Here is a 71705-nt window from a genome sequence, read left to right as displayed (position 1 = left end):
AGGAAGGGCACGAAAAATTGGGAGGAATGGAATGCAGCATAGGTCTTCAACCAGTGGACAGGACACACAGGTGAGCAGTAAGGCCGTCCTAGGTGGGCTGCCCCAAAGCTCTTGCCTCCATGTTGGACTCTAGCTAACGCTGATAAGTAATATACAACCTTTGGAAGACATCTGAAAGCAGCCCTGTATCGGGAAGTTTTTAAAAATGTTTCATGTTTTATTATGTTTTATATATGTGGGAAGCCGCCCAGAGTGGCTGGAGCAACCCAGTGAGATGGATGGGGTATAAAGATGATGATGATGACATCCCTATTTTCATCAGATAAATGTTGGAGGGTATGCCACTGTGATGGCAGGATGCTAGACTAGATGGGCTTTTGGCCTGATCCAGTACGACAAGGCTATATATTGTCTCCCTGCTTATTTAACTTATATGCAGAATTTATCATGCTAAAGGCTGGACTGGATGAATCCCAAACCAGAATTAAGATTGCCGGAAGAAATATCAACAACCTCAGATATACAGATGACACAACTTTGATGGCAGAAAGTGAGGAGGACTTAAAGAACCTTTTAATGAAGGAAAAAGAGGAGAGCACAAAATATGGTCTGAAGCTCAACATCAGAAAAACTAACATCATGGCCACTGGTCCCATCACCTCCTGGCAAATAGAAGGGGAAGAAATGGAGGCAGGGAGAGATTTTACTTTCTTGGGCATGATCACTGCAGATGGTGACAGCAGTCACGAAATTAAAAGATGCCTGCTCCTTGGGAGAAAAGCAATGACAAACCTAGGCAGCATCTTAAAAAGCAGAGCCATCACCTTGCCGACAAAGATCCATAAAGTTAAAGCTATGGTTTTCCCAGTACAGTAGTGATGTATGGAAGTGAGAGCTGGACCATAAAGAAGGCTGATTGCAGAAGAACTGATGCTTTTGAATTATGGTGGAGGAGACTCTTAAGAATCCTATGGACTGCAAGAATAACAAACCTATCTATTCTGAAGGAAATCAGCCCTGAGTGCTGGAAGGACAAATCCTAAAGCTGAGGCTCCAATACTTTGGCCACCTCATGAGAAGAGAAGACTCCCTGGAAAAGACCCTGATGCTGGGAAAGATTGAGGGCACAAGGAGAAGGGGACAACAGAGGATGAGATGGTTGGACAGTGTTCTTGAAGCTACCAACATGAGTTTGACCAAACTGCAGGAGGCAGTGGAAGACAGGAGTGCCTGGTGTGCTCTGGTCCATGGGGTCATGAAGAGTTGGGCACGACTAAATGACTAAACAACAACAACATTATTATTATTATTGAATAGGACATCCTTAATTTCATTGGATAAATTTTGGAGGGTGTGCTTTTGTTGCCAAGGTGCCTCCAAGCCTCCTTCTCAGTTTTGCTTACCTCTTTTACTGCACTGTCATTGGGACAGCACAACTGAGAGAGAAAAAAGAGCTGTACACACAAGTCAGAGGGTGCGGTGAGATATCCTGCATGGATTTTCATTCCTGCAGCCAGTCTCAGAGGCCGCCAACCCCCTCCACTCTGGAAACACAATTATTGCACAGAAACTTTGGGCCAGGCCTCAAAGCCTAGGTCATGAATTGTAGCAGCAAAGTCTTTGCAGAAGAACACCATCAAGAAACTCTGCGTCGCTGTTGCACGGCGATAAGTCAAACCCAGCCGGCTTGCAAAAAAAGGGGAAAGGGAAAAGAAAGGGGGGGGGGGAGACTGCTTTGACACGAAGGTGACTTCCGTGATCGGATTAAGCCTAGGCAACGAGAGTGCAGTGCTTGAAACGTCTGAGAATTCAACTGTCTTTGACATGGGAAATGCAATATCTTATGGCCTGGTTTTGCCCTGTAAAATGGCTGGGTATTTTAAAGCTTAAAATAGGCCACAAGAATTCACAGCCTGCGGCAGCCCTGATGTGTGGAATTTTTTTAGCCCGAACTGGCACCGCATGCCCTAGTTTCTTGATTTCTTGGATAAAGCACCAGCAGTGTGCACATTCATTGTGTGTGACACCCCTTCAGGCTGTGCTTCTACAGACACCTTTACTTCCAGGGTCCCTGGTTACGCTGCCTAGCTAGGCCCAAGGAGCGCCTCACGGTTTGCCTAGCAGCTGCAGGCCCCACTCCTTTTCTAGACATTTTAGGGTTGACCTGGAAGTGGCTGGGCAGTCTGTTCTGCAGCGAAGCGAGGAGGTCATTATCCGCTCACGCTTGCTTGCTGGTGTGCAACAGGAGGAAGAGTTGCCAGTTTGGCAAGCTAAGAAATGCGAGGCAGAAACAAACAAAATAACAGCAACTTTGTTAGAGTGGGGCAAGGCCTGTACTTAAGGCATCTCTGTTCACATGTTGAGGCAGATCCTCCAAGTGTCTCAATTTTCCAAGGATGTCCCTGATTTAGAGAAGCCACCCTAGTTTCTGATTCGATCCCGGAATGTCCCGCTTTTCCTTAGGGTGTCCCTATTTTCATTGGAAAAACGTTGGAGGGTATGGAGCAATCCTGTATAGGGGAGGTTTTTAGAAAAAAACATAATGTTTGTTATGTTTTTATATACGTTGGAAGTCGCCCAGGGGGCAACTCAGTAAGATGTGTGGGGTATAAATAGTATAATAATAATAATAATAATAATAATAATAATAATAATAATAATAATAATATCTTTATTGTCATTGCCCCCTTCGGGGACAACGAAATTACTTGACTGCTCCATAAAAACACAAATTAAACAATACAGTATAATACAGCAAGGGAGATTAGATGACTTTCAAAGTCCGGGCTTCCCATTCAGGGCCGAGATCGCTCTGGAGAAGAAGCTGTTCTTAAGACGACTCGTTCTTGTCTTCATCGTCCTGTATCTCCGTCCCGATGGCAAGAGCTCGAAGAGAGAGTGACCAGGATGCGATGGATCTTTTACTATGTCCAGTGCCTTCCTATGGCACCTTGTGGCATAAATCTGCTCTAAGGTGGAGAGTGGGCAGCCAACAATGCTCTCTGCTGCCTTAACAACCCTGCACAACCCCATCCTGTCCTGGGTAGTACAGCTTCCGTACCACACACATAAGCCATAAGTGAGCACGCTCTCAATGGCACAGTGATAGAAGGCAAGCAGCAGTTAATAATAATAATAATAATTTATTATTTATACCCCACCCATCTGGCTGTGTGTCCCCAGCCACTCTGGGCGGCTTCCAACAAAATATTAAAATACGGAAGTCTATTAAACATTAAAAGCTTCCCAGGGCTGCCTTCAGATGTCATTATGGAATGAGACGTCCCTGTTTTCATTGGAGAAATGTTGGAGGGTATGGTTGAGGGCCTGTTTGCCTTCTGTGCAAGTATGACATGCCTAGAACAAGGACTGGGTTGTGCCCTGTTCAGAAAACGAATCCCTGAAGTATATTTTGCATGGTGGAAATCAAGAGAAGACCACTCACTGGAAGGCCTTTCGTGGTGCCACCCGAATGCACCTGTTGATTTTGGTGGGCCCTTGCCAAGGCCCACCCCATTTTTCCTTGCTACTAGTCCTACTAGGTTCAATTTCTAGCATCAACAGTCAAAAGGATTAGGTTGCAAGTAATGGGCAAGACCTCTGGCTGAGGCTGCTGGCCAGAGTAGACAATACTGAAAGGTAAATAGTGACAAGGCAGCATCCTATCTTCTAAATGGAATCTCCAAAGTCAAAGGTGGAATACCTCTGTAGATGAGCTGCTAAAAACTAGCAGCAAGGGAGATCCTTCTCAGAGGCATCTGATTGGCTATTGCTGACACAAAATATTGGACTAGATTTTCCTAATGTTCTTAACCATGGAATATTAAAAGCCACCTGCTCTCTCCACCCTTAAAAAAAAAAAGTGAAAGAAGGGGCACAGTAGAGAAGGTGCTCTTCTCAAACTATTTCTGGATTTGGATAATCTGGGTCAAGGGTTGGTCCGACGCTGGCCGTAGATCACCAGCCCCATAAGATATGGGCAAGAAAAGCCAGGCAGATGTCAGCCTTAAAGAATGTGGCAGGCAGAAAGCCATCCTGCCATGATGAGCTTGTGTCGTAAAGGAGAAAATATGTGCCTACCCCATCTGAAAAACCGTCAAAATCCTGGGCATTGGGTATTCAAGGGAGAATTGCTTCCTCAACAACAAGCCACTTCTTACCTGGGATGTTATTTTGGACAGTTGTCAACTGTAATATGGCCTCTGAGGCAGTAGCATCAAATAGCAAGGAAAGAAGAAGCAGATCTCTCAGTTAAATCACTGAATTATAGTTGTACATTGTCTTTTGGAAAGCTGGTATCTGAGGGGCAGGCCATGCCCATCCTGCAAACTAACCATCTTCAGAAAAGTTGCACACAACTTTTCACAGCACAATACCTAAAAACGCTTTCATGTGTAAGCCACACCCAGAACAAGATTGCTCTGATTGAGATTGATTTCCTTCCTTTTTTTCCAGAAACTAAATTTGCAGATTGACTGTGCTGCGGCATCCATGACCTGAGTTTGAGTTACCACTGGGAAACTGAGGCTCGTTTCAAAATGCTAAATGAAGCCCTGCTGGATGATAGCGCAACTGAAATCCCTGATAACTGTCCTCAGTGCAGCCCTATGGCCCGTGAGGGTGCTTGCATGTACACTGGTACCTCAGGTTACATACGCTTCAGGTTACAGACTCCGCTAACCCAGAAATAGTGCTTCAGGTTAAGAACTTTGCTTCAGGATGAGAAAAGAAATCGTGCTCCGGCGGTGCGGCAGCAGCAGGAGGCCCCATTAGCTAAAGTGGTGCTTCAGGTTAAGAACAGTTTCAGGTTAAGTACGGCCCTCCGGAACAAATTAAGTACTTAACCCGAGGTACCACTGTATGGAGAAAACTTGGAGTGGGGCAGCCTCACTAAGCCCTCATATCCTTTATGAGGAAGGACTGTGGCTCAGTGGATAGCAGATAAGGCTGGGAGGAACTCCCTTCTGAAACCCTAGAGATCAGCAGCTAGTTGGTGTGTAGACAATACTGGATGGGCCAATGGTATGACTCAGTACAAGGCAGATTCAAATGTTCCACTGATCTGGGGCCTGCGCCCCCATTTCTCTGGTCCCAGCTCCAAGTTCTAACTACAGTACTGTCTCTCCTTGGCTTTTGCTTGTCTTGTCGAGTTCTCGCTCTCTAACATGCTGTTGTTGTTTGCTGTGGTTTATTTATAGCCATCCCACTGGAAGGACAAATGGAAAATAATGCAGAATAAAAGGGATTATCATCGGCTCAAACTGGGGCAGGCATAATTAACAGGAGATAGAACTGGAAGGAACAATCCACTTCAGGGCTGCCCTTTTGCTATGAACCCGGCTCTGTTCTCAATCCTGCAACACACAGGGGTCACTTTTAAGTTTTCTCGCGATCCGTTTTTTTTTTTGCTCATCCATTTCTTTCTAAACTAGCCCGAGTTCTGCTGCTGTCTCTCAGCCCCCAATTTGAGCTCCACTTCGGGCAGATTAGTCCCTCGCTGATCAAGTATAATGCGTTTACAGGTGGTAATTGGCTTCCCTGGCAAGGTTTAATGGGGTTTATGGCAGCTTCTAAAGTCTTTGATGCCGAGGAAGAAAGAAGAGTCTGGTAGCAAGAAGGGGACGACATGGAAACCTATTCTGCATGATGGAAGGTCAAATTCTGCACACAAAGTACAAATTAGGAAAACAAATCAACTGTACAGCATATAAAAATGTTCTTCAGATAATGGGTAAGCTGTATCTGTGAAGGGAAAACATCTTCTTCCCAATAAGATTGCCAATTTTCATTGTAAAGATGCCATTAACAACACCCAGGAAGTTTATTTGGTGAAGCTTTTGCCACTACCTAACCCAGGGATGGGGAACCTTTTATACCCTGAAAGCCACATTCCCTTATGAGGGCTACATACTGGGGGTAGGTGGAGTAATGAATGTTAAGTTTTAGCTCTGTACAGAAGGGTAGTTTCTACACAGACACCCCCCCTCTCTATTCTCCATCCAGACAAGCAAAAAGCATTAGTTTAAGGACACATTCCAGCCAGGCAAAAACACTTGGGGTGCAAAGTTAAGCCAATGTCATGGACTGGTTGAACACAGAGGAGTGTTGGGAGGAACCAGCTGGAGAACCACCAAGGGAAGAAGGCGGCTCAGAGCCCCAGGTGGGACAGTAAAGAGTGGTTACAGGGAGAAGAGGGAGGAGACTGGGAAGAGAAAGTGTTGGAAATCGAAGGGGTAAAAGGGCTCAGTGGTTTGGAGAGTCTGTGGCAAACCAGAATCAGAAACAGAAGCTGAAGCAGGCGAGTGGGAGGAGGGAGGTCCAGAAGCAGAGAAGAGTCAGGCTGGTGAAGTCATGGGTGTCTTCCTCCTCTTGACTCCCAGAACCAGGAGAGGGCTGAAATGGGTGGAGCAGTAACAGGCTGCATGCAGGCACAGTCTCTGATTGCTTGGGGAAAATCATGGAGAGGAGGGACTTAGGCAGCTGTAGGGAGATGGGAGCTTTTCGTCTCGGCAACTGATTTCATTGCGTATCACCTACAGGGCAAGTGTTGCTGTGCTCATCAGGCCTGAAACCCAAGTCTGTGAAGGTTGTTTTTTTTCTAATAAAGAGTGAACTCCAGCTTGAACTGTGTGACTTACTGACTGTACACAGAACAGTCCGACTCCTCCCCATATCGGGGCCAACTCTGACTTGAATGAAACGGGCTTTTGTTAGAAGCCTCTGATAGTGCCACAGGGTGGAGATTGGGTAGGGAGATAGCATATTTGGGTTCCACTTGTGAAATAACCTGGAAGCAGAATCCAGAAAACATTTAATTTGTTCATAGGTCTTCTTTTTAATGGTCCTCTTTGATCATGTTCCCTGAGTGGTTTACATAAAAGCTGCAATAAAACATTTTAAATATAAATATAAACAGCATTACAGATGGGCAAATGGTAGCAAGATCTCAAAATAAACGTAAGACGAATCAGCAAGGTTAACATTGCATCCAAAAGGACTCAGGAAAGTACGGTGCTGTTTGCTTACTTATTTTAGTAGATTTTTATCACACTTTAAAGAAGAATCTCCTCTCAAGGCGGCAAACATGCCATGTGGCAATCATACAAAACACAACTTTAAAACACCCTCAAACCTTAAAATTAACCAGCACACAGAGACAACAGCCTTCCTGCTAAATGGATTTCATTCAGTTGAACATCCTCCTAAGAGCAGAAGAACACAAATGTTTTGTCGGAGACGCCTTCAAAATTTGCAGGGATGGGGCTTGCCTGATCTCACTTAGAAGAAAAAATGAATGGTGCCACCATCAAGAAGGCCCGGCCCTGCATACCCACCAGCCTGACTGCTGTTACCGCACCCAAGATGGTTTCTGGTGTGCTTAACGTTCGTGGTCTTCTGACATATGTACTGATTCTTTTTCGTGCTCTTGGGGCACATCCAATGCCCACAACTCAGATGTTACCAGGGTCTTTAACTAGCATTCTCTCTCCACCCCAAATCCATGTTTTAGGCCGGTCAAGGCAACTAAGGGACCAAAGAAGTCTTGCACATCAGGCCTCAAGCTGTCCATATTCTAGCAGCATCTTACGGCTGGGCAGAACTACCTCTCTTTTCCAGGAACACTTCCTGAATTTCTTGCTGGTACCCCAGCAGCAGCTTTAGCAGCCCTCAGTGCCCCTGATTTTAAAAGGGTATAATCCACAGGCAGCCTTCTCGGCTTGTCTGCCTAGCTGGCTCTGGCCTGAGTCCCATGCATGGCTACCTGCAAAGCTGCCTTAGGCCATCTGCCTGGTGCCAAGCTGGAAAGCTGTTTCTGATCCCAGGGGAAAGTGTCACAATACCCTTTACGACTGACTGAATTGTGTGTTCTGTTAGTTCCCAATGAAACCCGGAAGCAGCAGAGCCAGAAATGCTAATGCTTTGCGATTCGAAGGCAATCTCATTATTTGAAAAAAGAATAAAATTAAAGAGCCACATCTCTCTTCCATGGTTGGACATAGAAGTATGCTGTTTGTTTTGTTTTTTTGCTTGTGCATGTCCAGACTGAAAACTAAAGTAGCCAATAAACACATTGCCAAAAACAAACAAACCCTAAAGCGAGGAAATGCATGCAAAAAAAAGGGATTAAAACACAGATCTGCATAAAATTTGCATGTGCCCCAAGAGATGCAAAGTTAGAAATAATTACTATAATTTAAAAATAAATATATCTTAACATGGTGGGGAAGACTGTGACCAGGTGACCTGCCTGACTGCTTAGCCTGCTGTCCAGGTGTTAACTGTTGATAGGTAACTTCAAGACCTGTAATCTTTTGCTCTTCCTTCCTTCCTTTCTCTCTGCCTCTCTCTCTGTTATTACATTTGCTTTTGCTCTAGGAGCTCAAGGTGGCATGCATAGTTTCCCCCTTCCCCATTTATCCTCACAACAACCCTGTGAGGTAGGTTAGGCTTAACAGACAGTGAGTGGCCCAACGTCGCCAATTGTACTTGGATTGCAAAAGCAGTGTTTTCTTCCGGATTTAGCTCTTTGTATAAAAAACGGTACGCTGGGAAGGGGAGCAAGAGAGTCCTATTTGAATAACTAGTTCCACACCTCTCTCTCACACAGCTTGAGTGCATTTGCAGGGTGGGGTGGCAGATGCAGCAGTGATATCCAAGGACCCAGTGTGTGTTTTTTTCTTTTTGGGGGGGCGTTTATTTTAAAGACAGAAAAAGCAAAAAGTTTCAGGAGGAGGAAATAGAAAAGCAGCAGGAGAGAGAAATGCAGAATGGCCAGCAAACGCAGTATAGGATAACATTAGAAGAGGCACATTTGGGGTTGAAGCCCCTTCCCAAGCACCATGCACGTCTCTACCGCTGCCACCAATGTCCTGGGAACTGTAGTTTACCCCGCACAGAGCTACCACCCTCCAGCATCCTATATTAAACTACAGTTCCCATGATTCTCATTCCACCTGTGTGTGAATGTGCTCTACATATATGCAGCAGTGGATACCGTCCAAGAGGCTGGGGGCTTGGTCAGGCCCTGTCGGAGATCTGAAGGCTGGAGGAAGTGGCTGCTGGCAAGGCGTAGGCGATCCGGTGTAAAGCAGCTTGGATCCCACTGCGTGATCTTCCTACTGGTTTTGCACCCACGGGGCTGCATAGCGCGCAACGTGCAGGTCCAAATGGCGAGCAGGGGTGGGATTTTTTTTTTTGGGGGGGGGAGGGAGGTATACTTCTGGAGCCGTTCCTCTCCTGGCCGCGTTACTCTGGCCATGCATATGAGGCGCAGGACCCGGCGAATCCATAACCTTCTGGGATCCCGATTGCGCGCTCTGCTGCGCCTCCCTTGCGCCCGGCTCGGCTGGCTGGCTGCAGAGAGCAGCGCCTCCGTCGCTAGCTGCCTTGGCGGCCTCCCTCCCTCCTTGCCCTCCCCCAGCCGCGCACTGTGGCCGGGCAGTCAGGCTGAGCCCTTGGCCAGCAGCCAGGGAAAAAAATTCCATCTCCCCGCTCCGCCTTCGCACGGCCGCCGCCGCTGCAGCTGGGAGCGACAGGCGAGGCGGGGAGGAGCTTGGAGGGCTCCGCGCGGGAGAGGTATGGGTCTCATCCGGCACCGGCAGGGTGCTGGGCACCAGGAGAATGGCGAAGGACTTAGGGTCTCGTCCCCCTGATTGCGCATGCCGCTTAGAGGTTTCTAGTTGGCATTTTTTTTTTTTGCACCATTGGCTCAGCGACCTGGGCTAATGAGGGGGTGCCAACTTGAATCAAATATTGGGGGGGGGGGAAGGTAAGCCCTGCCTCGTATAATCGATCACAGGATGCGATGCACGCACACTATTTGAATGGCAATGCTAATCAACTTTTGAGGGGCTTAAATATTTTAGGGGGGGGCGTAGACTCCTTGGCCCCTAGGAATTGGCTCCTATGGCTGCAGAAACAGACGGCGTCGAGGAAAATCCCTCCAAGCAAGAATCGTGGGAATTGAAATTTGTGAAGGGTGCTGTGATTGGTAAACTACAGCTCCTATTATTATTATATTTTGAAATATTATTATTTTTATTAATTAAGATGGGATGCTTTAAATGTCTGGGGTGTACAGCCTGGGCCTCTGCCTGCACTCTGCTTTTGTAGCAATGGCACACTGCTTTTAAACCGTGCTCGCTTCCCCCCCAAAGAATCTTGGGGGCTGTAGTTTGTTACAGGGGCTGAGAGTTGAGTCCCGTTTCCCTTACAATTCTTTGTCCAGAGAGATTGATTGTTAAACCTCCTGGGAATTGTAGCTCTGTGCATGGGACATGGGTCTCATGACGAGTCTCAGCACGCTTAACAAACCACAGTTCCCAGGATTCTTGGTGGGGGGAAGCCATGGCTGTTTAAATCGGTATGATACTGTATACCGGCTATATGGAAGTTAACAACTGGACAACAAAAATGGATTTTACGCGCTCTAATGATAGCCAAGAGGCTTATATTGACGAACTGGAAGAATAAAGACATTATCTCCTTTAATCAGTGGATTGATAATATGATAACACTTGCAACCTACGAACAGACTTGCTTACAGTAGTAGACTCTGCTTGGATAAATACGACAATATTTAGAACGAATTTATACAAAATGTAGCAGGCTATTAATATTTACGTTAGTCTTAGGATAATAATATAAAATTTATGAAAGAATGTATGGTTTAGGGTATTTTTGTATATATTCATATAATGTTTGTTGTCCCCCACAGTTTACACAGCTGTGTGTTTTGTTTCTTTTTCTTTTTGTATCACTTTATTGTTTTATATTTGAATTTTTTTCAATAAAGTATCAATTTTATTTAAAGTATCCAAAAAAAATGTCAGCTCCTTGGGACCCTGGGCCCTGTTTCTGTACGGGTCTCCCTCAACTGTACCAGAAATTGTGGACACTTCCAAACAGGGACTTAATATTGAAAAGGGGCTGATTCAGACATTGCAACTGCGTCAGGTTTTTGTTTGTTTTAAAGAAACCAACTTCCTCCCAGAACGAGCAAATCTATATTAAATGGGGGGGGGGGGAGAGAATCAGGCTGCCATTTTGATGCCAATTATGCAGTGGCGTCTGGTGCCCGTTGGGACTGGGAAAGCAGGAAAGTAGGAAGGCCAAAAGTAAGTGGAGAGCCAGAGCAAATGTCTGGCAGAGCCAACTGTTTATGATGTTGCCCTCCATCCTTATTCCTGCTGAGTTCTAGGAGGCCAACGTTGAAACTAAAGAAGTGGAAGGTGGCAGGGGGTGCCACCCGCTGGGCTGGATGTAAGCAAGAGGGCAGACTGAGCTTGGCCGGGCAGTGCCCCACTTGCCGTAACATACCAGGTTTTACAGCAATTATGTTGTGTGTGGAAGAAATTGCACCAGATCTCACATGAGCAGCACCGACTCCACAGTAAATTACCCCCAGAATTGCCAGTCCTGGAGTTAATGGCTGGTGCTGGAGATCAAGATACCCTATTGTGTTTTCTGAGGCTGGGCTAAGTCCCATTGAGGCCAGTGGGGCTTACCTCTGAGTAGACAAGTAAAGGATTGCACTGCCAAACAATCTTACAAGTGGCCTCCCCGACCCTCCCTCGCCACCTTTCTGTTCCACTTGCCTCAAAGCCGGGAATAACCGTGAATATCACCAACGGTGTGATTTAATGTTTTAATTATTGTTAGTTGCCTGAAGCTTCTTCTTCTTCTAAAGAAGTGGAATATAAATAACTTTAAAAAGAAGGACGAGGGAAGGAAAAGAAAGCTGAAACTTTCATCTGTTTCTCTGGCACATAGGGGGAGGCCTAGCGAAAATTTGTGGTGTGACCATCGAGGGCCTGGGCAACCCTGAGGAAGTCTGAGGTAGTTGCCTCAAGTGTCAGACTCTGGGGTGTCAAGAAAAGATGACAAATATATTAAAAAACAAGATAGTTCGGCCAGCAGCTTTGGAGAGAGCAAGGATCCTTTCAGTAAATTGGTAAAGGTAAATGACCCCTTGTCAGTTAAGTCCAGTCAAAGGTGACTATGGGGTTTGCGGCGCTCATCTCGCTTTCAGGCCAAGGGAGCTGGCATTTGTCCACAGACAGCTTTCCAGGTCATGTGGCCAGCATGACTAAACCGCTTCTAGTGCAACGAAACACCATGATGGAAACCAGAGTGCACGGAAACACAGTTTACCTTCCTGCTGCAGTGGTACCTATTTATCTATTCACACTGGTGTGCTTTCGAACTGCTAGGTTGGCAGGAGCTGGGACAGAACAATGGCAACTCACTCCGTCACGTGGATTCGAACCACTGACCTTCCGATCGATTGGCAAGCCCAAGAGGCTTGGTGGTTTAGACCACAGCGCCACCCGCTCCCTATGGGTCTCTGAATACCTGGCTATGACTATATATTTGTTAGGGATCACCACCACTTTCATCATCAATAATACATATTGAAGGGTTGCATCCAGTGCTAGAGACATTGAAATGAATGGACACAGCTACTTTAGGTCTATTAGTTTCGGTGGGCTAACTCTAACTAGAACTGAGCTGGATACAACTCGATGTACACAATTCATTGCCTTGGCCATCTTTTAAACCACTGTAAGAGAAGCCCGGGATGTGGGTGGCGCTGTGGGTTAAACCACAGAGCCGATCAGAAGGTCGGCGATTCGAATTCCTGTGATGGGGTGAGCTCCCATTGCTCGGTCCCTGCTCCTGCCAACCTAACAGTTCAAAAGCACGTCAAAGTGCAAGTAGATAAATAGGTACCACTCCGGCGGGAAGGTAAACGGCGTTTCCATGCATTGCTCTGCTTGGCCAGAAGCGACTGAGTCATGCTGGCCACATGACTGTACGCCGGCTCCCTCGGCCAATAAAGCGAGATGAGTGCCGCAACCCCAGAGTCGGCCACGACTGGACCTAATGGTCAGGGGTCCCTTTACCTTTAAGGGAGGCCCAGTACTGTTTCCAGCTCAGTATTTTATGGTGCTTTGCTTTCAAAATGTTTCTTATTAATACAATGCATAATAATAATAAATCAGGATTGAAGCTAAGGTGTCTAGGGCTTACAGGTAGCTTGCATCTAACTTTAAGGGTTCAGTTCCAGGTCCATCCGTAAAGGTAAAAACACATAAAGCCAGGAACCGTCAGAGCTGACACCCCCTCCCCAACCCCAGCAAGGTGGAGGGCTGCTCACCTGGCATTGGGAAGGCAGCATGAGGGCTCCAGGACACACTCAGAGCCCTCCTGCCTCCCACTTTTCTCATTTGTGTGTATGAAAAACTAACCTGTTCCCCATTTCAGTGTTTTACTTGCCCCGCCCTACCCTGCAAAAATTCTGCAGATGCCTATGCTATGATAACCATCAGTCCTCTCAGCTGATTCTAGAGTTGTATTAAAGTAAAACCACTGCAAACATAAAATGGGGGCGGGGAGGGGAGTGTTGTTTTTGCTTTTCATTATGTTATGCATTTTTGTGTTTTTATATTGTCAGCTGCCCTGTGGTCTTCAGACGAAGGGCAGTATAGAAATATAACGAGAGAAGAACAATACACATTTGACATTATGTGTAATTTGGCCTTTCATCTGTGGTAGAATTTGCGGGGGGCGGAGATAGCTGTGGCATTTTACACCTCGATTGGATAACTTGGTTTTCAGCTGGTCAAAGATCAGTCTGTGCTAGAGCTCAGTTTATAGTCTCATTAAATAAATGCAAGTGCCACCAGGCCTTTACACCTGCCATTGTTCTAGTTTTATTTCGTCTCTTTTGGGTGGTCGCCCCCCGCTTCCATCCCAGTTGGTGAAGTGTGGTCCCTTACCCCATCACACCCACAGGAGCTGCCCTGCCCTGGCACTCTGTCTAGGCTCTGGTCGACTTGGCTTCCTGACACTGGAGGGTAATAATCTGAATCTGGATGGATTTTGTGAGAGGCGATGGACAAACTTGTTATATCAAAACTTAGGCATTAGATGCCCTGTATGAAACTTTAAATGAAACTTATTTCTCTGTTCCTATATCAGGGGTAGTCTACCTAAGGCCCTGGGGCCGGATACAGCCCAATCGCCTTCTCAATCCGGCCCGCGGACAGTCCGGGAATCAGCGTGTTTTTACATGAGTAGAATGTGTCCTTTTATTTAAAATGCATCTCTGGGTTATTTGTGGGGCATAGGAATTCGTTCATTATTTTAAAAAAATATAGTCCGGCCCCCCACGTGGTCTGAGGGACAGTGGACTGGCCCACGGCTGAAAAAGGTTGCTGACCCACCCCTGTCCTATATCAAGGAACTCTTTGTTAAAAATGGTGCTTGGTGGCGGGGAATGCACCAGGTGAAGCCTTTTCCTGTATGAAAATGTCAATATTTGGTGTTGTTTTTTAAAAAGTTATTTAGAAAGATTTATAGACCACTTAGTCATAACATACTCTAAGGCCACATTTAAACCATACATTTAAAGCAGTATCATATCACATTAAACAGTCATGGCTTCCCTCAAATAATCCTGGAAACTGTACTTTGTTAAGGGTGCTGAGAATTGTTTGGAGACCCCTATTCCCCTCACAGAGCTACAGTTTCAAGAGCAGTTTGACAATCAATCCCTCTCCACAAGGAACTCTGGGAATTGTGGCTCTCTGAAGGGAATCAAGGTCTCCGAGCAAGTCTCACAACCTTAACAAACTACAGCTCTCAGAATTATTTGTGGGGAGGCCATGGCTGTTGAAGGAGAGATCATAATGCTTTAAATGTGTGGTGTCAAGGTGCCTATGTAGGGTACATAATGATGGGAAAGGACTTCACCTGTTGATTTTCTGCCTGTCACATTGTTGCTCAGGTCACAGGCTCCTTGTCAGAAAAACGAAACACCAAGATGGCCCCCATCTATTCAGCTCATACCCATGGGACTCTCAGAAGGCCTCAAGCTTGCAGTGGCGCCACTCTCATCGCACCCTGTTGGCGCACCCTGGTGCTATGCGCCTCTCAGGAGACAACCTTCGAAACAGCACTGACCCTGCAAAGAGCCGACCTACCAGGCATGTGACTGACTGCAAGCCCAACCCATCTCCCGCTGCTGCAGAGTTCCCAGTACAGATGGGTCTCTGCCTTGCAACATAAGCTGCATGTTGATTAATTCATCCTGGCACACAGGCACCATTCAGAGCCAGCCTGGTGTGCAAGGGCCCTGCAGAAGGGTGTCCTCCGATGCCATTCTGGAGAGTTCAGCTTTCACCCAGGGGAGAGATGTCTCCTTGCAGGCTGCTAAGAGGCTGGGGTGGCGGAATGCAGACTTGCTCTCTGCACTGCCTCCCCTTCCAGCCTTGCAAACAGAGCATCTCTGCTCCCTCTCTCCCTCCTCCTCCTCCTCCCCATCTGCATCTCCGCTTAGTTGCATCTGGAAGCTTCTTAGGAATCTCCTGGACCTCAGCCCCTCCCGCTGCTTAGCTCAGGGGAGGGGTGAGCCAAGGACACAGAGCCAGACAGCCCCTTTCCCCGCCCACACTTGGGAAGCGCCCATCCAATTGGCTGGCTTTGGCCTTCAAAGAGCTGCTCTGGAATGCGGGCATCCTCACCAGCTAAAGGAGAAACATTACACCATCCATCCATCATCTGCCCCTCCATCCTCCTTGCTAAACTTCTCTATTGAGCATTTTCGGAAGGAAGCAGTCCAACGATTCATCCTCTGCCTGCTTTTCTCTGCACCTTCCCTGTTTGGTGAAAACCCAATATTTTGCCTTCCGGAGAAGGAAAAATTAACTGCCCAGGGTCTGGAAATTTACCACCGTGGGTGATCAGAGGCAGCATCTAAGAAGAGATTCTGGCAGGTGCTTCTTGGTTCTGGCAAAATTGCACCTGTCTAGCAGGCGCAGTCCCAGCTTTGAGGGGGCCCTCAGCAAACGGCTGTCTGATGCGTTGCCTCCTAGTTCAGTGCCTCCCCGCCTTTGTCACCCCAAGCTTACCTGGGAGCAGCAGTAGGCTGTGATTAAGCCACCATTTTTATTTCCCACAATGCCCTGGAGTGCTGCTACACCAGGGGCATTGTGGGAAATTAAAATGGCGGCTTCCTTCTCCATGCTACTCAATGCGATTGGTGCATTGGTTAAAAAGGGCCCCAGGGACCCTGCCTGAAACCCTGGAGAGCTGCTGCCAGTCAGTGTAGACAGTACTGAGCTGAAGGGACCAATGGCCTGAATTGGCATAAGGCGTCTTGTGAGGCATCAATAATAATAATAATAATAATAATAATAATAATAATAATAATAATAATAATTTTATACCCCGCCCATCTGGCTAGGTTTCCCCAGCCACTCTGGGCGGCTCTCAACAGAATTAAAAGCACAATAAAACATCAGTCCTTAAAAATATCCCTAAACAGGGCTGCCTTCAGATGTCTTCTAAAAGTCAGATAGTTGTTTATATCCTTGACATCTAATGGAAGGGTGTTCCACAGAGCGGGCACCACCACCAAGAAGGCCCTCTGCCTGGTTCCCTGTAACCTCACTTCTTGCAGGGAGGGAACTGCCCTTGGAGCTGGACCTCAGTGTCTGGGCTGAATGATGGGGGTGGAGATGGTCGTTCAGGTATATGTTTCGCCGAGAAAGCATCAGAAGATGGCAGCATGCAGGGTAAAGACAACTGGGTGGTTGTGGGGTCAGGCCACGTTGCCCCAGCTACCACAGAGTGCTGGTTTCACTCCCTAACCACTGTGCATGTTCTGCAGCCTTGTTTAGGGATCCTTTGTGTGTAGAGCAGCTCTACGCAACAAGCGGATCTCTGGGCAATCAGAATCCACTCTTGTGCCAAGGAGCTATGCACATATTTAATCTATGCAGTTGTGAGTTACGTTTTTTAAAAAGGAGATGTGGAGGCTTCAATAAGGAGGCTTCAATATCTCTCTGTTCTCTTTGTCTGATCTGGGACGGACTTTGGTAATCTTTTGTAATGAGGCGCCCAGTGCAAGGCCAAATTTTGGTGCCTCCAAATGCATCTTCTAATTTATGGATCTTTTCAACTTTGTGCCCCCTCGGCTTGGTGCTCAGTGTGAGGGAACCACCCACACTGCCCCTAAATCTGTCACTGGTCTGATCCAAATTAGCCCCCATCCCCACTGCTTTTCCCCATACAGGTGAAAGATAATGGTGAGGCCTCTCTCCCTAACATGCAAGTTTTCTTCTTGCAAGGAGTTTCCTTACACAGTGTTCAAAACTGGTACCTTGCCCCAACTGCTCCCTGAAATGGCACAACCCTCTCTGCCAACTCAAGGTGACGTCAAGGGGCCATGCTTGCCACAAATATGAACTTGGCTTCCTGCCCCCCCCCCCAAACAGACAGAAATAAGCAGGTGGAGCTTTTGCCACGGCTGCCTCTCCATGCTGAGAAAAGCTGCTGATTCCTGTCTGTGATGGAGCTGTTACCTGCTGGTGTTAAAAGACTGCTCCAGGCACTGAAGATACTGTTATCTCCCCTAGGGACAGAGAAGTGTTAGGCATGGGGAGGGTTTGGATGGAGAGATTAGGAGATTGCCTCCTCGCACTGTCTGGAATTGAATAAGGCTTCACACACACTTCACACACAGGCTGCATCTGCGAGAATGAGAATGTAAAAATAAAAATAAATTAAGAATTGTTCAGTGGAAGAGCCATCTTCCCAGTGACTTGACAGAACGCAGGAAGATAATGCTTGAGGTGTGTTTGAGTGACCCCAAACTGGGCTACTGCTATGGCGAAAGGAGTAACACCTGCCCAGAGATGGATCTCAGGGGACAGTCATATGTCAATACCCATCTGTCAATTATGAATGTGTTCTTTCTTTTCTTGCATTTACAATTCCTTCTACTTCTAGACTGCCTTTCATCTGGCAGAATAACGGGGCGCTTTGCAATATTCACATGTTAAAACAAAACAACAAACAAACAAACAAACAAACAAACAAACAAACAAACAGGGAGCTATGAATCAAACCAATTCATTCAAATGTATTTCAGCAGTAAGTGGAGCGTTTCCACTTTTGGCTGGTCTCGTCGAACAACTTGGCTCGATATTCCGTCCCCGCACCCCAAAGGTCTGAGTGAAAAGGTTAAGTTTTGAGGCAGTGACAGGACCCTGCCAATGAAGGCACCTTACATGGGCTGATGTCTCAAGCTGAGGTGGAAAGAGTAAGAGGCCCCAGCAGATGTCTGGAAAATGAAAAGAATGCAAGAGCCCTACGCTCACACCTTGCACCTTCCCAATGCCCTTTATTCCTTGAGTTCACTCAAGTTTCCATGAGGTCAAAGGGCCTGCCAGGGGGTAGGAAGAGGGGAATGGCACACAGAGAAGAGTCATGTGGACGCTGTGCAAAGCCTGCATATGTGAGCAGCACCAAGTCCACAATAAACTTCTGTGTAGAGGTGCCCATTGCTTGAGTGCTCAGATTCTACCTAATCCAGCTACTTCCAGTATCATGCATACAAGATCACATTTATTCATCAATCATGGAGGTTTTCGGTCTTCTGGGACAGCCTTTGCCAACCTCTGATGTTTTGGGTTCCAAAGCAGCTGATGAGAGTCATAGTCCAGGACATCTGAAGGGCACCACTTTGGCGAAGGCTGTTCTCGGAAATTGCACCACTCCTTGAGCATCACCTGGTGAGGCAACATGCAAAATCAAAGACTCCAGGCCTCCTCTGGTTGCCTCTACCTAGTACAGATCCTGCCTCTCCCCACTGCTGGGACATTGCTCACGTTAGTCCAATGCCATCCAGCGATGTCTTCGGCTGACGTAGGAGAGGCAGAGAAAGTTCTCTCCCTCCCCGCTCACCTCACTCCCACCCCGGAACACAGAATGCTGCCGAGTTTGCTCCAGCACACTAGGTCATCCAAGGACACGTCGTGCTGCAGTCTGTGGTTGCGGTTGACGCCCTCCTGCAAAATTGACGCCAGCTTCCCCAAAGGGAAGAAAACGGGACTGAGCCCAGCAGGGAATAGCTGAAGGCCTCGCCAGACCAGAGCACCAGATACGCAACCCAGAAGCGCTTATTGGATGCAGAAAACACTTGTGCCTTCGCTAACCTGTAGCGCTTGGTGTCGGCTTAGGCAAAAGGATGGACTTCCCCAAGTTGTTCTGATGCACGCTAGCATGTGTACCAGTAATTTTATTTCTTTAGTAAAGAGCCATAAAAGAACTCCCACACTAGTGAATTTTGGAGATCAGCTGGACAGCTGCCGTGCAGAGGTTTGGGTATGCGATGGTTGCAATCAACTATGCAATGCTGAGCATTCAAATCAGCTTTTGCCAACCTGGTGCCCACCAAATGTTTTGGACTATTGGGAAGATGGCTGGGGCTGATGGGAGCTGCCGCCAAAACATCTGGAGGTCACCAAGTTGATGAAGGTGGGTTTAAAATAATGGCTGGAGTATTTTTGTTCCATGTGTACTTTGTATTGTTTTCAAATCCATGTCCTGTTACTTTTCATGCTGTTTTGAAGGGGGTTTATTTTTTTGGTAGTTTTTACTATAGTTTGTACATCGCCTTCAGATGTGGGTAGAAGGCAAAATCATCATCATTATCTCAGGCTGCTCCACTTGATCTCCCTGGTCATTTAACTTCAGCTGGGAGGCAGAATGTTATGTTCCCCGGGCTCTACACCCCCATAACTAGCCTGCTGCCATCAGGTAGAGTGGAGAGCATTATCCCAAGGGCAGTACAGGAAGAAAATTCAATTGGCAGCCCAGTTGGCTTTTGTACGTGGATCAATGGGCGCCATTTTGTTCTTCCCCTCAGGGACCAAGATGCCTCGTGTTGCCTCTCTCCTTCTCCAGGTGCATGCCCCGTAATGGAAGGAATAACGGACATGACAGTCAGGAGACAAGACCTTCACTGCCCATATCCAACAAGGGCAGAACAGCGGCAGGAAAGAACCAGCCCTGAAGATACCTAGGATTAAGTCCAGCACCACCTAGTGACTAAACTATATAACAACATTATCCACCTGGGCCCCAGATATAGGCAAGAGTTGGTCAAGTGGACTAAAACAACAACTCAAGCATCCGTTTTTTGGATTTGGAGGTCTGACACCTGGTCGTTCGGGAGATCGATGCGATGTTTCAGAAGTGTTGGTGAAAAGTCAACTCGCGCCGTGTTTGCTTTGGCAAAAACAGCGGTGAGGTTTGGTCCCGTGCCGGGCCTTCTCTCTGAGGACTCTGGCAAGATGTGCGTTTGTGTCTCTCAGGACAGGACGCTTCCCTCCCCGCCTTCCAGAATCGAACGCTCCAGCTGCTCTCTAGTTCTCCACCACCGACCAGCCATGAAGGCAGAGGTCACAGGTCAGTGGGTCACAGCAGATCAAAGAGCCCGACCCCCATGTTCTGTCTGGAACATGTTAACCCTTCGCTGGCTTCCATGGTGCAGCAGCAGCAACAACAACGGCACTGGGCAGTTTGGGGGTGGAAGTTGGGGGAAGGCTGATGGGACGCAGCCCTTGTCTGGGTGACAAAGGGTGAGCTGCGGGCAGAAACTCTGTGGAGTTGTTATGAAAGGAGAGCGAGCCCTGGGCTAGGGGAGGAAGAGCTCATGGGTCAAGACTGAGGACGTGAGCAAACAGAACTGTTTGTACATGCACAGTGTACGCAGGCTCTGTCTGTGTGTTGAGAAGGGGGCACTCTCAGGGGCTGCTTGGGTGCCTTAACATGAAAAAAGAAATTCTCCCTCTGCTGTCCATCTTTGGAAATGCAGGTGCACAGACACAGAGAGAGAGAGAGACAGACGACATATGCCCTTTTCCTCTTCGACCTGCTACTATGATGTGTAAGAAACCTGGTGCCAAAAGGAGGCAAACGAGACATGGCTGTACTCTAGGGTGGTCACTTGCATGTTCTTAAAATAAATAAATTAATAATAATAATAATAATAATAATAATAATAATAATAATAATAATAATAATGCAGATCTGCATAACATCTGCATGTGCTAATTTGTGTCTGTCTTGACGCACTTTTGGAAATATTTACAGGCAACTCCCATTTTGCACGCCTTCAAAGAACGCACGGCTGTGCGCACGCACATTGCTGTGAACCTGGAAGTGACAGGAAAAGGTGGCATCACGGGCTTATGCACCCTTCGCCATTGTGCGTGATGACTCGGAACGTAACTCCCATGCAAAATTGCTTTTACTAGACTTTAAAACAGGACCATAGAATTGTACTGTTGGGAGGAGGGACAATGAGGGTCATCTAGTCCAACCCCCTGCAATGCAGGGATCGTGGGGCTCGAACTCACGACCCTGAGATTAACTGTCTCATGCTCTACAGACTGAGCTATCCCAGGCGACTCCATGAAGACAGCAATACGGTCATACCTCATGTTATGTTTGCTTCATGTTACGTTTTTTCAGGTTGTGTCCCACAGCGACCCGGACGGACCAGAAAGGGTTACTTCCGGGTTTCGCCACTTGCGCATGCGCAGTAACACTAAATCACGCTTCGCGCATGCACTGTAGTGCCAAATTGCACCGCGCACCTGTGTAGATACGGCGCTTCAGGTTGTGGGCTTTTCACGTTGCGAACAGGCCTCCGGAATGGATCCCATTCACAACCAGAGGTACCACTGTACCTCTCACCGTATTGGAAGGAAACTGTGACCAGGGCCCCATTTATGCCATATATTTCAAACAGCAGCCTTCAACTTTTTCAGACTCAGGACGCCCCTTTAGCTCAACCATGCATTTGGGGACCCATTTCTTAATATTTTACCATATAATTGCATGGGGGTGATGCTGATGGACCAGGCTGTGACCCATTAGCGCGTCCTGAACCACCAGATGAAGACCAGTAATTTTAAGCACTATGGTACCACTTTAAACAGCCATGGCTCCCCCTGCAAAGAATCCTGGGAGCTGTAGTTTGTTAAGCGTGCTGAGAGTAGTTTGGAGACCCCGTTCCCCTCCCAGAGCTACTTCTCTCAGGACCTTTCTCAAACCACAGCTCCCATGATGCATTGGAAGAAGCCATGACTGCTTAAAGTGGAATCACAGTTCTTTATGGAGTAAATGTGGCCTGTGTGCCTGCTAAGTCTACTGTCTGGGTCCCAAAGGGCAGGTTCTCATTTTTTCTCGGGGTTCTTTCCTTATAAAGCTGACTTGGACCAGACAGCCCTTCAAACAGAGAACACCTTGAAATAGAAGGCTGTGCTTTGTCTAGTAGTAGGACACTCAAGTTGTATACAACACCATTCAGTTCAAGCAGGGGAGGCTGGTCCATCAAACTGCCCTTAGCTAGCCCACAGCTGTCTGCCTTCTTCCTTACAACCAGTCCAGGAAGCTTGTCTTCTTCCCTTTCCTTAAATCCATCATTGCCCATGTAGAATTCAGCAGGGAAGAGAAAAGGGGCAAAAAAACGAGAATGAATTAGCTCTACTGTTGGTCTCCTTGCCTTCCATCCTACTGGTCCCAAAGGCACATTCAGATTATGTCCAGAATTCCATGCGGTGGAATCAGTGACCCCAGGGGAAATTTTGAAAAATTGGCAAAATGTTCTGGTTCTCACCACCAGAACCAAGAATGACAATTGTGGGCAATTTGCAACCAAACAAAACACAAAACAAAACAACACCTCAACAACTTAGAGGTTGATTTCCCAAAGAAAGCTCAACAACTTTTGTGTCCGGATTTTTACTTCTTGAAATATTGTAACCCTATAATTATTATTAGTTTTCAGAGAAATACAGGGCTGGCCCAAGACATCCCCCAGGGAGGGAAGAAGGGATGCGTGGAGATCTACAGCAGGAACAAGGGAGAACTAAAGATCGACATTGGGAACAAGGAGGGAAGAGGAGACCAGCAGCCTCCTGTTTGTCATGAGACCGCTGTAGAGACAGCATACTGGGGAGGGCTGCTTCCAAGGAGTGCGCCACAGCCTTTGCTGTCACCCCAGCAGCAACAGTGGGTGACACATTCCCTGGAGGCCAGATCTGCTGCCCCTGTGGATCCTGCCACCTGAGGCAGTCTCCTCACCTTGCCTCACGGGTGGGCTGGCCCTGTAGATATGCAACAAGAGATTGCTAGACAGACTAGCCGTAACAAACATGAACAACAACCTCAGCAAAACACAAGAGGACAAAGACGTGGGGAGGGAAGAGGAAACAAGCAAACTTAGGCACCAGTTCTTAAAAGTTGTGTAGTCATAATGGGCAGCAAGAAGGGGAACAGTTCAAAAGGGCAGGAGGACCCAAATGTAACTGGGTTCTCACCGAGCCTCCAAATGTCCCTATTTTCCAAGGACGTCCCTGATTTAGAGAAGCCATCCCAGTTTCTGATTTGATCCCTGAATGTCCCACTTTTCCTTAGGATGTCCATATTTTCATTGGAGAAATGTTGGAAGGTTTGGAGTTATCTGACCCCTGAGCTGACTGCCCCCCCTTATTTTTATTTTATTTTATTTTATTTTATTACCGTATTTTATTTTATTACTATTGCCTGGCATCAGTCCACTTGATTGGCACTTTACAGAACAACACAGCCAGGTGCCCCAAGGGGCTTGCAATCTAAATTTCCATGATGAGAGTGAAAGAGGGTAGAAAAACAAGAGAGGGAGGATGAACAGGAGAGGCGACGATTACATGGGGTAAGTGCAAGCCACTGTCTGACAGCACCCTTGCAAAGCATCAGACAGAGGCTTTCCAGCCCACAAACACATTTGTGAGTCTCTGTGGGATCTGTAGGCTGTCTTGATTGGAGCAAATCCCTCCAAATATTAGGAATGTAGGAAGCTGCCTCATGTAGAGTCAGACCAGTGATCCAGCAAGCTCAGTACTGTCTGCACTGAGTTGCAGTGGCTTCCGAACAGAAGACATTCCCAGCCCAATGTGCAGACGGCAGGAATTGAACCTGTGAGCGGTTGCGCATGTGCTCCACCACTGAGCCATGGATCTTCTTCCCCATGGCACAATCACACTTCTCATGGCTTGAGCACAGTCAGCACCCAGGAACCAGCTGTGGCATCACCTGCTTTCTCCTCCCCTCCTATCTGCTTTGCACTTAGTAAAGCTTTGTATCAACATTGCTATTGCCTGTGTTTGAAGCTAACCGGGTTTCCCGCTTAGCTGGGATTTGAAACCAGGGTTCTAAGTGGAAACCCAGGCCAGACTTAACCGCGGTTCATGTCTGTGCTGATGAAATGCTTAATCGTTCAAGGCAGGGGCTTTGTGCTTTAGAGAAGAGTAAAGGTAAAGGTAAAGGACCCCTGGACAGTTAATTCCAGTCAAAGGGATGCAGGTGGAGCTGTGATCTAAACCACCGAGCCTCTTGGGCTTGCCAGTCGGAAGGTCAACAGTTCAAATCCCCACAACGAGGTGAGCTCCTGTTGCTCTGTCCCAGCTCCTGCCAACCTAGCAGTTTGAAAGCACACCAGTGCAAGTAGATAAATAGCTACCACTGTGGGGGGAAGGTAAATGGTGTTTCCGTGCGCTCTGGTTTTCGTCACAGAGTTCTGTTGTGCCAGAAGCGGTTTAGTCATGCTGGCCACATGACCCAGAAAGCTGTCTGTGGACAAACACCGGCTCCCTCGGCCTGAAAGAGAGATGAGCGTCGCAGCCCCATAGAGAGGAGTGCATGCATGTCAATGTTTATGAATCAGCTACTCAGGTGATGTTTCAATCATGGTCCAGGAGATGGCACCAAACACCAATGCAAATTAGACTGGAACTTCTGTTAGCCTTTCATTCCTATGTTTACTGGGTGAGTCCGAGTCTCACCTTCAGCTTTCCTCAACCACACGATCTCACTAACCATCTACCAAAGCAAAGAATCATAGAGTTGGAAGGGACCCCAAGGGTCATCTAGCCCAACCCCCTGCAATGCGGGAGTCTTTTGCCCAACGTGGGGCTCGAAACCATGACCTTGAGATGAAGAGGCTCCTGCTCTACCGACTGAGCCATCCCAATGAAACTGGATGGATGCAGGATGTACCGGTATCTAAAAGCCGATTCAGAAAATGCACCAGTGGGGGAACACCTGCTTTGCATGCAGAAGGTGCCGGGTTCAATCCCCGGCATCTCCAGGTAGGGCAGGGAATGCCCCCTGCCTAAAAGCCTGCAGAGCTGCTGCCGTTCAGCGCAGACAATACTGAGCCAGAGGGAACAATGGCCTGACTCAGCATAAGGGGTCTTCCTGTGTTCTTATGTAATGTAGAGGGATGGGTGGGTATATAAATCACAGGGAAATAGCTTGCCTGTCTTATTTTTCAAGGCACGCTAGATAGCTCAGTTGGCTAGAGTATGGTGCTGATAACGCCAAGGTTGCAGGTTCGATCCCCGTATGGGACAACTGCATCCTCCTGCATTGCAGGGGGCTGGACTGGATGATCCACGGGGTACAATTCTATACTTCTGTGCTTTTATGAGGGTGCAATGCAAGGGTGCTTCCAGATGGGCGCATATTGTGGGATTTTGCTCCAGCCACCCAACACTGTCGGCATCAGAATGTCAGCTTGTTTCTCCCTTGCCCCATTTGATCTGGTTTTGCCCTTTCCAGGGGAAATATGGCAAGTAAACAAAGTCTGTGGTCAAGGATATGTCTGCAAATGAAGTCCACCCCACCAGGAACTCCCCACGTGGGGTGAATCTGTCATTCAATGTGAGCTTTATTATATTTTTATATGTGCTGGAAGCCACCTGGAATGGCTGTGGGAACTCAGCCAGATGGGTGAGGTATAAATAATAAAATTATTATTATTATTATTATTAAACAGAAGATGATTAGCAGGATCAGTATTTCTTTGCCCTTATCAGAAATGAATGAACCTGTGCAAATGCACTTTTTGCAGGGCTCTGCTTTTTACATGCAGAAAGAGCATGTGGTACAGCCCTTCTGTCAATTGCTCTACGCATCTCACCATCCCACAGTGAGGCAAGTGCACCCACAGGAGCGCCAGCTACAGGCTCAGCAGCTTGGACCTGCCATCCATGGGCCCCAGGGTGCACTGCTGCACCTGTTCTGTCTTTTCTCTTGGTTTGGTGTTTCTCACAATGTTCTGGAACAGGACTACATGGGGATGGAGAATGGCAGCTGGACCTCCCCCACCCCACTGTCTGGCACTATGACCAAGACCTACTGATGGAGCTTTGTGTCAGGGGTCACCCTGGAACTGGGAAATTAGGGAGACTATTAGGCCAGTTTTCTATGTGCAGAAAGGCCTGGATTAAAAACAAATAAATATGGGGGAAGAATGCAAGCATGCAGTCTTGCTCTTGTGCTCTTTAAAGTGGCATAGTCCAGGAAGGACTGTACCACATGCAATTTTTCTGCATCAAAAGAAGCTGCTGCTGCTGCTTCTTCTTCTTCTTCTTCTTCTTCTTCTTCTTCTTCTTCTTCTTCTTCTTCTTCTTCTTCTTCTTCTTCTTCTTCTTCTCTCTTACACACACACACACATACATGGAACTGAGTTCGAAACAACCCGTTTCCTGCTCTCCAGCCACTTCGCACAAAGCTGGAAGTGGTTAAAGAAACAAAAAAGCACCCCAAACCCCAAACAGATGTTTGAGGATGACTCACATATTTCCTTGTCATGCTTCCAGGTAGAGTACGAAATGGGGGGGGAGTGTATGTGTGTTTATTTCTTTCTCATGGGCTGTGTACACATGAAACATTTAAAGGACTCCTCCCTTCCCCCAAAAAGAATACAGTGGACCCTCTGGATATGAACTTAATTCCTTCCAGGGGTCCATTCACACCCCAAAAATAACGTAAATAGAGGCGCACTTCTGTGGCAAAACCCAGAAGTATACACTTCCGGGTTTGCCGTGGCCGTAACCCGAAGATTCTGTATTCAGAGGGTTACGTAAGTAGAGGTATGACTGTACTGGGAACTGTAGTTCATTAAGGGTGCTGGAAATTGTAGCCTTGGGAGAAGTAAACTACAGTTCTCATTTTGGGGTGGGGGTGGAATTATGCTTTCCATGTGCTTTAAATGAATGGTATGTGCACAGTCGCCGTGAGATGTGTACGCAGGAGGAAATGCGCAAGCTATGCTTCAGCCCTGTTGCGTGTTGTTTCTGCTTTCTCTGCATTCCAGGACACACCGAGACACCCACAGTTTGGAGTCTGCAGCAGTCTAGGCCCAGTTCCTCAGGCCTTTCCATGTCCGAAGGAGTGAGAAAGTTTGTGTTTGCTCAGACTGTGCCTTCCTATTTTACCCTGCTTCCTCCCCTCCTGCCCGGCTGGCTGAGCCGAGCTGTGGTGCTGAGCTCAGCTGGGTGGGCCCCTGTCTGTCTTTGGGTGTCGCTGACTTTCCCTCCGCGAGAGGCTTTTCCATTCCCTCAGTTGCTTCTCCTCCCCTTGCAAGATCTGCTTGTCCTGGCCACGCCAACACCAGCTGTGGCTGCAGGACGGACTGCGAAACCTCAGCTCCTGACAGTCTCCTCCAGCCCCTTCGGCGTCTCCTGAACGTCTCAGCCGGACCACACCTAGGGAAACAACGTCACGTCTGATAAGTGGCTATTAATAGCCAAGACAACAACGCACCCCCCACCCTCTGGGCCGGGGTCCTCTTGGGAGGAGCTTCTAGGTGCTACAGAAAGAGGCTGTGCGCACATTTCTGTTTACTCTGCAGCCAGTGTGCTCCCACTGCTGGTTTGGGAAGTGGTGTATATGAAGTAGAAAGATCTCTGCAAACGTGACAAGAAGTAGGAATCTCTTGCAGACATCTCAGGTGGCAAAACAGGATGAGCTGCCCCTGACGGATGGTTTGCTCTCTGCGACTGCATGGGCACCATCCAATAGGTACTCATTCCATTATTGCAACCCGTACCCCTGCAGCAGCACATATGTCTGAAAGACCTACATTGGCTCCCAGTATGTTTCTGAGCACAATTCAAAGTGTTGGTGCTGACCTTTAAAGCCCTAAACAGCCTTGGCCCAGTATACCTGAAGGAGCGTCTCCACTTCCCTTCACTGAGGTACAGCTCCGAGGGCCTTCTGGTGGTTCCCTCACTGTGAGAAATGAGGTTACAGGGAACCAGAGGGCCTTCTCGGTGGTGGCGCCCGCCCTGTGGAACGCCCTCCCTTCAGATGTGAAGGAAATAAGCAGCTATCTTCTTTTTAAAAGACATCTGAAGGCAACCCTGTTTAGGGAAGTTTTTAATGTTTGATGTTTTATTGTGTTTCTAATATATTCTATTGGGAGTCACCCAGAGTAGCTGGGGAAACCCGGCCAGATGGGCAGGATATAAATAAAATAATAATAATAATAATAATAATAATAATAATAATAATAATGATGGATAGTTTCACTTGGTGTACTGACAACTGCTACAATACTGACAACTGACACAATTAAGTCCATGTCACTTACATGGCACATTTCATTCCATAGCAAGTCCCACCAAAACCAAACAGTTATCAACAAGCTTCTTCTACAAGAGCCCATCCAGAGATTGCTTTCATTATCCAGGTTCTCCTCCTGCAGTGAGGTTTTCATCCAGGGCCACCACCATCTGAAATTACCGTAGGTCAGCAGCAAATGGAGACGGGGCCTTTTCAGTCACGGCACCCTGTTTGCTAAATGCACTCCCTAAGGTGGCTTGCTGGCTTCCACAGCATTACTTCATTGGCAGCAGACAAAGACAATTCTATTTCCCAAGGCATTCCCGAATGGAAAGCTGACTTCTACTGAACCGGACCTCTGAACTATCTAACACTGTATTGTCCACACTGACTGGTAGCAGCAATCTGGTGTTCCAGTGAGCCTTTTTAAGTTCTACCTGGAGATGCCAGGGACTGAATATGGGACCTTCAGCTTGCTTGACCGCTGGACCACAGCTCATTCTGGATATGAATTGGCCCGCATAGGTTTTATCAATGCTTTTCCCCCCTTGGGGTACGCAGGGGTACACATACCCCTAAACATTTTGTGAATCTAAGTTTGGCCTCATTGAGGGGCAGTATTTCAATATGAGTAGGAAAATGAGAGTACCCCTAAACATTTTTTTAAGAAAAAAAAGCACTGGATTTTATCCACTGGGCTGAATTTTGCAATGTTGAATTGTTGCAGCCGTTCTGCTTTACGCTCATTTCAGCTGTGATCTCACGTTGACGTTTTTACACTTCTGTGGTTTGCCGCCCCAGTAATATGTGCGTTTTAATTTGAAGTATTTGCCAGAGGAGGCCACTGAACCTTCCCCTTCCCCACCCCCCTGAAATCTGAAAATAGCGTCCTACGATCAGGACTCGCTCCTTCTCCCTTTTGACGCTCCAATTCCTTCAGGGCGTGAGTCATGCCATCATCTGTGCCCAAGATGACAGCCCCAACGTACTGCGGAGGGCTAAGACCTAAACTCAGTTCCGTCGAAAGCTTGTCCTCCCTGCAGATTCATCTGTCAAGTGAGCGGATCATTTCCTGTACATGATAGCATCTCCGCTTCCAAGACCTGACTCAGCGCCTGCCCAGATCCCTCCAGCCAGATGTTTCGTAGCAACTGAAGGCAAAGTTCCCAGAGACCAGGGTGGACCAGGGGGTAGACTGCAACGTCATGGGCTCTGTCTACTTCTTGAAGTCTGAGGGGCTGAGTAAGCTGCCCAGCTCAGCAAAGTAGCCATAGCTTACCCCCACCCTTTCAAAAAACAACCACCCCTCAATGGTGAATAATTCCCACCTCATAAGACAGGCTGGCGAAGAGGGGGAAGGGAAGTGAGGTAGGATTCAGAGACATGGACTCAGGGGAGAGGAAATACCATAGCCAAACAGGAATTTTGCTCACTGAGCACCACCCTCCTAGCCTCTGGGGTGCTTTTCGGTCACTACCCTTTGCCAACTCAAATCCAAAAAGTTTGGATTCGAAGGCGCTGGAGAGAAAACCAAGTCTCCACATGGCAAACCGGCTGATGGACTATGCCAAAATGGCAATGCTGACTGGAAAACTCAGGAACAAAGAGGACAAAAACTTTACAAAAGAATGGGAAAAATTTACCGGTATAAGTTATTTAAGAGACCACTATAAGCAGATGGAAACATTGGCAGGATTTTGATTTCACTTGTAGTGTAGCAATTGCCATGGAAAATATAGACTGATATAATAGAGTTGGGAAGAAGATGCAGTTTTTAATGTTTAAATGAGACTCCAGTAGTTGTACGAACAAATCGGCTCCCGAACGATCAATAACCGGAAGTGACTGCTCTGGTTTCCGAATGTTATTTTGGAAGCCGCACGTCCGGCGGGGCTTCCGCGGCTTCCGATTGGCTGCGGGAGCTTCCTGCAGCCAATCAGAAGCCGTGCTTTGGTTTCCGAATGTTTCAGAAGTTGAATGGACTTCCGGAACGGATTCTGTTCAATTTCCGAGGTATAACTGTATATGGATATGTATTCATATTTTTATAACTTTGTATTGTAAAAATCAAATAAAAATTATTTCAAAAAAGAAAAAAGAAAGCCGAGTCTGTACGTCCACCACACGTTTAAAGGGTTTTCTCAGTTCTGGGAACTGCTGTTTGTGTTGTGTACTGGGAATTATAGCTCTGTGAGGGGTAAACTACAGTTCCCAGGATTCTTTGCTTTAACTGTACGGTGTGTATGCAGTCCAGGAACATCTGGCGGGCTGCAGGTTCTTCCTCGCTGGATTAAGGAGATCAAACAGGACACTCCACTCTCCCTCACCTTTCCAGGCATTTTCTTTTGCCTCAGTGATTTCCCCATGACAGTTTAGGCTGCTTGCTCCGATTCAGGGGTAAAAGCGGGTTTTCACAGGAAAATCAAGGGGGAAAGAGTGGCGTGAAGCGCTCAGACATGGCACTTTACAGTGCGAACCTGCGCTTAGAAACATGGCACAAAATGAAATCTGGATGAGCCCTCGATGTTCCGTATCTCAGTCATCATTGGGCTGGTGCTTGGATTTTTGAACCTTTGGGGATTGCTTTTTCTAAAAAAAGTTATTTGCACTTTTGCAAACCTCGGAGTTCCCCTGAATATACGGGCATCTCCCTCTTGTCCCTTCGCGGTCCCCTCTGGGCTGCAATCCTGTCAGCCTTCACTTGCCTTTGCTCCAAATTCCTCCTGCTCCTTCGCTGCCAGAGTGGCTTGTGCGAGGTGTGAGTCAGCAAAGGCATGAGGGGAAGCAGACAGAAGTCTTGTGAACTGTTGCAACAGCTCAGGGCAGGAGCAGGCCTTTGGCAAACCGTGGGCTCAGCTCTCCCCCACCAAATGCTTAGCGTTGGGGCCTCAGCACTGACCCAGTTTGCGATAGTACAGCTTCAGGAATGGCGCACCATGGGGGCGGGCAGTGAGGGGGGAAAGGCATGGCAAATAAGCAACATGGCATGGGGTATTTCGGAATTGAAATAAAGTGAGCAAGTTGGAAACTTCAGTCTCCTGGTAAAGCTGGGAATGTTCTCTGCCTGGAACCCTGCTGCTAGTCATTGTGGCCAATAACTGAACTAGATGGGCCAATGGGCTGATTCACTATTAATATTTTATTATTTATACCCCGCCCAGAGGGACGCGGGTGGCGCTGTGGGTTAAACCACAGAGCCTAGGGCTTGCTGATCAGAAGGTTGGCAGTTCGAATCCCCGCAACGGGGTGAGCTCCCGTTGTTCGGTCCCTGCTCCTGCCAACGTAGCAGTTCGAAAGCACAAAGTGCAAGTAGATAAATAGGTACCGCTTCGGCAGGAAGGTAAACGGCGTTTCTGTGCACTGCCCTGGTTCGCCAGAAGCGGCTTAGTCATGCTGGCCACATGACCCGGAAGCTGTACGCCGGCTCCCTCGGCCAGTAAAGCGAGATGAGCGCCGCAACCCCAGAGTCATCCATGACTGGACCTAATGGTCAGGGGTCCCTTTACCTTTACTTTTACCCCACCCATCTGGCTGGGTTTCCCCAGCCGCTCTGGGCAGCTTCCAACAAAATATTAAAAGTACAATAAAACACCAGACATTAAATACTTCGCTAAACAGGGCTGCCTTCAGATGTCTTCTAAAAGTCAGATACAATGGACCCTCCAGATACAAACTTACTTCATCCCGGGGGTTTGTACTTGTAGCACCCTGCTTGTGGTTAACGCTTAGCTGGAATGAAATATTCAACGCAGCAACAGAGAAATTAAAATAATAATTTATTTGTCAGACAAATAAATGAGAGGCACAGTGGTATATGGTTACCAAGCTCTGGCCTGGCCTCCTGCCATTATGGCCAGCACTTATATTCCCTTAATCCAGCCCCCTTTGCTCCTCCTGTGGCTGCCTCTGTTCAATCAGCCTGGTTGAAATTTCTATTGGCTGATTGCTATAACCAATTCTAAAAGATACACCCATATCCTCCTGTCCTTATATGGAACACAAAGAGCTATATATTGTTACATCTATAAATGACAAATAAGTAGTAATATATCTTACATGTGTCTCAACAAGGAATCTTAATTACCAGCTCACCTCTTGCCTTCCTTGCCCTCCAAAACAGATGGTTAATAATTTTAAAATTTTATCTTGAACAGATGTCAGAGACCTTGGGTTCATATTCTCATGCATCATCAATGAAATATCTCCTTTTGGAGGTCTTTAAACAAAGGCCCGACAACTCATATATCAGGACAGCCCGGATGGCGTCTCCCTGTCCGGCAGGGGGCCAGGCTCATCTGCCCCCCTGGTCTCCCACAGCAATATGACTCTATGAAATAAGAATTTAACATTTCTTTCTTTCTAGATCCTTTGCATAATTACATTTAAGCCAGCATATTAAAACTTCCTCAAAGTAAAAAGGAAGGAACAGTTTACAGCCTCAAAATAAAATAGGAAAAAAGCCTCTTCCCCTGTTTACACTACCCCCCCTTCTCCAGCCAGTTGCTTTGTTTTCCATGTGCTCTTGGCCTTTTGACCTTAGGCTCAAGTTTAATGGAGGCACATGGTTTTATTTTACTATTTACCAAACTCTTAATTATGTAGGGTCTGTGTAACCTTGGTCTTCAGCCTGTAATTCCAGCTTTTACGACTTTGAGAATTGTTTTCTGCTATAAATCAAGGGGGGGGGCCTTGTCTAGGAGGAAAACATTGCCAAAGGTTCTCTAAACAGCTGGCATGAAACATTTGAAAATCTAAGCCCATTTAATTTAGGAACCTGATCAAGATATAAGCCAATATAAGCCTTGATTAAAAATGCAGTCTATATTCAGATGCCACATACTTACCCTGAAAAGTCTGTATCTGGAGGTGCTGCTTTTGCACATGCGCACGCAGCAAAACCCGGAAGTCTACACTTCCGAGTTTGCCGCGTTCATAACTCGAAATTACGTTACCCAAAGGTAACGTAACCCAAGGTACCACTGTAGTTGTTTATTTCCTTGACATCTGATGGGAGGGCGTTCCACAGGGCGGGTGCCACTACTGAGAAGGCCCTCTGGCTGGTTTCCTCTAAGCACACTTCTTGGAGGGAGGGAACCACTAGAAGGCCCTCGGAGCTGGATCTCAGTGTCCGGGCTGAACAATGGGGGTGGAGATGGTCCTTCAGGTATACTGGGCCAAGGCTGTTTAGGGCTTTAAAAATCAGCACCAACACTTTTAATTGTGCTCAGAAACGTACTGGGGGCCAGTGTAGGTCTTTCAGGACCAGTGTTATATGGTCTCAGCAGCCACTTCCAGTCACTAGTCTAGCTGCTGCATTCTGGATTAGTTGTAGTCACCTTCAACGGTAGCTCCACATAAAGTGCATTACAGTAGTACAAGCGGGAGATAACCAGAGCATGCACCACTCTGGCAAGACAATCCATGGGCAGGTACGGTCTCAGATGGAGCTGGTAGACAGCCGACTTGGACACAGAATTGACCTCCGCCTCCATGGTCCTTCAGGGGCAGAGTTACCCCATTCAGGACCAGGGAGTCCTCCATACTCACCCGCCCCCTATTCCCCCCAAACTGTACTTCTGTCTTGTCAGAATTCAACCTAAATCTGTAACTGCCATCCATCCTCCAACCCCCTCACATGTCAGCTCCCTATTTTCCAATGGATGCTGCCTTATGGCAGGTCGGAATATTTGCCTTATCTTCTTCTTTGCTCTACCTGGCAGCAAACACAACAAAGACTCTTCACAGAGAGGGGAAAAGAAGACCCAGAAAGCTATCTAGGAAGATTCATGTTGATACCGGAAAAGATCCTAGAACACATAATTAAACAGTCGGTCTGTGAGCACTTAAAAAAGGATGCTTAAAAAAGGGCACTGTGGTTACAGAAACAAGTAATGCCAGACGAACCTCATTTCTTTATTTTTGCTAGCGTTAAAAGGTTGGTGGATTAGAGGAAGGCTATGGATGTAGTGTATCTTGATTTCAGTAAGGCTTTCAATAACGCTCCCCATGACATTCTTGTGGTGAAGCTGGTAAATTGTGGGCTGGACTGACTGAACCCAAAGAGTGCTCATTAATGGTTCCTCCTCATCCTGGGAAAAAGTGACAAGTGGGGTGCCGTGGGGTTCTGTCCTGGGCCCGTTCCACAGCTTTATAGATGACTTGGATGAAGGAACCGAGGGGATGCTCATCAGATTTGCAGATGACACCAAATTGGGAGGGGTAGCTAATTGCACAGAAGACAGAATTGGGATTCAAAATGACCTTAACAGATTGGCGAACTGGGTCCAAACTAACAGAATGAAGATCAATAGGGACAGATGTAAGGTTCTTAACTTAGGCAGGAATAACCAGCTGCACAACTATAAGATGGGGGACATCTGATTTGCCAGCAGTGCATGTGAAAAGGGTCTAGGAGTCTTGGTAGACCACAAGCTTAACATGAGTCAGTGTTTTTGCAGCAGCTATTGCTCTTCTAGGCTGCATCAGCAGAAGTGTAGTGTCCCAGTCAAGGGGGGTAATAGTCCCACTCTATTCTGCCTTGTTCAGACCACACCTGGGGTACTATATCCAATTCTGGGTGACACAATTTAAGAAGGATGTTGACAAGGTGGAATGTGTGTAGAGGAGGGCAAGCAAGATGATCAAGGGTCAGGAAACCAAGCCTTATGAGAAATGGTTGAGGGAGTTTGGTATGTTTAGCTTGGAAAAGAGGAGACAGAGGATATATGACAGCCGTCTTCAGATATCTCAAAGGCTGTTACATGCCACATGGAGCAAGCTTGTTTTCTCCAGCTCCAGAAGCTAGGACCTGAACCAATGTTGGTAAGAGCTGTTCAACAGAGGAACAGACGCTCTCAGGTGGTGAACTCTCCTTCCTTGGAGGTTTTTAAAGCAGAGGTTGGATGAGCTGAGATTCCTGCATTGCAGGGGGTTGGACTAGATGACCCTTGGCGATCCCTTCCATCTCTACAATTCTATGAATCCTTTCCAACCAACTGTTACCTAATATTTTAAACTGGAGATTGGACCTGGGAGCTTCTGGGTGCAAAGCAAGTTCCCACCCAACTTGGCTACAATAAGAAGCCTTGCAGCAATCACCTTTTTGTTATTGGTGTATTTATGCATATCAGGCACTAGAGCTATTGAACAAATTAGCAAATAAAATTAATACAATTATTGTTGTTCATTTCAGTTTTGAGCTGCAGGAGTTTGTGGCTAGGTGGCCAAGCTACAAATCATTAAGTCTTTGTTTTCAGCCTTCCATTTGCCACAAATTCACCAGGTGGTCTTAAGGAGGATCACCTCTCTTGGCTTTAGACCCAGCCCCACTCATCTACAATAAAAATACAAACAAGGAACCGGTGGGTGATGTTGGGACTCCAGCTCCCATCACCCTCAGCCAACGTGGCCCATAACAAGGGATGATGGGAGTTGTAGTCTAGCAACATCTGTAGGTCAACAGGTTCTTCAAGAAGACAAGAACTTTGAAAAAGATTGGGGAAAGGTTATAATTTACCTTTGAGACCACTGCAAGCAGGTTAAAACATTAACAGAATTTTAACCACACTTGTAAAGTAACGGGAAGTATGGATATTTTAGAAGGATAAAAGTTTGGATAAATATTGATATGCAGTTGTAAATAGTAACATTAGGACCCTTGAAAGGGATGGGGGGAAGTCAAGAGTTTCAGAGCAATCTCGATATTTGGATTTTGAACTGATGTTTGTAATATGTTTATATTTTTCAAAAAATTAATAAAAAATATAAGAAAACAAGACAAAAAACCCAGATTATTCACTGCTGCTGTAAAGATTACAAAGCAACTGCATGCTAAGTGCTTTGAACCTCTGAAAGTGCTATGCAACTGCTAAGTACTGTTTTTCTTCGATAGCAAAGTTTCTACCTTCCCTACAAAAGTGAAATTAACGCAAGCACACCAAGGACAAGTTTTCCAAAAAAAATATGTTTTATTTTTTAATACCATTTATAAAAAATAACTGTTTTTAAAAATCCTCGTTATTCAATTTTCTTTCTTTTTTTAAAAAAAAACACATCAACAACCATTAAATAGCCCTTATTATTAAAATACAGCAAATAAATAATATCACACTCCTTCATTTTCCTGTAGAAAGGAGCTCCCAAAACTCCAATGGTCAACATTACAATTTAAAAAACAACAACAGAGAGGTGGTTAAGGGCGACTTTGACCCTCCCCTCTCAGCCACAATGCCAATTTCCTTTCCAGGTGAAAGAAACAAAAACAAACAAAGCGAAAACCAAGACAGAAGTTTCCAGCTTCTGTCCCATAACTGTAAACTGTGTTTTTTCTGTAACCATCAAGTGTTCACAAGTCAAGATAAGACATAGCACTAAGGGATTTCTTTTTCTTGCAGGAAAAATAGAGAGAAGAGAATCCTTTTATGTCATGCAGGATTCATGTGTGTCAAGGTCTGGTCTCCAGTTCCATCAAAAGGAACCTCCTTCTTTTCCCAGTCAGATCCAACCTGTTGCATGCGTCAACTGAACAGCAACCATTGGCCAACATCCCTCCATCCTTGTCTCTCTGCTCAGTGGCTGCAGCACTCAAGACTTGGATCTGCAGTGGCATTTCAGTGCAATGAGATTGGTTCCTGTGCGTCAGGTGTCCCTGTGGGGTTTCGCATCACCCAGCTGACCCACCCCAGAGATGGCTGCATTTCAAGAAGGAGGGAAAGGCAGACATTTGGCTTTTTTTGGAACGTGGAAAAAAACCTCGAACACTATATAAATAAACTGAGGTCAGAAACATCTCCCAGGACCTAGACCGTTAGCAGCCAAAGAGGGAGAGAAGAGGAGGCTAGGAGACCCTCACGCCTTGTTGGGTAAAAGATCTCCTCCCTGAGATTCAGGCAACTCCGGGGCTTCTAGTCCTAGAAGAGAACCCAAGGAGTGTGTACATCCACTCTGCTGACAGACCACATGATGGAGTGGAAACTCACAGGACACTGAACTCATCATTTCTTAGCCAGGAGTGGCTCCTATGAGATAACGCTTCACTCCTAGACCTTGGGTGAGCACCCAAGTCCTTACTGGTCCGAGATTCTGTCTTACAGTCAGGTTTCAGAACCCCCCCAGGCCCTTCACACCTGAACACTATAGAAATCCACCCGTTTCCGGCAGCATCTCCGCACCCACAGCCAATAAAGCATGATCATGAATGTCCAGTAGCCGACATAGATGGCTGAGCCAATGAGCAGGTACCAGATCTCGGTCTGCTTGGCCTCGGTTGTCCAGTCAGCCAGGGCCTCCTGGTAGATGGTGTAGACCAGGCCTCCCAAGAGCAGCAGGCCCCAGATGGAGACAGGCAGCAGAGGCATATAGTTCCCCACCATCTTCTTCCTGCCCGAGGTGCCCCAGCTGCTCTTGTTCATCGTGATGATGGCGAAGTACTTGGCGGGCAGCAAGCCGCCCATGTAGAGCACGGCATAGAGAGACATGAAGATCATGATGAAGTTCTTCCTCAGCCAGCAGGCATAAAGGGCCTTCACGCAAGCCACCAGTTGGACGCAGAGCAGCACCCACAGGATGTCCCACAAGTTCCCCCCGTAGAAGAGCCGCAGGACGGTGGCCGTGACGAAGAAGGGGAAGATCCCGGCCACCACCGACTCGTAGGTCATCCACAGGTGGTGGCGGTGCCACCAGAGGGCGTTGTAGAGCCACTCGCGGAAGTAGGACTTGGTCCAGCGAGTCTGCTGCGCCAGCCATCTCAGGAACACGGACGGCGTCTCCGAGTAGCAGCGGGAGCGGGCAGTGTACCTGGTACATGGAGGAGAAAGGAGGAGAAGTTAAGAATATAATATGGTCTTCATTCAATTTCGTCTGGAACAGGAATGGGGAACCTGCAGCCCTCCAGATGTCACTGAGCTACAACCAGTGGCATAGCACAGGGGGCACAGGGCCAGTTGCCCCAAGTGCAAAATGGTTAGGGTCGCAAAATTTCAATGCCCGGTTCTATCGCTGGGCTCTGTTGAAAACGGCTTCTCCATGTGAACCAGGAAGTGACCTCTCCAGACAACAGAATGACTCTATTTTTCTTAACTCTGCAACTGTGCATGCCTACTCTGTCCATTTCTGTCCCTCCCCCCTTCTCTGTAGCCCCGGGCACTGGCAACCCACGCTACACCACTGACTACAACTCCCATCATCCTTGACCAGCAGCTGTGCTGCCTTGGGGCTGATGGCAGCTGGAGCTACCCAACAAGATGCTGTCTCCTTGCACCTCTCCCATCTCCTTGCCATTTTTCATTCTGCATCACCCCTGCTCCAGAAAACCCAAGTCTCCACATGTTCTTACTTGGTGGCATAGCCGATGCTCAGCATCCGGTTGGTGAGGTGCCGGTCATCTCCAAAGGTGCAGTGGGTACCCAGGAACTTCTGATTGTACCAGGACTCTAGAAACTGCTGCAGGAGGTCATTCCGATACAGGCCTATGGGGGGGGGGGACAAAACAGGTGAGAAACAAACGTAAGGTAAAAAGGACCCCTGGACGGTTAAGTCCAGTTAAATTTGACTATGAGGTGCGGCACTCATCTTTGCTTTCATGCCGAGGGAGCCGGTGTTTGTCCACAGACAGCTTTTCCGGGTCATGTGGCCAGCATGACATTGTGGCACAATGGCAATCCTTGTTGAGTGCCAGAGTGCACGGAAACACCATTTAACTTCCAGCCACAGTGGTACCTATTTATCTACTTGCACTGGTATGCGTTCATACTGCAAGGTTGGCAGGAGTCGGGACAGAGCAACGGGAGCTCACCCTGTTGCATGGATTCAAACCGCTGACCTTCCAATCAGCAAGCACAAGAGGCTCAGTGGTTTAGACCACGGTGCCGCCCGCATCCCTGATACAAATACAGTCATACCTTGGGTTAAAGACGCTTCAGGTTAAATCTTTTCAGGCTGCATTCTGCGGTGACCCGGAAGTATCGGAAAGGGTTACTTCCGAGTTTCACCACTCGCGCATGCGCAGATGCTCAAAATGACGTCGCGTGCATGTGCAGAAGTGGCGAATCGCGACCCGTGCGTGCGCAGATGTGCGTTGCGTTCTGCTCAGGTTGTGAACGGGGCTCTGGAACGGATCCCGTTCGCAACCAGAGGTACCACTGTATACAACGGGATGGTAAAACATAACCAGCTTTCTGATCAAACGAATAAACTGCTTCCTGTTGAAAATAAGGAGGCGGAACCAACGCACAGGGGAAGCCTTACCCAGGGGGCCACTGATACAAGAAACACAGTCAAAGTAAGACTGGCAGGCGCGCTCGATGTTGAAGGCCATCCAGTACCGCAAGCTGCTCATGAAGCTGATATAGGAGTCGGAGAGGTTGAGGATCCGCACATCCCCACCGACAGCCCCGTAGCGTTCGTTTGACTCCAGCACCTTCACCAGTTCCAGGGTTGCATCTGGGGCCAGCTTGGTGTCCGAATCGCAAACCTGGGAGAGGCCAAGAGATAGAGATTGAGAAGGGACACCCCTGGAATTTGCCAGAGAGATCTGAGTTGCCAGAAGCTCGATTTACAGAACACGGGGAAAGTTAGCCAGAGCACTCTCACTTTCAAAGGCTGATTCACACATCTGCACAGTCGTCACTGGAGAATTGTGACACCGAGCGATGACTAAGCTTGCGGTGAAATGCCCCAGCTTTGACACTTTCATAGCTTGGTCAATGCCACAATCCTTTCCAGTGTGCAACTGCTAAGTGCACAATAATTAAGTAACGCACATGCATGTGTGAAGCAGCCCAGGGTCTGTGGCAAAACCAGAGAATGTATGGAAAGCTTCCCCAAAAAGCAACATTCGTGTCTGTGACAAGTGTGATGCAATGGGGGAGAGCACAGAGTGTGTGCAGGGGACAGCCCATCTCAGACGCTGTCTCGGTTTATGTGATTAATTGACTGGCTTGAGGCAAATCAGTCTTTTGCTTGCCTTGTCTGTAAAACGGGCACAATTAATGCAAGGATAAGAACAGGAGAAAGGTTATAAAGCATTTTGCACACCCCCAGAGTTAGAAATGACACTTCTTTGGCTAATGAGTGATGTACAAATGAGGGAGAATGAATTGCTCATATTGCAGAACATTAAGCGGATCAATAGTTTGGTTGAAGGTGGTTGGGAAGCAAGGAGTGGAGGGGAACCTTATGAAAACTAATTTGTAAAGCACAGTTAATTATATGGATGCAATAATCTGTTACACTGAAAAAGAGACAGAAATTTGGGTTATATGGTTAGCCAGGTAAGAAACTGAAGGAGATACAGGTGGGACCTTGAGAGTAGGGCATGATGGGTAGAGGTCAAAGGGCAAAACTTCACCATCTTAACGAGCTTTGCTCCTCATCACAACCCAGGGAAGCAGCTTAGGTTTTGCAAAGTATGCAATGAGCTACATGTTTAATAAGGCTTAATAAGGATAATTATCATGTTGAACATTTTCCTCTTTCGACAATACTTCTAAGCGGCAATCTCTCTATCCCTCTTGGCATCTGTATTGGAGTTGAAATCATTTCTATATATGCAATTGTTTTAACTGCATTTTTACATTATTTTGGTATCGTGTACTTGCTCTGAGATGCTAAAGAAGAAGCGATGCGTAAACAAAATTAGATAAACAGATTCATGCAGATTGCAGAAGCTTCCCCCTCCCCCTTGGTGAAGAATTGGGGTTTTCTTGGGACAAGGTTTCGATCTCTCCCGCCCCCACCCCCAGAGTATATACATGAAAGGTCAGCAACTAGAAACCCCAGGACAAATCTACCCTGCAGACAGGTGCCATCTGGTCCACTCCTTGCCAGCCTGTGAGGCAAAGAGCAACATCTGGATTTGGTGGGATTTGGCAGGAGGCAATTTTGGAAACAAAGGTGGGGCAGAGACAGAGACTTTGGCTTGCTGCTCCTCTTCTGCTTTGTCAGTCTGGCACTCCAGCAAAATTAGTTGGTGACCAGGGATGCCTCCAGAATTTAGGGCAGCGTGTCGCCCTTCAGAATAAGCTTGAAGGGGTCAAATTAGATATTAAAGCCCAGAGGTAGCAGGAGAGGAGATACCGTATTTTTCGCCCTATAGGACGCACTTTCCCCCCTCCAAAAATGAAGGGGAAATGTGTGTGCATCCTATGGGGTGAATGCAGGCTTTCGCTGAAGCCTGGAGAGCGAGAGGGGTCAATGCGCACCAACCCCTCTTGCTTTCCAGGCTTCGTGCAGCTCTCCGCAAGCCGTGGGAGCCCGGCGCTGGGCTTCCACGGCTTGCGGAGAGCTGCCTGTTCTGGGGGCTGTGGTCGGGGGAAGCTTGGGCTTCCCCTGCCCCAGCCCCATGCCTGGGGGGGGGGGAGAATAATTTTTTTTTTTACTTTATTTCCCCCCCAAAAAACTAGGTGCGTCCTATGGGCCGGTGCGTCCTATAGGGCAAAAAATACGGTAGTTCATAGGTAGCATGACTAGGCAAAACCAAGAAAAATAAATTCTGTACCCAGATAAGCTGGACTGTGGAAATTAAGCAAATTTCCAGATTTTTCTGTATTTTGCACAATCGATTCTGCTTCCCATAGTAAAGTGTTAGGGGCCGCTCCCTTTGACTCGCAGAAGCACGCTCTCTTCAGGCACTGACTCGCACACTTTTAAAAGGTCAATCTTAACAAGCCACAAGGGTCTGGCTAGCAACTGAGCATTTGTTTTTAAATAAACCAAGTTCGTAGCTCTTATGGCATAAGTCAATAACTGGAGAAGAAGGCGACTCAGTGGGATTTGTGTGGGTCAGGAAACACAAGGCTTCGGTGCCTCGCCTTGCCTCATCCCATCCCTGTCTCAGAATGCTGAACCCTGCAACCAATGCCATATTTTGGTATTTTTCTGAGCTTCTGCAGAAATCACAGAATGCACTTAAGTATACACTTCAGCGGGTGTCAAGGTCTATACTGAGGAACCACAAGCTTCCTTGTAAGCTGACCAGGAGCACCTTAATGAGGTTAGCAACGGAAGACGCATTTGCCCATAATTACTGATCTTCCAATGTGCAGCCAGAGAAGAATGGAGAGCATATCGTTGAATTGCAGAGCTGGAAGGGACCCCAGGGGTCATCTAGTCCAACCCCAGGATTCTCAGCTAAAGCAACCCTGACCGTCCAACCTCTGCTCAAAAGCAAACGCTGTGCATTCTCACTGCATGCAGCGAGGCACGACACATGGCTAGCATACAGGGCAGGGCTGTTCAAGAGGTGGAATGAGACAACCATTTCAGGCAGCAGGCACGGGAGACTGGCAAACTCAAGCACCCCTTCCCTTTCCCCCTTAGGGCCATTTGCCCTGCCACTTCTGCTGCTAGCACCTTACCTGTGTGGCAAGGATCTCTGCCTTTCCCACATCTCCTCCCTGCTTTCTGCTTTAATTCCCCCTTGAAGTTCAACAGCCTTTCTCTGCTGCGAGAAATGTTGGCCCAGTCCCTATCTCTCAGCCTGAAGGACATTGCGGGATGGGATAAAACAAACGAGGAAGCGAGACAACCGGATAGGAGCCATTTACCTGGACGTAGTCCACCGAGTTGCCCAGGGCCTTGAAAGCTGTGTACATGACTTCCCTCTTCCCTCCCCATTTCTGCATGATGCAGACACATCTCTTGGTCCGGATCAGCTCTTCTACGGCCAGCTGCCCGAGGTCGTCCATATCTATTTCACTGTAGACAGGCGGCTCATCTCCGGCTTGGTAGCCGCTGTCCCCTTCGTCTACATCCAACAGAGGCTGCTGGTGGTAGTTGTTCTCCCAGACAAACGTCCCCACGTCTTCCCCCGCAAAGACCTCTTGGAACATGTCCATCATGTACCGGTCGTCAGGGCTGTTGCCATCGATCACCATGATGACCCGGAGCTTCTCCGGAGGGTACAAGGTTGCCTTGACGGACTCGAGGCACTCGCGGAGGTAAGCCGGGTCCTCCTGGTAAGCGGAGATGGTGAGAGCCACCGTCTTGGTGTAGCTGCAAGTCAGAGAGTCCCTCTTCATCCTCTTGTGCTCCAGGAAGGCAAAGAAGCTCTGGATGATGAGGTGGGCCGTGAGGAAGGCCCCGTAGAGGCCAAAAGCCATAATGTGGTACTGGTCGGAAGCCAGCTGGTTCCCTGAAATGTAGGCCCATGCCAATATGGACAGTATGAGCAGCGCAAAGCCGATGGTGACGATCCGACGTCCGATAGAGACAACGCCCTTTGGCAGTATGGTGACATCCATCCCTGGAAGGAATAGTCAAGGTAGTGAGTGAGCTGAATTGTTCTCAGGAGAATTTATTGTCGATGGAATGGGGCCACCCCACAGCGTAAGTGCTCTCTGGGCAGCACACAAAACAAACACAACAATTACAATGCAAAACAAACTATTAAAAACCCATTAAGCATGCAGATGGTATTTACTGTATTTTTTGCTCTATAAGACTCACTTTTTCCCTCCTAAAAAGTAAGGGGAAATGTGTGTGCGTCTTATGGAGCGAATGCAGGCTGTGCAGCTATCACAAAAGCCAGAACAGCAAGAGGGATTGCTGCTTTCACTGCGCAGCGATCCCTCTTGCTGTTCTGGCTTTTGAGATTCAGAATATTTTTTTTCTTGTTTTCCTCCTCCAAAAACTAGGTGCGTCTTGTGATCTGGTGCATCTTATAGAGCAAAAAATACGGTATTTAACATTTATCCACAGGTCAAGAATACACACGGCACTATTCAGAGGCAGTGGGGAAACAAGATGGCTGAAAGACTCTGGGATCAAGGAGGGCAGATTTGTACCACCTGGACCCCTGCTCCCAAAAGGCCACAGCGGCTTCATGCCGACAGACAAGAGTGCAGAAATGTTCTGGGCAGGAGAACAGGAGGCGAGTACTATGGCAAGTTGCGACTCACTGGACTTTTCTTCCCCACATCAACAACTTGTAGCATGGGGATTGTACCCGCCGGCATCTGGGCAGAAAGTATAAAGCTGGGACCCACTGCAGATGGCAGAAGGCTGCTAAGTGCACCACCCAGGTACAGTGATCTCAAAGGGGCAAAAAAATAAAAATAAATACAGTCTCCCCTTTTGGGTTTACACCCTGAGGAATGGGAACACCCAGCTCTGGACAAATTTAATAAAGACTGCTGTGGGGCCGGTTCTAGAGCGAGAGGTGAAATGGTCGAGGGGCTTTAGTCCCTTGTTGTTGCCCATGATTAACAAAGCCGGAATAAATTATGTGCAAAACTTAGGATTCCCCCCAGTTTGCACAGCTTACAAAAGTCACATTGTTCAGGTTCTTAGCTGCAGAATCTGGATTTCCTGGGTGCATTAAAAATAAATAAATTTCAGCTTTCAATCCACACAGCCCTGGTGTTTACTGTTGGTCCCTAAGAGATATAGAAAATGGCCTCACCTGCGTATCTCAAAGGGCGAAAGATTTATGGGCAAAGGAACAACCTCTCTATGGGCTCAGAGCAGTGTTCGATTTAAAGAGGAATGCCAGCTCCAAGGATCATTCTGAGATGCTCACTAGTAACCATTGCAGAAGCACAAGAAGGGGCATAAAATCTCTTAGAATGGCAATGGCGCCCACCTGAGAGGGGCCGGGACTGAGTTCCTATGAGTTCCCCCGGAAAAAAAAGCCCTGGTGTTTAGATTTCAAAGGCTGTGGCTTCTTGCAAGTCTAGGCACAGACTACAGTGGTACTTCGGGTTACAGACGCTTCAGGTTACATACGCTTTGGGTTACAGACTCTGCTAACCCAGAAATAGTGCTTCAGGATAAGAACAGAAATCGTGTTCCGGCTGCGCGGCAGCAGCAGGAGGCCCCATTAGCTAAAGTGGTGCTTCAGGTTAAGAACAGTTTCAGGTTAAGAACAGACCTCCGGAACGAATGAAGTGCTTAACCCGAGGTACCACTGTACTACCATAGAAGATGCTGTCTCTTTCTCCCTACCCAAAATCTGTCATCTTGAACCTTTGAGGGGTGTACACCACCTACAGGCAAGAATGATGTACTGCACCAGAGACCCAGAGTGAATATATCTGCCAAGTTATCCCATCTTTAACATATGGGTGGGCGTATATGCGGACGGCGCCGGCTCCCGGCCTCTAGAGTGAGATGAGCGCACAACCCTAGAGTCTGTCAAGACTGGCCCGTACAGGCAGGGGTACCTTTACCTTTATATGGACCCAACCAGAGGCTGAGCCATGATTTGCATTAAAGCCAACAATGGAACAGGGCTCCTGGCTAGCCTGCAACAACCCCCCACCCCCCAAGAAGAGGGCAATAGCCAATCTCTGTTTGGAGATTGCTGGTTCTACTATTAAATGTTTACACAAGTTTCTCTCCAGGTTCCTCCACTCCAAACTAACCTCCTGGCAGGGGCTCAGGGTAACTCTATAAAAAATAATTAATAGAGCCAAGGAAGAGGCGTTTTCAAAAAGACTACAGCAAATGACACCAACGGGTCATTGAATAAATAAATGACAAAGTGCTTGACACAGTGCATACCATTTGCACACCCCACTTAGCAAATGGAACAGAAATCCCGTGTTGTTGTTTTTCCCCTTGCTCGCCCCTTCCTGCGACAGCACATGAAAATCTCCTTCCTCCTATTTTAACCGCAAATATCAAGTGAAATCCTGCACATACCTACCTAGGGATAAGTCTCACGGAACTCAAGTGTGTAGACATGAATAAGATTGCACTGCCAAACCGAAAAGTCCTGGCCTCTCAGAGCCGCTGGTAAAATCTAGGGCTTATCCACACCAGACCAAAATGTGGACCCCATCCCAGTTTTGTCCCAGAAACTTTCCCCCTTTAAATGAGGAGTTTTTGGTCCTTGCCATTTTGGACTTTCCCATGACAAACACACACACACACACACACACACACTTAAAGGGAGAAAAGTCCAGGACAGCACTGGGATGACAGCCTGCGGACACCCCCACATCAGTGAAGAAAACCCCCATTTTGCTCCACAAGCCTTTAGGGAGCCCTCTAGCTCATGGGTAGGCAAACTAAGGCCCAGGGCTAGATCCGGCCCAATTGCCTTCTAAATCCGGCCCGTGGATGGTCCTGGAATCAGCGTGTTTTTACATGAATAGAATGCATCCTTTTATTTAAAATGCATCTCTGGGTTATTTGTGGGGCCTGCCTGGTGTTTTTACAGGAGTAGAATGTGTGCTTTGATTTAAAATGCATCTCTGGGTTATTTGTGGGGCCTGCCTGGTGTTTTTACAGGAGTAGAATGTGTGCTTTGATTTAAAATGCATCTCTGGGTTATTTTTGGGGAATAGGAATTCGTTCATCCCCCCCCCAAATATAGTCTGGCCCCCCACAAGGAGGGACAGTGGACCGGCTCCCTGCTGATAAAGTTTGCTGACCCCTGCTCTAGCTTATGCATTTCTCTGCAAACCATTGAACAGCAAACCCCACACTCTAACCACTATGCACCACTACTCCAATCTCTTCTGCTGCTAGAGCAACCCGAAGCAACATTTGGAACTGGCCTTCCAAAAAGCCTGGTCCTGCACTCCCTCGGTGGTGAACACACACAACCATCAGCGACCCCAAACACGCAGCTTACGTGAGCCCAGATGATCATAAGCGTACAGACATACCAGGAAGCTGAATAAAGAGTTGCCCCTGTGGCTTGATAGAACCAGGGTTGGCCCCAGACATTTGGGCGTCGGAGGCGAATCAGAAATTGATGCCTTTCCCCGTTGCAGTTTGAGAGGGGTGCTTTTTTTATATGCAGCCGAGGCTCCTCACACCCCGGATCCTTGCTGCCCCCTTCTTCTCGATGCTGATCTTCACTTGGGAAATATTGGAAATCTCTCCCCCATGCCTATTTTCAATCCCCCTTTCTTTTCAATGCTGATCCTCACTGTCCCCTAACTTCCGACACAGATCTTATTTATTTTTATTTTATTTATTAAATTAATTTACCGCCCTTCACCAAAAGATCTTGGGGTGGTTCCCAGAATAAAATACAAGAGAATTAAACCAAACCAGCAAAACAATACCTTTCCCCCTTCCCACAGACACATTTTAAAGGCTGTAGAATATTGCTCAGCTAGTTGAACAGGAACCGTTTCGCCTGGAGCCTTAAAAAATATACAATGAAGGTGCCAGGCGAACCTCCCTGGGGAGAGCATTCAACAAATGGGGAGCCACTACAGAAAAGGCCCCGTTCTCGTGTTTGCCACCCTCTGAACCTCATGTGGAGGAGGCATACAAAGAAGGGCCTCAGATGATGAACACAGAGTCCGGGACGGTTTATATGGGGAGAGGCAGTCTTCACCCTTTTCGGATTGCTGCATTGGAGACCTAGTGATGAAAGAGGCGGCTGACGGGTTTGCGCTTCTTTTCCATCGGCCTCCTCTCTTGCTGCTGTGCCAGAGGGGAGCAGGCAGCAGTGGGGCACCGCGGGGGCAGTGGCAGAGCATGCCCCTCCCAACTCCCCAGAGCCTGCCGCCCGAGGTAGATGCCTCACCTTGCCTCATGGGCAGGCCGGCCCTGGTTAGAATTCCACCACAACCATTTTAGGGTGGAATGGCTGCTATACCCACATTGGGTAGGAGGAGGTCCATTGTTCAAATCCCGACTCAGCCACAAATTCCATTAGCAACCTTCCATCAGCAACCTGAGGTCAATACTGCTGGTCTACCTTTTCCTGGGTTTTTTGTAAGGTTCACTGCCGATGCAACTAACCAGGAAGCTGAAGGCATTTCAAATGAAGGGTCACAACTCATAGAATCTTAGAGGCGGAAGGCACCCAAGAGTCATCTAGTCCAACCCCCTTGTGATGGCACCACTTTTGCCTCCAATAAAATCCCTTCCCAAAAACATTCCCCAAACCGTTTGACCACAGGCAGTGGCACATGTATGTATACCTGAAGGAGCGTCTCCACCTCCATCATTCTGCCCAGACACTGAGGTCCAGCGCTGAGAGCCTTCTGGCAGTTCCCTCACTGCGAGAAGCCAAGTTCCAGGGAACCAGGCAGAGGGCCTTATCGGTAGTGGCGCCCGCCCTGTGGAACGCCCTCCCACCAGATGTCAAAGAGAAAAACAACTACCAGACTTTTAGAAGATATCTGAAGGCAGCCCTGTTTAGGGAAGCTTTTAATGTTTAATAGGTTATTGTATTTTAATATTCTGTTGTAAGCCGCCAAGAGTGGTTGGAAACCCAGCCAGATGGACGGGGTATAAATAAAAAATTATTATTAATTATTACTATTATTATACCACAATGAAAAGAAAACCCTCCTTTCCACCACTTCTTAAAAGGTACCTTGAAAACTGCAAAGTGCCACCCCTGGAGGATTGCTTGGCATGATCAGACTTCCAAGAATCAGTGTTCTGGAGTACAAATCTCCCAGCCCAGCTTTTCAGGTATATGTGACAGATCAAAGTACCAACCAGACTGAGATAGGTTCTGCAGGCTGATTAAAATGTTGGCATCCCATCAGCATTTATGCCAACCTATATCAATCAATGTGGCAGCAGGCTCAGAACTCGGCAACCTCACTATCAGTGTTGTTGCCAGTCCTTTGTGCCAGCTCATTCACAACCAACATTATGATCCTTGGATGATGCTACCGAGATAAACTGGGGACCTTTTTATGCAAATCAAGACATGTACGTGTCTTGCAGCTGAAGTCTTTTCCTTGAAGTGTACACAGCAAGCCTCCACACGCACCCCCCAAGCTGCCCTAGACCTGCATGCTCCCACCTTTGCACTGACCACTAGGCTCTCCTGCTGCCCCCTGAGAGCAGCTCAATCACGGCTTTTCAAGTCACATTCCTGGTTGCAACCACTAACCGCTACTTCCAGCTCTGTTGCAACAAGGAGTGGAGTTTTGGCAGCAAGTGGGGAGGTGAACACGCACCTTATTTTACTCCTGTTAAATCAACCCAGCCTACGTATTGCAATTGCTCATTTGGACCAGGAACTTATAATTGGCACCTCAAAGTGCATTAAAGCAAAACACAGGAGAAGGGAACTCAGGGAACTTCTAAGCACTCAGTTACCAACTCAAACGGCGAGGAGGGGCAGAAATACATTTTTTAAAAAGCTTTCCAACTAGTCTCTATCAAGTAATCTGAAGTATTCATATATACACAGGACACCAGCCCCCACCCTGGTGTTGGGGCTTTAAGATCCAGTCACTCCATCCCTTCAGCAACATTAGAGCTTATTTTTCTAGGTTGGGGAGTGGGGGAAGGAGGGATGCAGAGTTTCAACGCCTCTGGAAATACCACTGCAACTGAAAGCCCTTGAAATATAATACTAACCCAACTGAAGTCCTAATTGTCCCATACAGAGGGGCTTCTTTGTTGCTACTCAGGGCTGAGTGAATTGCACTCTGCATGTGCTCAAGGGCGCGGTGGCTTTCTCTCTTTTGAGCGGCCATCCAGGGTCAAGCCCTGGCACCAATTCAGCATCAGTTTAAACCACTAGCTCACACTCCCCCCTCTCTCTCCAAGCAAAAGACGCCCAGGCTCCCTGTCCCACGAGACCTTGCCCCCCCACCCAGCCACCCTCCAGCAGCAGGCTCGCTGTCCCGTCTCTCACCTGCGGCGCTGGGGCGGCCGGAGCCCGTGTGCGATCCGGGTTTGGTTGCGGGGAAGTCTGGTTTGTTTGATGTCTGGCGGGGAAGCTTTTGAATCTCGCGAGGTGGGGGGGAGAGGAGGAGGGCGGGTTGGAGGGGAGGCGGCCCCTGACGTGCGTCAAGGCTGGGCTGGGGCCCATCTGATGTCATTGGGATCACTCACGCCCCAGTAATGCCGTTTTAGGGTCTGAGCCCCATCCCGTGGTGGAACACGCCCATCCATTCGCACACGTTGCTTTGCAGCCTCCAAGGAGTCTCCGGCTACTTTATCAACTCTCAAGCTGGGACTTAACTGGAACCGGATTTCCAGTGCTGGAAAAGAGTGCTCCTGAGAACGTGCCGAGTGCACTGCCCCTCGAGCTGCGTAAAAGCGCAGCTGGCCGACGCACTAGGCATCCAGCATTAGAAGGGGCGGGATCGAGGCTAGCAGTCAGGGGAGAAGCCTTGAACCCCGCACACAGCAAACATTTAAAGCCCCCTTCTGGGAACTGTAGTTTCGACAAAGCTACCGTTCCCAGCCCTCTGAACAGACGGATTTCCTGGCACGTGGGTGGGTGCGCTTTGACTGTGGTTATTTTATTTTTTGAAAGATATGGTGTGTGAGCACTTTTTTTTCCGTCTGGAGAATGATCCTCCTGCGTGCGTTTACTCGGAAGTAAGCCTCCCTTGATGGGTTTACTCCCGAGAAAGAGCGCACAAGGCGGCTGCCACGATGCAAGCCTCTTCACATTTTGCACGGAGGGTGGGGACAAACCCGGAGAATTTCCAGGAACAGCTGTCAGTAGTACTGCTAAAGTTCTCGAGTGCCTTGTGGAGAAGAAAAAGGATTTTCCCCTCCTGCAAAAGCCGGGCGGGAAGGCAGGGGGATTTGTATTTCGTAATCTGGCTGGGTGGACTTCGGAAGAAAATTGGAGGGTGGGGCAGTCCAGCTGTGGGATGGGGAGGGTAGAGATGGAGAATAGAAGGTGGATTTGGGCTACAGGAGAGTGTCTGAGGCGGGAGGAGGAGGAAGGGGATCAGAGTAGATGATGGCCAGGGGTCAAAGATGTGGGTCAGATGTGTTACCGGAGAGGGTAAGTCAAGGAGCTGATAAGGGGATCCCTGGGTTATAAAACAGGGCCAGGGGCATCTGTGAGACACGGTTGGCAAACAAGAAGAAAGGAGCCCATGAACAGATGTTATGAGGCAACTGACACATCGTGCGTCAAATTGTGGATCCTCCTGGGCCCGTTAAGTGCCAAGGCCGTGAGGCAAGCTAGACAAAACCAAACCAGAAGCATTATAATGTTTGCTGGGCTCTTGTATAATTGTGTGGTTTATATCCCATAGAGCATGAGACTCTTAATTTCAGGGTTGTGGGTTTGAGTTCCACGTTGGGCAAAAAGGTTCCTGTGTTGCAGAGGGTTGGACTAGATGACCCTCGTGGTCCCTTCCAACTCTACCAGTTCTATGATTGTAAGGTTGGTTAGGCTGAGAGGCAGAGATTGGCTGCTGGGAACTGCAAGTGGGTGGGGGAACCCTGTTGGACTCAGGCGCTGCTTGTGGGTATCTCAGAGCCGACTGGTTGGCTCCCGTGAGACCAAGATGGCAGCCAATACGGCCTTCAAAAACTTATTTTCGTTTTCTTGCTGCATTTATCTCCCACCTTTTCTCCAAAGAGCTCACGTGGGCATACACAACAACCCTGTGAGGTAGGTTAGGCGGAGACACGCTGGCTTGACCAAAGACACCCAGTGGGATGAGTGGGTAGGACCCAGTATTTCCCCCCTTCATTTTTATTAAAGAAAAAGTAATTAAAAGTGCGCACACGTGTGTGTGTGCAAACACACATTTTATGACACAAGAAATAAAAGATAAAAGGGTGGCGATCAGATCTTATCATTGTGTTCCATTGTATTATAAATATTGACGTATCCATAAATCTGTATGTCTACATTCTTAAGAAACATGCTTATCTATATGTACTGTGTTAAGAAATACATACCAATACAAATTTAAATAAGAGAGTTGGAGGACAACATATTCTTGTCATATAGCAACAAAAGGAACATTAAAGGTAAAGGGACCCCTGTCCATTAGGTCCAGTCGTGACCGACTCTGGGGTTGCGGCGCTCATCTCGCTTTATTGGCCAAGGGAGCCGGCGTACAGCTTCCGAGTCATGTGGCCAGCATGACTAAGCCGCTTCTGGCGAACCAGAGCAGCACATGGAAACGCCGTTTACCTTCCCGCCGGAGCGGTACCTGTTTATCTACTTGCACTTTGACGTGCTTTCGAACTGCTAGGTTGGCAGGAGCAGGGACTGAGCAACGGGAACTCACCCCATCGCGGGGATTCGAAAAAGGCACATTACTACCCCTCTTTTTCATTTTTAGCTAGGGAAAAGGTCATTATCGGTTCCAAAACCTACCTATCTAAGTTATCATGCCAGTATAGCCCCCCCCCCACAGGTTTAATATTGAGACTCCAAAATAAAAATAAGCAGGCTAGTCCTGCCCTGGTCCCCTCTAAATTTCACCTCTGCTGTGAGATATGAATGCCTCTGGTCCTTTTCAGATGGGAATAATAATAATATTAATAATTTATTATTTATACCCTGCCCATCTGGCTGGGTTTCCCCAGCCATTCTGGGCGGCTTCCAAAAGAATATTAAAATACTATGATACATCAAACATTAAAAGCTTCCCTAAACAGGGCTGCCTTCAGATGTCTTCTAAAAGTCTGGTAGTTGTTGTTCTCTTTGACATCTGGTGGGAGGGCGTTCCACAGGGAGGGCGCCACTACCGAGAAGGCCCTCTGCCTGGTTCCCTGTAACTTGGCTTCTCGCAGTGAGGGAACCGCCAGAAGGCCCTCGGTGCTGGACCTCAGTGTCCGGGTAGAACGATGGAGGTGGAGACGCTCCTTCAGGTATACTGGACCGAGGCCGTTTAGGGCTTTAAAGGTCAGCACCAACACTTTGAATTGTGCTCGGAAACGTACTGGGAGCCAATGTAGGTCTTTCAAGACCGGTGTTATATGGTCTTGGCGGCCGTTCCCAGTCACCAGTCTGGCTGCTGCATTCTGGATTAGTTGTAGTTTCCGGGTCACCTTCAAAGGTAGCCCCACGTAGAGCACATTGCAGTAGTCCAAGCGGGAGATAGGGTCTCAGCCTACGTACCAGATGGAGCTGGTACACAGCTGCCCTGGATACAGATTTGACCTGTGCCTCCATGGACAGCTGTGAGTCCAAAATGACTCCCAGGCTGCGCACCTGGTCCTTCAGGGGCACGGTTACCCCATTCAGGACCAGGGAATCCTCCACACCTGCCCGCCTCCTGTCCCCCAGAAACAGTACTTCTGTCTTGTCAGGATTCAATCTCAATCTGTTTGCCGCCATCCATCCTCCAACCGCCTCCAGACACTCACACAGGACTGTCACCGCCTTCACTGGTTCTGATTTGAAAGAAAGGTAGAGCTGGGTGTCATCTGCATACTGATGAACACCCAGCCCAAACCCCCTGATGATCTCTCCCAGCGGCTGCATGTAGATGTTGAAAAGATTAAACTCCCTATTTTTAAGAACATCTCCCTCCTCCCAACCAAATTTCCTTATTTAATTAGGGTTGCCATATTTCAAAAAGTGAAAATCAGGACTGAAACGTTGTTGTGGTTTTTTGTTTATTTGTTTGTTTTGTTTTTTAGGCAAAGTTGTTGAGCTCCCCCCCACCCTGACATTTCAAGCTCTTTGCAAAAATTCCCCTCGGATGTCGTTTTTGAAGGGTGAATCACGGCAATGTCTGGGAAATTCTGGATGTATGGCACCCCTAATTTAATGCCAGTCACTCTTTCAGCCTGAGCTATGTCATAGTGTTGTTGTGCAAGAGGATAAAATGGGGCAGGGTGTGAGAATAATCAATTCCAGCTCCTTGGAGTAATAGTAGGACATAAAACAATATTCTTAGTCCTGCAACTTGTAGTCAATTTTTTTTTTTAAAAAAAGATCTGTTTTTAATACAAGTTCTAATGAACACTATGCCTTCTTCTAAAATGGTGCCTGCTGAGAGTCGCCAGTCACTCCATCTCTCAGCCTGGTCTACCTCGTAGGGTAGTCGTGAAAAGGAGCAGAGGGGAGCCATGTATGCTGTCCTGAGCTCCTTGGAGAAAAGCCAAGTTATAGATAATCCTCAATCATTAGTAATAATAGTAATAACAATTCTGCTCTTTCACCGGAACATACGCAGAGTTTAATATTATTCAATTCAAACTCAGGCTAAGATTTCTTTCTTCGGACCAAAGCGGCCTGAATAAAAACCACATTAAAATACAAACAAAGGTCCTGTTTAAAAGTTAAAATGTTATAAATACCAAATACCAACTTGACAGCGATGGCTTTCCCAAAAGATTTGGGGAAGTGTCGTTCATTAAGAGTGCCGAGAGTTGCTGGGGGACCTCTCACAGAGCTACAATTCCCAGCACTCTTAAACTACAGTTCCCAAAATTATTTGGCAGAAACCAGTACTGTTAAAGTGTTATAAGAGTGCTGTAAATGCATATTGTGTATCTTAGTCTTGTGTATACTGTGTATCTTAGTTTTGTTTTGTTTTTTACCAGACGTCAACTGCTAGTTTTGGGGAATATATGACCGGGTATACATATTTTTTAACACGTGTGGCCATTTTTACACGTATCTCACAGAGTCAAGGGTTTTTATTTCTTTCTGAGTCAGATACACAATTGCCCTCAGAGATTTCTTTCCCCCCCTTTACACAGAACTTCCACGTTAAAGCGAACAGCCTCCCATGTCCTTAAACCACACGAAACTTTCGCTCCGGTCCAAAAACGGACACCAGGGACTCTGCTGCTGGAGTGAAATTTATTTTGACTTCTGCGCATCTCTCGCAAAATCTCTCCTCTGCCTTCACAGAAGCCAGGCCCCATTCTGGCTTATGTCACCCCGCCTCAGGTTTTGACACACGGACTCTCTGCTCCAGATGCTGCTGGGATTAGTCACTTCAGAAGCTGGCCTGCAATCTCTTTTAGGGCTTCCCAATCCCAGGACAACATCCCCGCCTAACGGGTCAGCAAAGGGCAAATTCCCCCATAGCCAGGACAGCCTGTAACTTCCAGTTCAAAGGGCTTTCCCCTGAAATGTGAAGCGATAGCGGAAAGGCCAGAGACCAGGCATAGACAAGACTTCAGTAGTCCACCCTTTTCATTTTATCTCAGGCAACAATTTGGCCATCCCAACACTTTCCTCCACAAAAGAAACTCTCCTTCAGGTTCTGGAGCATTGCGTTTTCAGATATGCATCACACCCTCCAACATTTCACCAATGAAAATAGGGATGTCCTATGTAACAACAACAACAACAACAATTTTATTATCAATATTCCACCCATTAGACATCAAATAACTTTCCTACATAGGGCTGCCTTTAGATGTCTTCTAAAGGTTGTGCAAATAAACCTTCTTCAGATGCATGCACACGAAAGCTTATACCCAGAACAAGCTTAGTTGGTCACTAAGGTGCTACTGGACAATTTTTATTTTGTTCAATTTATTTTGACTACGCCAGACCAACATGGCTACCTACCTGACTCTAAAGGTTGTACAGTGAATACTCGGGTTGCGAACGTGATCCATGTGGGAGGCACGTTTGCAACCTGCAGCATTCGTAACCCTCAGTGCCGCATCTGCACACGCGCGGGTTGCGATTTAGCGCTTCTGCACATGCCTGACCGCCGAAACCCGGAACTTCCAGGTTCTGGTACTTCCAGGTTTCTGGTACTTCCAGGTTTCGGCACATCCGTACCCCCCCCCCCCAAAAAAACACACGCAACCTGAAGCGTCTGTAACCCGAGGTATGACTGTACAGTTACTTATCTTCTTGGCTCAGGAGTCGCATAACTCCATCCCATCCCAAATTTCTCTGATGTAAATAGGGATGTCCTAAGGAAAAGCGGGACATTCCGATATCAAATCAGAAACTGGGACGGCTTCTGTAAATCTGGGACATCCCTGGAAAATAGGGACACCTGGAGGGTCTGATATATATGTCTTTAAAAGAACACATTTTATGGAATAGGCCATTACAAAAATTAAATAGGCCTCGGGCATTCAAGCACTAGGCCTGGTTGGAGAGTTGGACTGGGACTTAGGAGAGCAAGGTTCAAACCCCATCTCAGTCATGATGAAGCTGACTGGGTAAACTTAGACCAGTCACTGTCTCTCAGCCTAACCTACGTCACAGGTTTGCTGCGGGGATAAAATGTGGAAGGAGGGGACCACACGCACCACCTAGAACTGCTTGCAGGGAAGATGGCACAGAAATGCAATAATAAGCAATAAACTGGCCAGAGGAGAAAGCAGTGCCCACAGTTCTGTCAATGCCTGTCAGTTTTTTTAAAAAGCACACATGCCACTAGTCTTATACCAGGCCTCCCTTTCCACCAGACAGGCTCTGTGTTTTACAACCTTGTCTCCCATCAAAGCCCTACAAAGAGCATTTTGCACCTCCAGTAAACGAACACGTTTTCGCAGTAACTGGTCCGTTCAGCATGAATGTCCCGTAGCCTTCCCAACAGCCAGCACATCCATTCCTCCTTAGCATCTATATCTGATTCTGAAACTCAGCTGGTTTATTTGTAGGTGACCAAGGACAAAAATGAGATTGTCAGGAAGACAGGCGAGGATTTCCGAGCCGTGATATAGCCTCCCTCTTTCCTTTGCAAAAAGCAGCAGAGAAATAAATCTGCTTGCATGTGCATGTACACACACACAAACGCAGCTTAGGCACCATTTGCCAAGTAACAGATCTGTGGGAAGTTAGCCTGGGCTTGGCACACTTGACTGATTGTTGCCCCCGAGGCAATTGTCAGTGGTTCCACTTGGCTTCGGAGGCACGCTAGTCTCCCTGTCCTTATCTTTCTCGCTGTCACTCCAGCTAGAGGAAAGGTAACGGGGAGGAGGAAAGCCATTGGAGGGGGCAGAATCACCCTGCATTTGTGGGACTGCACGTGCACACACATTCATATATGTGTGTATGCATAATGGATAATGCGCATGCACGTATTTTGTGTGGCAGATGTGTGTCCTCGCAGGGAGTGGAAGGAGGCAGTACAGATTCATTGCCTTGCCGCCTCCCCACAACCCCACAAGCAAGCCTGAATTTGGGGTAAGGCAGCCATAGTAAAATTCTCAGAAGTTTAGGGAGCTGATTTCTGTTTGCATCCAAGGTTGCAGCTATGGGAGAAACAAGACCCTTTCGGGGTGTCGGTGCTGTGAACCCCTCCATCGTAGGCTCGAGTTGTATATACTGTATTTGTAAATAAACTTATCTATCCTAAAGACACCATCGTCTCCGCTGTGCCTCATTCCCAAAAAGGAAACACGGACCTTGAGTAAGTGCACCTGGAAACCTGGAATCTCACACCTCTCAGAGTCTGGGGTGGGGTGCATCAGCGAAAACAATAATTTGAGAGATATTTTAAAGGCTCATTGACACTAGGCAGGCCCCTTCCCTGTATTGTTTTCTGCAGCTGCTAAATACTTTTTTGCTCGTTTGTTAGAGCAAGCCTACCCAGACCTGTAATTTTAACTTAGAATTCTATTTTGTGATGTATATTTTTAACAACTGCTGATATTTTGGCACATTTGAGAGCTTGCTTTTGATGGTCAGCTTTAGCAATGTTTTTCAACAAGTGTTTTATATGCTATGTAAACCGCTTAGAGGTTGTGGATGATTGAGGGGGATATACGTTCAGTTAAATAAAATAAACAAAGCCTGTAAGTGGACAATTTGGCAGCTTTCTGAACGAACTTTAAGCTGCCTATTCCTAGGCCTACATCTCGCTTACCTTGCAGCATCAAGGCTGCAGTCCAGTGCCCAGATACCTAGAGATAAGCCCTACTAACGCACACACAGGGACTTAATTCTGCATAAACACAGAGAGGATTTTATTGCAAGGCATCTAGCCTTAAAACGCAGCTGCCTCTCCACTCTGTTCCAGCCCCCAAAGTTTCCTCCCTCCCCCTCCGTCCTCCTAAACCACAGCTCTGCCCACCTCTGGGTTTGCAAACACCCTTCAGGTATTACCGACAGCCCTTTGCAAACATTGCTCCTGGGTTTCTCTTTTCCTTGCCAAGCTTTTGTCCATCCATCATTTCTCACTCTTTCAGCTCCAGTGGCACAAGGGACAGGCAGCAACTGTAAGCAAGGGGGCTGAAAGACACACCTAGTTTCATGACATAAGTGGCTCTCCTCCTCCTACCACATGCTGTGGGAATTGGCTTTTTTGGCAACATGACTAAGCCATGCCATGGCTGCGCAAAGCTAAGCCTTCCCCATGCCCAGCTTCTTAGTGTTCCTTGCCCAGCCCATGTTTAGAGTCAGAGACCCGCTGGTTTCAGTTCCAAGGAAATACTGACATTCTTGTACACTTTTTAACACCTCTGTATGCACAGCCAAGCATAACTGAGCACCCACCCACTGCAATTGCACATCACTGAAAGCTGTGTATATTGCATTCATTTGCTTTGCTGTAGCCTGCTCCCTATTGGCTTCAGAAACAAGAGGTGTCACTGAATGGACTCAAAGTTAAAAATAGCACCTAAGGGGGTGAGCAACACGTCAGGAAGTCCCCGGTTCAAAACTTGCCCTTGCCCCAGATTCACAAGGTGGCTGTGGGAGTGCCTGGGTTTGCCTTAGCCCAATCTGCAACACAGGAGTCATCTCCAGGGGACTGTGAGTACTTGGGCACCCACAGTAATACAAGGTGTGACTGGAAAGATCAGTGAATGGTCACAGAAATCAGACAGCAAGAAATATTCGAATCCCTTCCAGTCGGGATTCAGGCCTCATCATGGGACTGAAACTGCCTTGGTCGCACTGGTTGATGATCTCCGGCGGGCTAGGGACAAAGGTGAGAGCTGTTTCCTAGTTCTGCTGGATCTCTCAGCGGCGTTTGATACCATCGACCATAGCATCCTTCTGGACCGTCTTGAGGGGATGGGAGCTGGGGGTACTGTCATACAGTGGTTCCGCTCCTTCCTCCTGGGCCGTGTTCAGAAAGTGGTGGTGGGGGGGATGAGTGTTCAGACCCCTGGGCTCTCACTTGTGGGGTGCCTCAGGGTTCTGTCCTCTCCCCCATGCTTTTCAACATTTACATGCAGCCGCTGGGAGAGATCATCAGGAGGTTTGGGCTGGGTGTTCATCAGTATGCCGATGATACCCAGCTCTACCTCTCTTTTAAATCAGAACCAGTGAAGGCGGTGAAGGTCCTGCGTGAGTGTCTGGAGGCGGTTGGAGGATGGATGGCAGCTAACAGATTGAGGTTGAATCCTGACATGACAGAAGTACTGTTTTTGGGGGACAGGAGGCGGGCAGGTGTGGAGGATTCCCTGGTCCTGAATGGGGTAACTGTGCCCCTGAAGGATCAGGTGCGCAGCCTGGGAGTCATTTTGGACTCACAGCTGTCCATGGAGGCACAGGTCAAATCTGTGTCCAGGGCAGCTGTTTACCAGCTCCATCTGGTACGTAGGCTGAGACCCTATCTGCCTGCGGACTGTCTCGCCAGAGTGGTGCATGCTCTGGTTATCTCCCGCTTGGACTACTGCAATGCACTCTACGTGGGGCTACCTTTGAAGGTGACTCGGAAACTACAACTAATCCAGAATGCGGCAGCTAGACTGCTGACTGGGGGCGGCCGCCGAGACCATATAACACCAGTCTTGAAAGACCTACATTGGCTCCCAGTACGTTTCCGAGCACAATTCAAAGTGTTGGTGCTGACCTTTAAAGCCCTAAACGGCCTCGGTCCAGTATACCTGAAGGAGCGTCTCCACCCCCATCATTCTGCCCGGACGCTGAGGTCCAGCGCCGAGGGCCTTCTGGCGGTTCCCTCATTGTGAGAAGCAAAGCTACAGGGAACCAGGCAGAGGGCCTTCTCGGTAGTGGCGCCCGCCCTGTGGAACGCCCTTCCAGCAGATGTCAAAGCGATAAACAACTACCTGACATTCAGAAGACATCTTAAGGCAGCCCTGTTCAGGGAAGTTTTTAACGTGTGATTTTACTGTATTTTTGGTTTTATGGAAGCCGCCCAGAGTGGCTGGGGAGGCCCAGCCAGATGGGCGGGGTATAAATAATAAATTATTATTATTATTATTATTATTATTATTATTATTATTATTATTATTATTATTATTATTATTCAGACTTCCGGGGTGGCGCCATCGGTAATGGCGGACTCCCTCTGATCCGGAGGAACTGGCTCTACGGAAATCGGGTCTGTTCTGCTACGGCGAAGCGGGGACCCTCTAAAAATCACAGGCGGGTGAAGCCTGTGACTGCGGGACTCGGCGGGCACCTTTCGTGCCCCCCCCCAATTTGTAAAGGAACCCAATTACGGGCTCCGGAGCGAAGCGGGGCAAGCGGCACGGTGCTGAGAGTCAACTGCTTCTTCCGTGGAGCGAAGCCGCACAGCCGTTATCGGAGAGCACTACCTTTTTCCTGTGACAATCTGGCTACAAAAACAACTACCCGTGAGTAGGTTATTTGGACAATTGGACTCTAAACAACGACCTGTGAGTAGAACAGAAAATTGGTCTAAGAAATTCCTTTAATTTGGCACTGAAGCGGGAAGGTCTAAACAGGAAGTCAGCCTTCCGCTTTTTGTAGAAAGATTAAAGCAAAGACATGGCAAGCTAGAGTTTAGTAAATCGTTTGTAAAGGATCAACTTTCATCATCTAAAATTACTGAACCCCCTTTGGAAGCAGGAGAAGAGGGGGGATTTTTTTTCTGGACTGTTTAAACCTGCAGAAGAGTGTGTAAAGAAAAGCAATTTTCCACCCTCTTGAAACTGGGAGCGGGGTGTCAGGACAGACGTTTTCGAAGTTCATTGACTATAGATAAACGTTTTTGACAGACAGTTAAAAGAAGAGAAACATAGTGATTCAGAAATTTTGGACAGGTAGTGGGTATCTATATAGAACCCACTCAGGAATTAATTCAGGAGTGTGCTCTGACAGATCAGATGAGGGAGGAGGCTGTGGCTGGACCCCGGGAGGCAGAGATGGAGGGAACTGTGGCCCAGCAGGAACATGAGTTGTTGGATCTGACGAATGAACCTGGAAAAAGCCAGATTTGGGGAGATAGAGTCTTGTTTGGCTTGGAGATGGGGGGCTGGATAGACCCCCCTATGCAGGGATGTTTTGACTTTTCAAGTCTGGCGTTGGGCCGGGAGGAGTTTGGAGCTGTGGGGGTCCTCAACTTTGGAGGGACCTTGAAACATGCTTTTAAATACCACATGGAGTTCAGTGTGGACTACGGAAAAGGGGCGAGAAGGGACAAAAATACTGTCAAGCTGGAGTCTCCACGAGTGAAAGGAGCAGAAGACGAAGTAAAGTACAGGTATAAATATGAAGAAGATCTGCGGAAGGGACATGGAAGAGACTTAAGGGCCTCGGACATAAGGTTACCAGGTTAATGAACTAGATGGATGGGACAGAAAGGACTGACAAAACCCGAGACCAGGAGGAAGAGACGTTGGATGAAGATTGGAAGAAAGTTTAAAAAAATTCTATTTAGGAATGTTTTCTAAAATTAATGAGTATTAGAAAAATGTTGGAACGAAATTATTTGGCTTTAGCAGAAATGTTAAAAAGAACTATGTAAGAATATGCTATGGTTATGAGAAATTGGTATAAATAAGATTTAAGTTTTAAGTTTTAGGGTTTTTTATGGTAAGATAAGGTTAAAATAGACTAAGGCAATTTAATGACAGAATATTATGAAAAATGGAAAGGATTTGCTGTGACAACCAACAACTAGAATACAAAAAAGGGAGGTGTGAGGAGGTCGGTGAAATAAGGTAATGACAGTTAAGGATTTGGGAATATTGGATCTGTTTTTAAATCTTTGTGGTTTATTTTTGCTTTCTGATTTTGATGTGCTATGTGTTTTGTTTTTGCTTTTTGATTCTGACTTTTTTTTTGCTCCCCCCCTTTTTTTTGTAATTTTAAAATTCTCAGTAAACACCATTTAAAAAAAAAGAAAAAAGAAATATTCGAACATACATACCGTAAAGGGAAAGGTACCCCTGACCGTTAGGTCTGACTCTGGGGTTGTGTGCTCAGCTCGCTCTATAGGCCAAGGGGGCTGGCGTTTGTCCGCAGACAGCTTCTGGGTCATGTGGCCAGCATGACTAAGTCACTTCTGGCGAACCAGAGAAGCACACAGAAATGTCGTTTACCTTCCTGCTGGAGCGGTACCTATTTATCTACTTGAACTTGGTGTGTTTTCGAACTGCTAGGTGGGCAGGAGCTGGGACCCAACAACGGGAGCTCACCCCGTTGCGGGGATTCGAACTGCCGACCTTCTGATCGGCAAGCCCTAGGCTCTGTGGTTTAGACCACAGCGCCACTCGCCCTTACATACCTTACAGGCCTTCAAAGTAGGCCCCCTCTGATACAATGCACCGTTGACAACGTTCGTAGAACTGTTGGAAACTTCTGGAGAAGTCCTCTTTTCGTACTGCTTTCAGTTCCCTCATCACAGCAGTTTGGATGTGTGAAATGTGGCAAGATCTGTGCCCTTTCAGGGCAGATTTCGGTTTTGGAAAAAGAAAGAAACCTGGTGGGGCCAGATCAGGAGAATATGGAGGGTGGGGCAACTCAGTTATGATTTCATATGGAATATGCAATTCTTCCACCAGCATTCGGATGGACAAATGCCGATCCTACATCAGTAACTCACGAACTCTGCTGACATTTGCCATTGTTCTGCTCATCAATGGTCTGTCAGACCAAGGGTCATCTTCAATGGTTTGCCGTCCTTCATGGAAACGCTTAAACCACTCATACACTGTATTTCGAGTTACAGCTTCATCTCCGTACACAATTGTGGGTTTCCGATGCTGATTGCATGTTCGAATATTTCCCGCTGTCCAATTTCTGTGGCCATTTACTGAACTTTCTGGTCACACCTTGTATGATTGTGGGGGCTGGGCACCCACAAAGCCAATGGAAAAAGCTGGCAGGTGGCAGTGGCACTGCCTCCAAAAGAGAAGCAGTTCAGCTCTGCCCTCTGCAGCCAGTGAGTGAGACACCCCTTTTCCGGGGAGGTGGAGCTCGGTGTGGAGGCAGAGTCTATCTGCCTCTGAGTCTGAGCCCCAACCCAAGGAGAAGGGTGCCTCGCTGGCTGCAGATAGGAGGAGGAAGAGGAGTTGCTGCCAGCCCTTGCAACCACAGATGTGCGATGTCACACGCTAGCATGTCTGCACTGCAGCGATGGGCACCCACGTTCCAGGGGACAAGATGGTGCCCCTGATCTGCAGGTGAGATGATAATACTGACTCGCCTTACGGGGTCGTCATAAGGACTGCAAGTCAGAGAACTGCTCTGAACACTTGAAAGCTCTGTGCACGAGTCACCTTATAGATATTAATAATGAGAAACAGAATGAATGATTGCAGTGTGAGCTCTTGCAGTCTTACTCTGAAGCCAGTGTGCACAGGAGCCCAGCCACAGGTAACACAAGGAAGATCTCTCATCTCTCTTTCATCCATGGGTTGGGAGGCTCATGATGGCTAAGTATTGCCTCCAGTGATAAAAGCACTCATCCATACTGCCGTTCAATGTGGATAGTAAGCTCCTGTCATTCCATCCATTCTTTAGTGTCTGTAAGATAGCCTCCAAATCACTGGCTTTCCAAACATTCCTTCAGTCTGGATTTTCCCATGCCAGGGATTCTCTGAAAAGGAGAAGGTATGATTAAACTGTGGGAAGGCAGTGATTTAGAAGAGACCATTATAGTGCTATGAGTTTGTGGGTGCTAGACCACTATAATCTCTGGACCAAGCTAGTGTTAGAATTTAATCAATGCTAGGAGTGTTAAACCTGGGAAATAGCCAGTCTCAAGTGTATTAAGCCAGATCCGTGTGTATTAAGCTGTGTGCTAGACAATGCTAATCCCCTGTAAATCAGCAAGTGCTAAAAGCTAATTAAGAAAGGCTAACTTCCTCAGGAGGTGATAGCTTAGGGATGGGCCATTAAGAACAAAGGATCAATGGACTCTGTTTGAGATGGCAAATGAATGAATCATAGAATCATGGAATTGAAGAGCTGGAAGGGACCCCAGGGGTAATCTGGTCCAAACCCCTGCAAGGCAGGAATGGGGCCCCTCCCCCCTCAAAGATCTTAGAGAGTTAGAGTTAGGAGTTATGTGACAGAGAAGCAGAAAGTAGGAAAGGCAGATTATGCAGCCTGTGCAACACAGAATTCATTTGTGGAACCTGCTACCAGAAGATCGAACTGTCACCACTAGGCCTTCATTGACTTTAGTCAATTCATGGAGGGTGGATCTATCAGTAAAAGGTAAAGGTACCCCTACCCATACGGGCCAGTCGTGTCTGACTCTAGGGTTGCACGCTCATCTCGCTCAAGAGGCCGGGAGCCAGCGCTGTCCGGAGACACTTCCGGGTCACGTGGCCAGCGTGACGAAGCTGCTCTGGCGAGCCAGCACCAGCGCAGCACACGGAAACGCCGTTTACCTTCCCACTATAAAGCGGTCCCTATTTATCTACTTGCACTTAAGGGTGCTTTCGAACTGCTAGGTGGGCAGGAGCTGGGACCGAAAGACGGGAGCTCACCCCGCCGCGGGGATTCAAACCACCGACCATGCGATCGGCAAGCCCTAGGCACTGAGGTTTTACCCACAGCGCCACCCGCGTCCCTGGGTCTATCAGTAGCTACTTGTAAATTGCAGATTCAGAGGCAGTCTACCTTTGAATAACAGCTGAGGGGCAAATTTAAGGGAAAGGTCTGTTGCCTCTAGCTTGTTCTTGTGGGATTCTCAGAGGCATCTGATTGGTTGTTGTGTGGAGAAGAGTGATTTAAACGCAGACTCAGTAGGGAGAGGTTCCAGAAAACAGGGACTGTCCCTCGCAAATGGGGATGGTTGCAGCATACGCCACAGGCATTTTGACAAAGGACGCTTGTATCGGTTTTGACACTTCCTCCTGAACCTATGTGTTGCACGAGGACAGCATTGCTGACCTGCAGCTGCACTCCATTTTAAAAATAAAAAAATGCCTTTCGAAACCGAATGGCTGTCTGCCAGGGCATTTCACCTGCAAAACTGGCTTCTGAACAGAGTTCCAGGGAGCCGTGAGCTGGGGACCTTACCAGAGTTTAGAAACTGTTAAGTCGTGGGTTGACATAGCAGCCGGCACAGCGATTTCTTCAAGTAGCTCTTTATTATGGTAAGCTGGAATAGAACTAACCGCGAACAGCTCAGCCGGCCTGTATTTATAGGCAGCCGGCTGTCAACATTGTAACCACCACAACCCAGAGTTCCCGCCTAAAATAACTGCCGCGGACCTGAGTGAAAACTATCTACAGACCTGAGTGAAAACTATATACAGTATCCCCCTGTTGGCCCAGGGTGAAACTACACTACATAACACCCCTCCCCACCGAGATAAGGCGTTAGTTACAATCGTAATGGTTTCCTTATATACAGCACTACGCGTAATGGTTCAATTAAGCACAAAAGCGTATCGGTTACATTTCCCATACTTAGACCAACAGTGATACCTGTCCAACAACATAGTCCTTTAAATAAGTTGGGCGCTTGGCAACTCTGCCAGACCGCCGGGGACTGGTAGCCAAGTCCGGAGGGCCACACAGTTCTCGCTGAGGCTGTGGTGCGACCCTAGGTGGCGTTGGAACCAACTCCCCTGGATCCGCTGCTGTGGGTGGAGCCTCCGCAAGTGGAGCGGTCTGAGTCTGTTCTGAAACGGCTTGGTTCGGCTCCACGCTGGCAGTTTGCGAGGGAGGTGTAGGTGGGGCCTCGCCATCTGTACGTGTCTCTTCTGGAGCCGCAAGCGCAGTTGGGGGCACCTCGGTAGTGTCCAAGTCCCCAACCCTGCGCCTAAGCTGGTCTATGTGCCGTCGCCACAAGCGTCCGTCTTCGAGTGCCACCTGGTACGAGCGAGGTCCAGTGACTCCCACTACTGTGGCTGGCACCCAAGGGATGTCCCCCACATAGTTCCGGGCAAAGACCTGGTTTCCTGGGACAAATGACCGTGGTGCGTTGGCACAGCCTGGGGGTTCAGCCACGGCAAAGTCTGGGTGTAGCCGGTCGAGCGGTGACCTGAGGCGGCGGCCCATAAGCAGTTCAGCAGGACTCCTCCCTGTGGCCGCATGAGGGGTGATGTGTTGCACGAACAAGTATTCGGCGACCCGCTCATGCCAGTCTCCCCGGTCCAGGCGCGCCAGTGCCTCTTTTGTCGAGCGCACCATTCTTTCCGCTTGCCCGTTGCTGGATGGATGAAAGGGTGCCGTTAGGGCATGGCGGATGCCCAGTCCCAAAAGATACCGCTCAAACGTGCCTGACGTGAACTGCGGTCCGTTGTCAGAGACAAGGACATCAGGACACCCATGCGTTGCAAACAGGCCTCGCAGCACCCGGATGACAGCTTCGGTAGTGGTGGAGGGCATCAGGGCGACCTCCAGCCATTTGGAATAGGCGTCCACCACTACCATAAAGGTCCGGCCGTGAAAGGGGCCAGCCAGATCAATGTGCACCCTCGACCAGGGTGTCTTTGGCGTCTCCCAGGTGTGTCCCTTAGCTGCCGGTGGTGCAGGCCTCGACTCCTGGCACGCTTGACAGGCGGACACCCAGGCAGTGATGGCATCGTCCATATTAGGCCACCAGACGTAACACCGAGCCAACGCCTTCATTTTGACAATTCCCGGGTGGCCAACGTGCAGAGCCTCCAGGACGCGCTGACGGAGTCCCTGGGGAATCACGACGCGGTCTCCCCACAGCAGGCAGCCGCGATGAGCTGAGAGTTCATGTTGTCTGGTTGCGAAGGGCTGGAACTCCGATGCAAAAGGCCCTTGTGGCCACCCCCTCCACACCCAGTTGAGCACCCGGCTGATGGTGCGATCCTGGGCAGATGCGGAGGCCACAGTGGCAGCCGATACAGGCGCTGCCGGAAGATCCTCAATCAGAAGGAGCGATGAAGCTGGAGCCGGGTCTTCCACAAATGCTGGAAGAGGGCAACGGCTGAGGGCGTCGGCATGGCCCATCGATTTCCCCGGGCGATGGATGAGCCGGTAGTGGTAGGCAGCCAGGAAAACAGTCCATCGCAGCATGCGTGGTGAGAGGACCGGTGGAGTTGGACGATCACCGGCGAGGAGGCCCAGGAGTGGCTTGTGGTCAGTGATGAGGTCAAAAGTCCTGCCATAGAGGTATTCATGGAACCTCTTCACTCCAGCCACAAGTGCCAATGCCTCCTTGTCGAGCTGGCTGTAATTCCGTTCCGTCGGAGATAGTGTCCTGGAAAAGTAGGCGAGCGGTGCTTCTCTTCCATCTGGAAAACGGTGACTAAGGACAGCACCGATGCCAAAAGGTGAGGCGTCGCAGGCAAGGACCAGTGGCCTGGATTCACTGTACTGTACCAGCACACTGTCTGAAGAAAGGAGAGCCTTGACCGCGTTGAAGGCCGCCGTCTCCCGATGACCCCAGGCCCAAGGCGTCTTAGTGCTAAGGAGTCGGTGAAGAGGCTCAGCCACTGTGGCTTTGTGGGGCAGGAACATGTTATAAAAGTTCAGCAGCCCCAGGAATGCCTGCAACTCCGTTTTGTTCTTTGGGGTGGGGGCCTGCTGGATAGCGCGGATCTTGGATGTGGTTGGATGAAGACCGGAGGCATCGATAAGATAGCCCAGGAACTCTACCTGTGGAACGGCGATCTGGCACTTCTCCCTCTTTACCTTGAGCCCGGCCTCCTGGAACCTGGTCAGCACGGCACGGAGGCGCTCGAACAGCTGCTGGTGTGAGTCTGCAGACACCAAGACGTCATCAAAATATGGTACCACGCCCGGAAGCCCTTGCAGGAGACGCTCCATAAGGCTTTGGAAGATGCCAGGAGCCACACTCACCCCGAACTGCAACCGGCGGCAACGGAATGCCCCCCGGTGGGTGACGATCGTCTGGGCTTCAGCAGTGGCATCATCGACTGGCAGTTGTTGATAGGCTTGGGCAAGGTCCAGCTTAGCGAAGACCTTACCCTCACCCAGGGAATGCAGCAGGTGTTGGACAACAGGAACCGGATAAGCGTGCTGCTGAAGTGCCTTGTTGATCGTGCACTTGTAGTCAGCGCAGATTCTCACTGACCCATCTGGCTTGACAGGCGTGACGATGGGGGTTTCCCACTTTGCGTGGTCAACCGGCTCCAAAACTCCTTGGGCGATCAGTTTGTCCAGTTGTTCGTCCACCTTAGCCTTGAGAGCAAAGGGAACCCGGCGTGGCTTTAGCTTGATGGGGGCGACTTGTGGATCAAGGCTAAAGGAGATGGGCGTACCTGTATATTGGCCCAAGGTGCCGTCAAAAACCTCGGCAAAGTCTTTGACCAGACCCTCAGTCTCTGCGTTAGAGATGCAGTTGATGCCGGTGACTTCCAGGCCGAGGGCATCAAACCAGTCTAGCCCTAGGAGGCTTGGCCGCTGACCTTCGACCACCACCAACCGGAGCAGGCCCGAAAAATCCTTGAAGGCGATCCGGAACCGGCCAACGCCTACCACGGGAATGTCGTTTCCCTGGTAGTCTCTCAGGTGTACGCGGTGAGAGTCGAGTTGCCTTTTGGACACTCTGGGTACCAGTCTTTTGATGGTGCTCCATGACACGATGGACAGGGCAGACCCGGTGTCGATCTCCATCTCACATGGAGCTCCTTCAATGAGCACCGTGACGTTCAGCTTGCGTTGCGTAGTCGAGTCGGTTTGGCCAATCGTGGTTCCAGACGGGCAGCGGCAGTTGGTGAGAGCGAAACAACTTTCCTTGGCAGACTGGAGTGAAGACTTGGACTTGCGAGTCGATGAAGGGGGGGTGTCAGACGGAGCCGATCGGCAGACCTTAGCGATGTGGCCCCTTCTGGAACACTTCCTACAGATGGCGTCTCTGAATCGACACTTGGCACGGGAATGGTTGCCTCCGCAGCCAGCACATTCCGGTTGGCCCTTGGACTTCTGTTGGAACTTCCTGCGCTCCCGCTTTGTCTGGTGCACGTCATTGTCTTCACTGGAGGATGCCTCCTCACTGCTGGCCTCTTCATGATGCACCGGAACTGGCTCCCTAGCAAGACGCGGGCTGCTGGACTTGCGGATCTCCTGGGCGGAGCGTTCCGCAGCTTCTGAGGCCACAGCCTCCTCAATGGCTTTCTGTAGCGTGAGGTCTGGCTTGGCTAGGAGGCGCCGTTGCAGATGGATGTCCCGGACCCCGCAGACGATTCGATCCATCAGGGCATCGTCTAAGTCTCGGAACTCACAGTGCATTGCAGCCTGTCGCAGGGCGGTGGTGTAGTTGTTGATTGACTCCCCCTCTGCCTGGTTCCGGTGGTAGAACGCATGGCGGGCAGCAATCTTGGACGGCTTTGGTGCGTAGTGGTTGCGGAGCTTCTCTTGGATCGTGTCCCATGGTGTTGCCTGGACTGCTTCAGGCGCAACCAACGCTCGGGCTGTCTCAAACACCTCAGGCCCACAGAGGCTGAGGAATAGGCCCCGCTTCCGATCCTTTGATACTGCTGTCAGCTCGTTGGCTTGGAGGTAGCAGTCGAACCGAGCGAGGTAGGAGTCCCATGATTCAGAGGCTGGCGCAAACGGCGGTAGAGGCACAAGTGAAGCCATGATTCCGATGCCGGCGTGAAGGGCGATGGATGGAACACAGTGCTCTAGCCAGAACAGTCAGCTCTGAATTGGTTCTTCCCAGTGATTTCGCTCAGTGATTTCGCTCTGTGATTCAGCTCAGTGATTCAGCTCAGTTCAGAGGCTGGCCGCATCTGGCTGTGCTCTGATGTCCATCCATCCCATCCTCGTCGCCAGTGTTAAGTCGTGGGTTGACATAGCAGCCGGCACAGCGATTTCTTCAAGTAGCTCTTTATTATGGTAAGCTGGAATAGAACTAACCGCGAACAGCTCAGCCGGCCTGTATTTATAGGCAGCCGGCTGTCAACATTGTAACCACCACAGCCCAGAGTTCCCGCCTAAAATAACTGCCGCGGACCTGAGTGAAAACTATCTACAGACCTGAGTGAAAACTATATACAGTATCCCCCTGTTGGCCCAGGGTGAAACTACACTACATAACAGAAACAGTCCTACATTTTAGTGCCTCAGGCAGTAGAAACAGAATCTCCCCAATGTTAGCAAGAGCACCGTCTCTTATGCATCGCCAAGGCCGGTAAAAGAGGACGTAGATTTGCTTAAAATCTGCACGTGCACATATACAAAGGTACACAGGCTTCATACCCTCTGTACCTTTAAAGAAAATAATAATGTTTATACCCCACCCATCTGCCTGGGTTTCCCATTTAGTGGGATGTCCCCCAAAATAATCATGGAAGCTGTAGTTTAACCCCCCCCCAGCTACAATTCCCAGCACCCTTATCAAACTACAAGTTTCCAGGATTCTTTAAATGTATGGTGTATCTACAATGCTGGGACCGGCTGAAGGCTGCGTGGAAAAGCTGCTGCTGTGCTACCACGCGCGTCAGCTGTTAGGTGGGGAGGCTGAGCATCCTAAACAAAGCCTCTGGTCTCTTTGGGGCTTCCTCCACCCACACCAAAGTCCTCTTTGGGCTCCGGGGAGCAGGGCTGTCTTAAGCATATCCGGCGCCGTGGTGCAAATATCTCTCTGGCGCCTCCCCCTTTCCCAGAGTTGTCAACCTTTTTTAAGGGGGGGGGGACACTTTGGTCTGGCTCATTTACATCGCGCGGTCCTGCATGTAAGTAAGAGGCACCCGGATCACAACCCAGATGGCCTCCCGCGAAGCCTCCCTCTAAACGCCTGGTGCCCCTTACCTGCCCCCATCCAGGGAAGTCTGCGCCACAGGAGGGCCAGCAAGCAGACCAGGTGGCTTGCTGGCAGTGTCATCCTGCCTCAGCACCAGGATTGCACAGGGCTCTTCCCTGCTCTGTTCGCAGACTCCACAGGGAGACACGCAGGCAGCGACATGGTCAGAGGGGGCACCCCGCGCCTGCCCCCAATCTCGCCCATCAGGCACCCAGGCAGCCCCAGTGGTAGGGGACGCGAAGTGGAGAGAGGAGAGGAGCGGGCTGCCCCAGAGCGGGGAAGGGAGTACACCCTGACCCTCCTTCCCGGACACTCAGCCTGTGGCGCCCTCTGAAATCTGGCACCCTGGTGCCCCGCGCCACTAACGTCTATGGGTAAGACGCCCCTGCTGGGATCTCCTCGCAAGCCACAAGTACTCTATTTAGAATCTATTTATTTATCTCCCAGCGCCACACATATATGTGCTTGCACACGGGTCGATCGCCTGTAAGGGGTGTGTGTGGGTGCCTGTAGTTTGAAAAGCAAGATCCTCTTGTGTCTTAAAGAAAGTAAGAAGACATCCAGTTGGTGGCCTCCACTGCTTCTTGTGGCAGCAAACGCCACATGTCTAACGATGCACAATGTGAAGAAACACTTCCTTTTGCATTCTCCCGAATCTTCTAAAGTTCAGCTATATTGGGTGACCTTGGACTCTAGAGATAGAAAGGATGGAGGAAGAAGAAAATGTCTCAATCACTTTCCCCAATGCATACATAATTTTAGATACCTCTGTCTTATTCCCCCTTAGTCACCTTCTTCTGTGCTAAGAAGCCCCAAGTGTGTAACCTTTTCTCACAAGGGAGAAGTTCCATCCAATCCTTTGAAAATTTCATTCCCTATTTTGGTACCTTTCCCAGATCTATAATAACCTCTTTGAGGGCCAGAACTATACACTGGATTCCAAATGCAGCCAAACTATAGATTTGTACAGCTATATCATTGCCTATTTATCAATCAACCTTTCTGTCTGTCTGTCTGTCT

The 71705-nt window shown here is 48.4% G+C and overlaps 1 protein-coding gene across 1 annotated transcript; it reads right to left on the bottom strand.

Moving 5' to 3' along the window:
* Positions 1–36196: 36196 nt before the first annotated feature.
* Positions 36197–50550, bottom strand: HAS1 (hyaluronan synthase 1). The gene is made up of 5 exons (XM_083515352.1): positions 49820–50550; positions 42795–43492; positions 39496–39721; positions 38585–38717; positions 36197–38046 (listed from the first exon to the last, which is right to left on the bottom strand). Exons 1-5 carry the CDS (start codon positions 50004–50006, stop codon positions 37371–37373), a joined length of 1920 nt encoding a protein of 639 aa, XP_083371478.1. The 5' UTR covers positions 50007–50550; the 3' UTR covers positions 36197–37370.
* Between the last annotated feature and the right edge of the window lie 21155 nt (positions 50551–71705).

Source organism: Podarcis liolepis (assembly GCF_965112155.1).
Source record: "Podarcis liolepis genome assembly, chromosome: 7".
In the NCBI taxonomy this organism is placed as follows: Eukaryota; Metazoa; Chordata; class Lepidosauria; order Squamata; family Lacertidae; genus Podarcis; species Podarcis liolepis.
Note: the sequence above shows the minus strand (reverse complement) of the source record. Positions and strands in the feature narration are given on the sequence as shown.

What these genes read in the sequence shown, in the direction of transcription:
- HAS1 (XM_083515352.1), bottom strand. Translation starts at nt 50,006, where the DNA reads ATGACATCAGATGGGCCCCAGCCCAGCCTTGACGCACGTCAGGGGCCG. An exon ending in CGGCCGCCCCAGCGCCGCAG is followed by an intron (nt 43,493 to 49,819) that starts GTGAGAGACGGG and finishes TATTCCTTCCAG; the next exon opens with GGATGGATGTCACCATACTG. An exon ending in AGCATCGGCTATGCCACCAA is followed by an intron (nt 38,047 to 38,584) that starts GTAAGAACATGT and finishes TCCATGTACCAG; the next exon opens with GTACACTGCCCGCTCCCGCT.